This window comes from Carcharodon carcharias, chromosome 20 (genome assembly GCF_017639515.1).
Source record: "Carcharodon carcharias isolate sCarCar2 chromosome 20, sCarCar2.pri, whole genome shotgun sequence".
Taxonomy (NCBI): domain Eukaryota; kingdom Metazoa; phylum Chordata; class Chondrichthyes; order Lamniformes; family Lamnidae; genus Carcharodon; species Carcharodon carcharias.
Window position 1 is genome coordinate 12321560 of NC_054486.1, and position 60948 is coordinate 12382507.

Here is a 60948-nt window from a genome sequence, read left to right on the forward strand (position 1 = left end):
CTGACAAACTCTCATCCAATCTATATTCTTCAAATCTCCTGCCTGTGTGAAACTTCATCCTTCTTCCTATAAACACCCATCTTATTGCATTGCATACAGATGACCTGTTCCCTTCCCCCACTCATCCCCACCTCCCCCCACCACCCGCTGTCTCCAAGGGAGTTGTCACTACCTTTTTGGCATCAACAGCTCCATTTCTGAAAAAACCTTTTAAATGATCCACGCAATAAGGCTATCGACACTGGCTGGACATATTCTGAGAAATATCGACCCCTCTCCCCCGCACCTTCAACTGTCCCTTCTGCAGACTCCTGCCATTGGTCATCCAACATGTCAATCATCACAGAGCACCGCCTTGGCTTCTCAATGTGTCCTGATTTTGGCTTTTGAAAATCTACTCACCCAGTGTCCAGGGTGTAAGCTCTGGAACTCCCTTCCTCAACCTCTCTGACTCTCTTCCATCCTTTAAGGCCCTCCCCTTAAAACCCACCACTGATTCTGTGTTTGCTCGCTTGCATTAATGTTTGCTTATTTGGCTCAGCGTCAACTCACTTGCTATGTAGGGCCTTAAAAACATTTGTTTATTGACTACCATTGCAACTTTTTGTGGCCTATTCACTTCAGCTGCAAATTTCAGTTAAAAACCCAACAGTCAATAGTTAACCCACATGCACTCTGACAGTTTAGTTTGCATGTGGAACAATAGACTTTACATTTTGTTTCTCACCATTCATAAATGATTACAATCATAACAATAGATTATTCGATTTTTTAAACAATAGGCCCACAGAAAAGTGAAAGAACAGCTAATCATAAGCAAGCAAGTCCACAATGTCTCCAAGTAATAAATAAGCAGTATCCAGCTTTAATAAATCAAGATAAAACCTTTCCACATATTGTCCAACAAATTATACCACCAAACACATCAGTGCACAACCCCAGGCTCAAGCTGGCCTAACTATTGAAAGCAATCAGTTGGCTGCAAAATCTTAGTCCCTTTCCTGCCCTCCCTCAACCAAAGTCAAAACCAGGATTTGAAACGTAGCATTCAATGAGTTAGTCAGTGCGATTATTATCATCTTCACATTTATCACCACCTCCAGCAAAGTTTCACACATAGCAAGAAAATGTGCAGAATCTTAAAGTGAATACTTTTCCCCAATCAATGGTTCCTCTCTGGAAGAAACAAAGAAAAAGCACCAAACATTATTTTCCAGATTTAATTTTTACTGTATAGGGAACCGTATGTGCTCCATTAAGCTTGTGGTTATAATATCAGCAAGTACTGGAAGTACTCAGCGGGTCTGGCAGCACCTGTGGAATGAGAAACAGAGTTAACGTTTCAGGTCAATGACCTTTCATCAGAACAAATCTGGTTGGAATCTTAACCAGCAAAAGTGAAAAATGGTTGAGGTTGTTGAAGGCCAATCATCTCAGCTCTGGGATATCAGTTCCTCAGGATAGTGTAGGACCAACTGTCTCCAGCTGCCTCATCAATGAACTTTCCTCTATCATAAGGTCAGAAATGGGGATTTTTGTTGATGATTGCAGTGTTCAGCACTGTTCATCATTCCTCAGATACTGAACCAATCCATGTCCATTTGCAGCAAGACCTGAACAACATTCAGACTTGGACTGATAAGTGACAAGTAACATTCGTGCCACACAAGTGCCAGGCAATCTTGAACAAGAGAGAACCTAACCCTTTTCCCCTTGATGTTCAACAGCATTTCCATCACTGAATCCCACACTAATAACATCTTGGGGATTACCATTGACTAGAAACTGAAGTGGAACAGGCACATAAATACTGGGCTACAAGAGCAGGTCAGGGGCTCGGAATCTGCGACAAGTAACTCACCTCCTGTCTCCTGTCCATCATGTGATGAAATACTCCCCACTTGACTGGATAACTGTGATTCCAGTAACACTCAAAAAGCTTGACACCATCTAGGACAAAATAACCTGCTTAACTGGCCCAAACTCCATGTATACATTCAGTCACTCCACCACCGATGCACAGTGTGACAATCATGTGTACCATCCTGATGCACTGCTGCAACTTGCCAAGGCTCCTTCGACAGCACTTCCAAACAAGCGACCTCTGCCACCTAGAAGGACAAGGGCAGCAGGTGCATGGGAACACCACCACCTGCAAGTTCCCCTCCAAGCCACTCACCATCTTAACTTGGAAATCTATCACTGTTCCTTCATTTCCGCTGGGGTCAAAATCTAGGAACTTCCTCTCTAACTGCACTGTGAGTGTACCTATGCCACATGGACTGCAACGGTTCAAGAAGACAGCTCACTTCCATCTTCTCAAGGACAATTAGGGATGGGCAATAAAATGTCTTGTCAGTGACATTCACATCTCGAATAAAAAAAATCAAGCCAAGTTCAGATATTATTTCCAGTCATATGCCCATACTGATAAGCTTCCCACATGACTGCAAAAGAAATTCAATTTCCTGTGGCTATTTGAATTAATGTACATCTTCTCATTTCAAATAACTTGCCAATAAAACATACGCATATTTGAAATTAAAATATACCAATCGATTATAACGGAGATAGTCACCTGGTAGTACAGAACTTGAGTATTGCTGGAAAAAACAAAGCTTTTGTTCACTTTCTCATCAGGAACAGATGCAAGAATGCCGAAGTTCAAAGGGAGCAACAATTTATACTGCATGAGAAAAGGGCGCTAGCTCATTGGCAACTAGACACTGATTGGTCGAGGTGTTGCCATGGTGAATGCATCAGGGGACTATTGAATTAAACAAAAGCATGGGGGACAATAGTTGGATGCTGGAGGGAAGGGATAATATCCCTGATGGGCATAGGGCACCGCACCCCCCTCCCCCCCCCCACCCCCGCCACCCCATAGTAGGTAGCCCTCCCCTTCCTTCCCACCTTTTCACCTGAGATGGTGAAGTAGCGGGCTGGCCTCCTACATTCCACCTTTCCCAGCCATGCGCATTGTTGCAGCGGGGATGGATTCAGACCCTTAATTGGCTAGTTAAGAGGCTTCAATAGGCCTAAGGGCAGGCAAGCTGGCTGATGCCAATGGAATTGAAGGCAAATTATTGACCTGGTTAGGAAGTTGGCTGAGAGACAGGAGACAGAGAGTAGGGATAATGGGCATGTACTCTAATTCGCAGGGTGTCAATTAGACGGGACTGTGTCCAACAGGAATCTGTGTTGTGGCCTCAGCTATTCACCTGTAGTTGATCGGGTTGGGATCCACACACCAAGTTTGCTGATGACACAAAGGTAGGTGGAAAATATGTACCTTCCAAATGGTAGAAAGCAGCAGAGATTCAAAGAGATTTAGAAGTCCACATGCATGGATCATTAAAAGATCATGGTCAAGTATAGAAAGTAATCAAAAAAGTTAATGGAATGCTGGCCTTTGAATCTAGAGGACAAGAATACAAGGGAGTAGAAATCAGGCTTCAGCTATTTTCAAGTGAAACAGCAATTTACCTCTTTCAATTTAGGAGACTTGTGTGCTTCTTTCAATTTCATATACTGTTCACTGCTCACAACACAGTCTCCTCCACACTGGGGAGGCCAAACGCAGATTGGGTAACCATTTTGCAGAACACCTCTGTTCAGTCCACAAGCATGACCCTGGGTTTTCAGTGGCCTGTCATTTTAATTCTCCACCTTGCTCTCACGCTGACATCTCTGTCCTTGGCCTGCCGCAATGTTCCAGTGGAGCTCAATGTAATCTCGGGGAATGGCACCTCATCTTTTGATTAGGCACTTGATGGCCTTCCATACTCAACACTGAGCTTAGCTTTTTCAGATCTCTGCAGGTGTGTTAAGAAGTTACTAGGGAATACCTTTTCTGTAGTGTAGTAGTTGCCTACTAAGTAATATTTAGTCTAAGTTGATTTTAGTGTGTTTGTTGCAGTAAAAGCCTTAAAATGTGGAATCTTGTCATGTGATCCTGTCAGTCAGACACTGAGAAATTCATATTGCTTAAAGTTATCAGTCTCTAAGAGGGTTGCACCATTAGGTACTCAAAAGCTATTACATTTCTAACTTTCCCCAGTTATGATGAAAGCTTACAGCCTGAAACATCAACTCTGTTTCTCTCTCCATGGATGCTGAGTATTTCTGTCATTTCCTGTTTTTATTTCTGATGTCCAGCATCTGCCATATTATGCTTTTCAATCACTGTTGAGGTGTAGTCACTGTTGTATTGTAAGAAACACAGCAGTCAATTGTTGCATGCATGCTCCCATGATGTGATAATGACCACAGATTCTGTTCTTGCGATGTTAACTGAGGGGTAAATATTGGCCAGGACACCAGGGATAAGTCCTCTTCAAAATAGTGGCATGAGATCTTTCATGTCCAACTGAGAAAGCAGTTGGGGCCTCGATTTGAAAGTCATCACATCTGACAATGTAGCACTCCCTCGGTACTGCACTGAAATTTCGGATCAACTTCCATGCTAAAGTCTCTAAAGTAGGACTTGTACCCATTACCTTCTTACTCAGAGGCTGTTAAAGGAGCTGAGACTGAGACATGAGGGAGAAAGAGTTAGGTTATGTTGAAAGGGCTTGTTTGGGGGGTGGGGGTGTGGAGGTAGGTACTGGGGAAGATCCTGTTGAGGATAAATCAGTTGGACCAAATTTTTTGTACATTCCATGCAACCCTTGATCCTCTTAAGAAGGCCATTAAAAGATGATGGCCCCACTTTCCTTTAAATTCTTGTTTTTTTTCCATAGCAGCGGTCACTAGAATTTCCCTCGCCTCGGGAAGGATTTCTCTGCTCAGGGCTTGACAGTGGATACCTCGGTGCAACAGTCAGTTACAAATGTTGCAGTCTCAGCCTTTACCCGGGGCGGGGGGGGGGGGGGAGATTGGACAAGTAGCAAAGTTAGAATTCCCTGTCAGTCTGCGCTAATAGTCAGGGGAGGGGGAAGCGAAAAGCAACAGTACAGTACACAAGCCTAGCGCCTCTCAGGTTTCTCACACCACCGAAAAGGAAAATTCCCAAATCGCTTGCAGTGCCAGGCAATGAGTGTGTGGTGAAACACTGGAGCTTTTTTTTCCCCCCATTATTGACTCACATGGTGGAATAGAACAAGCTGGCTCAGCACCGATTGGGTGGATGGTTGGGGTGCCCGACCCTATTGCATTGGCCAGCTCGGTTCACTTTATGCCGATTGGTCCCTTTTGTGTTTGCACCCGCCTCTATCTTCAGGCGACATACCATTGGACAAACCCGGGACTCAGCCCCATAAATTACACAGCAAGAGTAAACAGAGCGACCTCTCCCAGCATTACATTTTCCTGAGCACGTTCTGTCTGTACAGAAATACGAAGAGAGAGGGTAAGTCGATGTGTCAAGAGTCGCAAAAGCAGGAAATAAACGCGAAAGGGCGATGAGAATTAAGGGAGGATGCATTAACATTTGGTTTGTAAGAAAACATCTCGCAGTGATATATTAGTGTAAAAGGAGAGAGCAGCCTAGAAGCTCCAGCCTTGCCTAAACAAAGAAACTGCAATTTGCATTCTGGAAAAATAATATCACGTCCCCAGGACAGCCCAATGTTTTCTTTAAAAATGCAGTCACCGTTGTCGTCATGTAGTTAAACAGAACAGCTAATTTACACAGCAACAAGGTGCCACAATAAATAAATTAATGAATGAATGGATGATCAGATATTCTGTTCTGATAAAAGGTCATTGACCTGCAATATTAAGCCTGTTTCTCTCCACACAGATACATGCCAGATCTACAGGGTTGTTAGCTTTTTATGTTTTGTCAGATCATCCCTTGACTGGGGAGACATGTAGACAGGATAGGCAACTAACTCCCTGCTGTGCAGAGCGAAGCAACGAATGATTTGCATCCATCTACGTAAGCAGGCAGGTCTTCACCTTAGCAGAAGGTTGCCAACCCTCCAGGATTGGCCTGGACTCTCCAGGAATTAAATTCAATCTCCAGAACACAACTGTATGCAATCCTGAAGAAAAAAAAAACATTTAAATTGTTTTTTGTCACTTCCTTTGAACCAGATGTAAAAATATTGCAAATGGGTGGAAAGGGCTGTTTGGCTGACAGTCAAGCATCATCCAATTTGGAATGAGTCTTTTTACTTTCCATTGATGTAGGAAGGCATTCCATCACAAGGATGGATGTGTTGGCTCATTAATGTCTGGAGGGCAAAGTCATGTGATGAAACCTCCAGGAATAAATTAAACCACAGTTGGCAACTCTATTAGCATCTTGCCCAGAAAGCCACCAGTATAGCATTCTTTTAATACTATACATTGAGGTGCAAAACTGAGATTATGTGCTCAAATTCATAGTGAGGTTTAACTCTTATGTTTTGGTGCCTGAAGTAATCATTTTTAAGCATGGATACTGGAGCTTTCAGAGTTTACTGCTTGAATCTCTTCATGTGAATTGTAGACTGATACATTGTTAGTTTGGTACACAGAGTTTAGTATAACACTGTAGTGATTTGGCGTCCTGGATGATGATGTATACATGTGCAAAACAATATAATTGCTAACTTGTTTCAAATAACATTAATAGCATAATAGGCCCACAACTCAGTACAGGTGATCTCACTGAGTCACTTCAACACTTGAAACCGATTTACACCTCAAGTTAAGCATGTGTTTGAAAGCAATTCATTGTTAATAAATGCACATTAAGGCTCCCAATGTACCCTATTGTCAAAAATCACCATTATGGTTAGTTTTCACATAGCTTTTTGAAAGTTTGCCATGATTTTTGTTTTCTTTAGTTTCAAATACATCAATCTTGTTGTTAAAGATGTAAACACTTTCAGAATTATCCCCACTCAGCTGCGTTTGGCAGGGACATGTTCCCTCAATCTCTGGTAAACAGGTGCTTGGCTGAGGCTGAAAGCAGAGTGGTGGCAAATGGGAGCTGATAATTAAGCTGCTTGTGATCTTTGTGTTTTAAATGATCTTACTATCGCTGCCCACAACATTTGACTGGGGATGAGCAGAATTGGTACAGGCTTTTCCCTTCAGGCTGCAAGGTATCTAAGATCAAACTACCTGAGGGGATTGAGTTTTGTGGACTATGGTAGATTTAATGAATAATTTTTAGTTATATTTTCCACCCTTCCAAGCATCACCATGCAATGGGTTGCCACCCTTCCTGTATAAATAAATAAACAAATCCAGATGGTTTTTATATCTAGCTTCTGCTTGTACTAGGAAATTGCAAGCAATGGAAATTTCATAGAACCCCACTTAGCAAGATCATTCCTAGAAACACTGAAATGTCTATCCCAAACAAGGAGTCAGCCAGTTCAATCAATACAGCACTGCACTCCAACACACTAAAAATAGCAAATGACTCAGCTCACAATGGCAACGCAATGAATTGTTCTACTGCAGTCAAGGCTTGAACATGGGGGATTATCACTAGAGGTGAGTTATGAGAGAGAGAGAGAGAGAGAGAGACAAGTACCCATGAAAACTTACTCAAGCCTTCAGAAGAAAAGATAGCGAGGGAGAAACTGGGAAAATGACGACTATGTTCCTTTAAGGTATAGTACAACAATGTCTCTAACTAGTTACTAAGATGAAAAGGCTAAAGTAAAATCACTGGAAGTGTCATCTCTGTCTTGGGAAATGTTGTCAAGGCAAATTATTGTACTTAAAGAACTGAAGTTTTGCTAAATGAAACTGTATGGTAGTCAATCCAAAGCCATTTTTTTTGCTACAATAATGAGCATTTATATAATGCCTCAAACAACAACAACTTGTACTTATATAGCATCTTCAAAATGGTAAAACATCCCAAGCTGCTTCAAACTAAAATAAAAGCAAAATACTGCGGATGCTGGAAATTGGAAACAAAAACAGAAAATCCTGGAAAAACTCAGCAGATCTGACAGCATCTGTGGAGAGAAAAACAGAGTTAATGTTTTGACTCCGTATGACTCTTCAGAGCTCTGAAAAAGAGTCATACGAACTCAAAACATTAACTCTGTTTTTCTCTCCACATATGCTGTTAGACCTGCTGAGTTTTTCCAGGATTTTCTGTTTCTGCTTCAAACTAACTTTGATACTGCAGCACATATGACAATATTAGGGCACATGACCAAAAGTTTGGTGGACGACATAGGTTTTAAGGGTGTCTTAAAGGAGGAAAGAGGCAGAAAAATTTTGGGAGGGAATTTCAGAGTTTAGGGCGTGTTTGCTGAAGGCATGTATGCCAACGGAGAAGTGATTACAATTCAGAATGCTAAAGAGGCTAGAATTAGAGGAGTGCAGATACCTTTAAGGGTTGTGGGGCTGGCTGAGATTACAGAGCTAGAGAGGAATGAGGCCCTGGTGGGATTTGAAAACATGATGTTGCTTAACTGGGAGGCCAGCACAGGTCAGTGAGTACATGGTGATGGACGAACAGGACTTAGTGTGAAAAGGGCATGAGCAGCAGGGATTTTGATGATCCCAAGTTTACAGAGGGTAGAATGTGTGAGGACAGCCATGAGTGTATTTGAATAGCCAAGTCTAGGGATAACAAAGTGGAAAACATGGTAAAAACTTTGAAAAGTGCTTCACATTTTGACACTGAGCCACATAAAGGTGAAGTGATGAAAAACTTGATCGAAGAGGTAGGTTTTATGGAGTGTCTTAAAGGAAGAACATACATAAGAACTAGGAGCAGGAGTAGGCAATTCAGCCTCTCGAGCCTGCCCTGCCATTCATTACGATCATGGCAGATCTCATTTTAGCAGCGAGGTTTAAAGAGCTTAGAAACAGCTATATAGGCAGCCACCAATGGTGGATCAATGAAAATCGGAGATGCAGAAGACTTTTTTAAGCAGATCTGACTTGATATTTACAATTTTAAAAGCTTATCCCATCGACAGACTAATGGATCCCATAAAGAATTTCCACAGATAATGAGTCCATTTTTTTGGTCAGTTTGCCTGTGTCTTTACATCAACTTGTCTTTTTCATTGTCCTATCTTTCCATTCTGCTGCCCTCCTCCCCTATCACCCTCAGCTTTCTACTTTCTAATCTGATTCTCCTCCTACCCTATTATAACAGGCTGTGACTACTGTGGCTCCTGCTGTATAACCATGACTTTGCTATTTCTTAATCTACCTACCTACCTAAATCTATCTACCTATTTCTTAAAAGCAAAAAACTGCGGATGCTGGAAATCCAAAATAAAAATACCTGGAAAAACTCAGCAGGTCTGGCAGCATCTGCGGAGAGGAGCACAGTTAACGTTTCGAGTCCGTATTACACTTCAACAGAACTAAGTAAAAATAGAAAACATTTTAGAAATCTGTTTTTACTTAGTTCTGTTGAAGAGTCATACAGACTCGAAACGTTAACTGTGTTCCTCTCCGCAGATGCTGCCAGACCTGCGGAGTTTTTCCAGGTATTTTTATTTTTGTTTTACCTATTTCTTAATCTGGCTTGTCTACCTCCCATCTTTTCATATTCTTTTCCAAAACAACTGATAGGGAAATACTAGTTTGCAGTGTGTCACCAACTGAAAACCAAAGTATTCCTCTTCTGAAAGGGCAAATAATAAAGAACTTCATCACAAAACCAAAGCAAATTGAAATACTAATATAATCATTATTATCTGCTATTAGTGCATGGTCATGAGTGTACTCCATCAGCAGGGCCACTTAAGTGTGGACAAGACTGATTGATGGGCAGCAGGTAACCAGAGCAGTCACTCCCATGGGCCCTTCCAACCCAGAGATCTAGATGACCAGCCCCAAACCCTGGCCAGACCCTCTGATTTGTCTGCAGCCCTTCCACACCAGGTGGCCAAAGATCAGGAGCAGGTTACTGAAGTGGATCCAAAAGTCAAGGAGCAATCTGTTCAAACAGTGGAAGGAGGGACTGCACCCTCCTGCATTGAGCAACAAAATGTGGAGCACAAGACTCATCCAGAGCTCAAAAGTTGAGAAGCAACCTGGAAGTTCATAAAGGTATAGCTCCAGCTGACATTCTCCACCCCAGTTCTCCAGTGATGCAGAGGATGCCCATATAGAGTGCCCATATAACAGACCCCAGCCACCACTGGACAGCAAGACAAAGATGAGGGAGTGGAGAGGATGCAGGAGTAGCCAATACTGGAAATCCTTCTGCACAGTGTGAAATGGCACAGAGGGTGCTCTTCTCATATGGTCCTCATACCATCCTGACTTGAACAGAGCTATATAGGCAATATCCCAAATTCAGTCTATGTTCCTCAATGAGTTAACCAGCAAGGTACAATCGGGGTTGCCAACTGTGATGAAATGTAGTCAGGGAGGTTTCATCACATGACTTGCCCCCACACTCCAGCCATTAGTCGGCCGACACATCCATCCTTGTGACACACCGCCTTCCTACAAAAATTGGAGAGCAAAAAGACTCATTACCCAATTGGATGATGCTTGACTGTAGGTCAAACAGCCTTTTACCCCCATTTTCAATATTTTTATATTTGGTAAGCAGAAATAGTCAAAGAAAATGACAAAAAAAATTTTGTTTAACTTATTTTTCTCTAGGGATGCACACAGCAGTGTCCTGGAGATTGATCTTCAATTCCTGGATACTCCAGGCCATTCCTGGAGGGCTGGCAACCCCAAGTACAATTGACCAGTGCACCTCTCCAGCTATGCCTGCTGGTCAAACTGAGGTTTTGCTATGAAGTCCCCTAAATCTAAGAGCCCGATGGCCCCCACTGTCCACACTCGCCCATGAATAATGGCTACCTGGGCAAGGTGCCAGAGAGTGGTCACCATTTGTTGGATCATAATCGTAGAAGGGAGTCAACAGCTTCAGGAGAAAACTGCAGAGGAAAGGGGGAGGGGTCGCCTTCTGTCTGCTTTGAGTTTGTCAGAGCGGCAAAGCTTGTCCCTGCAACAAGAACATTGCAAGTTAGGAGATATTTTTAAATAGTCCAGCGTTAAAATTGCGAAGGAGGGTGGCGTCTCCTCTTACACTTTTTTTTTTCGCGCTGTGAAAGTTCCGCCCTAAATTGCCTGGAGCCAATCGCAGTGATGGCGCTGCGCTTTTATAAGAGGAGCTAGCTCGCTGCTCACTGTTAAATTGGAGAGATGTCTCTACAGAGGGGGGTCCGGCAGCTTTTGGGGAGGCAGCTCGGCTGGTTCCCCAAGCAGAGGCGATCGGTGCACTCTGTGGGAATAATAGGAGCACCATTCTCTTATGGCCAGGTGGCTAGCTTGTGTTATTTTATTTTTTAATAAATAAAAATGTTTAATTTATTAAAAATCGCTAAACACGTCTGTAGCTTTTCTGCAATTATATATTTAAATCTGGTGCATGCTGGAGTGGAACTGCATTGTTTAACCTTTTACAGAGGGGGGGGGGGGGCAGGGGGACGTGTAATTTTACAGTGATTGATTTCGGCCTGATCTGTTTTCGACTTTTTAAAAAAGAAAACATTTTTTTATATATATATATATATCAGAAACGGCGTGGAGTGGAAGGTGGGCCGCGAGCAATCCGGGAGGCCGGCTTGGCGGAGAGGCTATCGGGTCTGGGTGAGTGTGTTATGGGTTGGGTTGTGTGTATGTGGGGTGGCTCCGGAGGTGGCGGGGGGTGGGGGGGGGGGGTGTTGCTGAGGGTGGCGTGGGGGTCCTCTCTTCATCACTAAGGGAATGATGCTGCTGCTCCGGCTGAGCTGCTACTCGGGCTTCTGCTGGGCAGACAGCCAGGCACAGTGCGTGTGTGTGTGTGAGAGAGAGACAGCTCTGCATTGGCGTTTTCAGTTCACTCGCTCTCTCATCTTCCTCTTTCAAATTCTCACAACTGGCTGATGATCTTCGTTTCATTTTTTTTTTTAAACTTTATTCACTCCAGCGTTGGTTTATCAAGTTTCTATTTTGTTCAAAAAAATACTGTAAATAACTTGATGTAGCGCTCTTTCTGTCTCTTTCCTCCCCCCACCGCTTGACTTCTATTATTAAGACTTTCTACCACATGGTATCTCGAATGTCGTGTGGTGATAGCTACTACCGTAGGCAAAACGTTACCTTGCGGAGAAAGCGTTACTCTTACAACTGGGAGCCAATGCTGAGGCTCTATTCTATTCTTGTACTCCTAGGAACGGTAACAAATGAGCAGTGCTTACCTCCTGCAAAGCCCTGCGTTATGAACCAAAATGCTGGAACTAAACGTGCACGGTCTGTGTATCTGGAAAAAGAAGTGAAGTTAGTTATCGATCTGAAATGTTAACCCTTCCTTCGTCTCCACAGACTCTGCATGACCCAAGTGCTTTCCAGCATTTTCTGTTGCATTTCCAATGTTTTGCTTCATCGTTTTTGAGTATACTTTTTAAAAAGGTATTTTTTTTTTAAAAAAAATTAGGAGAAAGTTAAAAGGAATTGCCTAGCTTCAGTGGTAACATTCTTACCAGGGTCAGAAGGTTGTGGTTCAAATTCTGCTCCAGGGACTTCAGTACAAAATCCTGGCTGATATTGCACAGTGCTATGCCACCTGTTGGATGAGACATTGAACTAATGCCCAGCCTGCTGCCTACACAGGACATGCGTGATCTCATTTCACCATTTTGTCTCTGGTGTCTTGGCCAGTGTTTACCCATCAAACCACATCGCTTATATAATATATAAAGACAAAGACCTAGTTATTATCATCTTGCTGTTTCTGGGGTCCTTGCTGTGCATAATTTGGCTGCTGCAACTCCCACAACAGGAACAATACTTGAAGTACTTGATCAGCTCTAAATCACTTTGGAATACCCTGAGGTTGTGAAGTGCTATAGAAATGCAAACCTTTCTTCATCTAATGGAGAAGGAACAGAGTTGATGTGACTTAGTATGATAAGTTACAATGATGATGATGTGAGGTACAAAATACTGAAGCAAAGGTGTATGACTGCTATAAAAACAAAAAAACTGCGGATGCTGGAAATCCAAAACAAAAACAGAATTACCTGGAAAAACTCAGCAGGTCTGGCAGCATCGGCGGAGAACAAAAGAGTTGACGTTTCGAGTCCTCATGACCCTTCGACAGAACTCGAGTTCTCGAGACACAAAGAAGACAACAGGAGGGCTGGAGGTGGAATGAGATAACTGGAATTCCAAGTGGTTGGAGAGCAAGTTTAGGAATGTTGCCACTGTTTCCTTCACTTGACTTACTGAACGCCCAGAACTCGAGTTCTGTCGAAGGGTCATGAGGACTCGAAACGTCAACTCTTTTCTTCTCCGCCGATGCTGCCAGACCTGCTGAGTTTTTCCAGGTAATTCTGTTTTTGTATGACTGCTACACTGACTGGTTTTGTCAGCACTATTTTTTTCTGCAGTTAAGCAAATTGGAGGCATTGTTGTTCAATGCACCATGGCTGTCTCTGTTCCTCTTTTGTTTGGTAACTACTGCCTCCCAAGTAAAATATATTCCAAAGAGGAAGAAAGATGGCAAGAAGGGGAAAAGGCATCCATGGCTAAGCAAGGAAGTTAAAGATAACATAAAGGCAAAAACCTAAGGCATACCAAATTGCAAAGGTCAGTGGCAGGCTGGAAGATTGGGAAACTTTTAAACATCGACAATGGGTTACTAAAAATAAATAAAAAGAGCAAAGGTAAATTATGAAAGAAAAGTAGCGCAAAATGTAAAAACTGAGCAAATGCTTCTACAAGTATATAAAAGGAAAGAGTAGCTAAAGTGAATGTTGGTCCCTTGGAGGATGAGACTGGGGAGTTAATAGTGTGCAGCTCAGAAATGGCAGAGAAGCTTAATCAATATTTTGCCTCAGTTTTCACGGCGGAGGACACTAGTGCCACCCCAATAGTAATAGGTAGTGCAGAGGGTATGGAGAGGGAGGAACTTAGAACAATCATCATCACTAGAGAAAAAGTACTGAGCAAACTATTGGGATTAAAGGGTGACAAGTCCCCAGGGCCTGAAGGCCTATATCCCAGAGTCTTAAAGGAAGTGGCAGCGGAGATGGTGGATGCATTGGCTATAATATTCCAAAATTCCCTGGATTGTGGAATGGTTCCAGTGGATTGGAAAAATGCTGATAGGACGCCCTTATTCAAAAAGGTGTGTGTGTGTGTGTGTGTGTGTGTGTGTGTGTGTGTGTGTGTGTGGGGGGGGGGGGGGGGGGGGCACAGAAAGGAAACTATAGACCAGTTAGTTTAATGTTTGTCATTGGGAAATTGTTGGAATCCATTATTAAGGAAGTAGTAATGCAGCATTTGGAAAGTCAAAATGCAATCCATCAGAGTCAGCGTGGTTTTGTGAAGAGTAAATCGTGTTTGACTAATTTGCTAGAGTTCTTTGAAGATGTGACAAGAAAAGTGGATAATGGGGATCCTGTAGATGTAGTATATCTGGACTTCCAGAAGGCCTTTGATAAGGTGCCACACAAAAGATTAATACACAAGATAAGTTCACACGGAGTTAGGGGTAATATATTAGCTTGGGTAGAGGATTGGCTAACCTACAGAAAGCAGAGAGCTGGGATAAATGGGTCTTTTTCTGGATGGCAAGCTGTAACTACTGGGGTGCCATAGGGTTCGGTCCTTGGGCCCCAACTATTTACAATCTATATTAATGACTTGGATTCAGGGATAGAAGGTACTATAGCTAAATTTGCAGATGACACCAAAATAGGTGGGAAAGTAAGTTGCAATGAAGAAATAAGAAATTTACAAATGGATATGGACAGGTTAGGTGAATAGGCCAAAATTTGGCAGATGGAGTTTAACATGGATAAGTGTGAGGTTATCCATTTTGGTCGGAAGAATAAAAAGGCGACTTATTATTTAAATGGCGAGAAACTTCAGAATGCTTCAATGCAGAGGGATCTGGATGTCCTTGTGCTTGAATCGCTGAAACCTAGTATGCAGGTACAGCAGGTAATAAGGAAGGCAAATGGAATTTTGGCATTTATTGCAAAAGGAATGGAATATAAAAAAAAGGGAAGTGTTGTTGCAACTGTACAAGGCATTGGCAACACTGTACCTGGAGTACTGTACACAGTTTTGGTGCCCTTACTTGAGGAATGATGTAGTTGTATTGGAGGTGGTTCAGAGGAGGTTCACCAGATTGATTCCAGAGATGTGGGGCTTGTCTTTTGAGGAGAGATTGAGCAGTTTAGGCCTAAACTCGCTAGAGTTTAGAAGGATGAGAGGAGATTTAATTGAGGTATATAAGATGCTAAAGGGGATAGACAAAGTAGAAGTGGAGCGGATATTTCCCCTTGTGGGGCATTCTAGGAGAGGCCATAGTTTTAGGCTAAGGGGTGATAAATTTACATCAGAGATGAGGAGGAATTACTGTTCTCAAAGGGTCGTGAATCTGTGGAATTCACAATCTCAGTGCAGTGGATGCTGGGACGCTGAATAAATTTAAGGAGGCGATTGACAGACTGATTTTTAGTTAGTAATGGGTTGAAAGGTTTTGGGGAGAAGGTGGGAAATTGGAGTTGAGGCCAAAATGAAATCAGGGCAGGGCAGGCTCGAGGGGCTGAACTACCTACTGCTGCTCCTAGCTCTGATGTTCCAGCTTGAACATCAATAAATACATAATTGCTTTTCTCTCTTCCTCTTTTGTTTGGTAACTATGCTGCCTCCAGCTGTTCTGGGAAAGTATCAGAAATCGCATCAGAGCTTACCAACTTTGGCAAAATTAATGCAAAGTTGCGATTGGTATCTTATCTATTTGTTCTAGTGTGACACTGTACACCTCAACTTTCACTCTAGTTTCTTCTAATGTATTCCTTCCAACTACCATTGTTTTTGTTGAACTTAATTTGCTGAAATTAGAAGGATAGTCAAAAGTAAGTGTGAAGAGGAAGGATGTGTAACTCAAGCTCGTAACAAGAAAAAAGACTATGCTATGTTCTATCCATTTTCCTGTAAGCCTTAGGGTCCTGAACAATAAGACAAGATCTGTGGGAGAAAATAAAAGCCTTTGAAATGTGGATCCTAAGAAGTGTGCTGAAAACGCCATGTAGAGAGCATAAGACAAATGAAGAGGTGTTTGAAATTGAGAACAAAAAAAAACTTTAAAAAGTGACATCCAGAAAAGAAAAGTTAGTATTTCCTCCATTTGATCGGAGCTGAAAAGCTACAGAGATCTCCCCTGGGGGGGTAAAGTGGAGGAGAGCAGAAAAAGGGACCTAGGTGTAGTTGGATGACGGATTTCAGAGTGGCTGCAAATGAGTTAGTGGACGTGTGAGGATGGCACAAGACAGAAGAGCATGACATACCGTGACTGTAGGTCTTCTGGTAGGAGTAGCTACAGACAACAGCAGAGATTGTTATGTTGCTATTGAAGCAAATATTGGAACTGAATGTACAATCTGTTTTTGGTAAATGGAAAACGTTACTCATTGGTTTCTGACATGTGTGCATGAGACCAATGTCTTAGCATGTTCTCTAGGCTTTGTTAGCCTTTAGATCTGATTCTTGTCTCATTAGTAAGAATGTGATACATGCAAGTGATCCTGCAAAGCCAGAACCTTGATGTAACCACAATAAAAATTCAAACTGAAGTAACTACCTGCTATCAGTAAATGCTTGCTATTTCCTTCAGTTTTTGAACAATACAAGATAATGAACTATTTTAACAAGGATTGCTGTGCCATTCTCTAAATCTGATCACACTGTCCTTTTCTAGTTTCCCCTGTGTTCTGCCTTCATGGCATTATCTTTTGCTTTGCAATAGTAGTATTCCAAATATAGCACATCTAATGCTAATTTCTTCTCCTGTCTCCATTGCTAACTCTGGTAACCCCCTTGATTCCATTGTGGTCCCTTGCTAGATTCTTCCACTAGTGACTTTATTTGCAGAATGGGGTCAGCCTATGAATGTGGGGGGAGGGGGGATACCAAATGCCACAAAAGCATGAAATCTTATTGTTTGACCAACACTGCATTGTGAACGACCCAGGACTATTTCCTCAGGCAAATTTCAAAACTTACCGATAATAGCAAAACACAAAATGCTGGAAAAACTCACCAGTTCTGACGGTGTCCGTGCGGACTTGAGGTCAACTCTGTTTCTCTCTCCACTGTCTCCGTCAGACCTGAGCTTTTTTTCCAGCATTTTCTGTTTTGGCTTCAGATTTTCCAGCATCTGCAGTATTTTACTTTTATACCAAACTTAGAGATGTGGCAACCAATGAGGATAAAACCAATTGACTGCAACAGGTCCTGGATAGGCTTGCAGAATGGGCAGGCAAGTGGGAGATGGAATTTAATGCTGCAGATTTTGAAATGATGCCTTTTGGCAGAAGGGATAGGGAGAGGCAATATGGACTTCAAAGCACAGTTCTAAGGTGTGCAGGGACAGAGGACTCTGGATCTGAGAGTAATTAGCAAAGCTTATGAGACGTCGGGCTTCATAAGTCAAGGTATTGAGTACAAAAGCAAGCAAGTTATTCTAAACCTTTAAAGTTCTGGTTAGGCACAATATGAGTCTTGTCTGGTTCTGGTCACCACACTTTAGGAAGGATGTGAGGGTGCAGAGGAGACTTGCTGGAATGTTCTGGAGATGGGGGATTTTAGCAACAAGATTAGGTTAGAGAAGCTGGGGTTGTTCTGCTTTTGGAGCAAAGGAGATTGAGGGACAGTAATGTTGTACAAGATTGACACCTTTTTTTACATAAGGTAGCCAAAGAGTAGCTGATGTGCAAGGACTAAGGGACACAGATATTATATTTGGGCAAGAGATAAGGGGAGCATGAACTTTTTTTTAGTGAGTGGGAATGACTTGTAACTCACTGAGTGAGCAGCAATATTCTACTTATATGATATTATTAGTTAGACCACTTGGTTTCACCTCCTTCTGTAAACTCCTCTCCTTTGCAATTTCATCAACTCCCAATGCTCTTTGCTAGCCTCAAGGTCAAATATGTTCAAAGCTCCTGTCCATGACCCATCTTGCCACACATGTTCCCACATGCTTGTTCTTACCAACAAGAGGTCAAAATCCTTGCCCTATCTAGCAAATTCCTCCTAAACCTCACTGATTTCCAGCTCGTTTCTACCTTCTGTTTCACCAGCCATAACTCCATCTTCGTTAACAGGGCCTTCAACTGCCTTGGCCTTTTGGCTAACTCTTGCTGTGCATCTCATAGCTTCAAAAGCCTCCTTAAAACATGTCTCTTGATCTATGAACAACTTGAGCTAATAAATCAAGCACAATAAATCAAGCTGTCTATACTATTTCATTTTGTCTAATCAAAAGATGGAATAATTGGTTTTAGCACTGAAGGAGGCCATTTAGCCAATCCTGTCTGTGCTGGTTCTCAGCAAGAGTGACTCACCCAGTCCAGTTCGCCCGCCTTTCCCATCTGATTCTCTTTTGAAGGCATCAATTGAATGTGTTTCCACCACAGTCCCAGGCAGTGCATTGCAGATCCTAACCACTCACTGCATTTATTTTTTTAATGTCACCATTGCTTCTTTTGCTAATTGCCTTTAAAGCAGTATCCTCTGGTTCTTGATCCTGCCACCAACTGAAACAACATTATCTCCCTCTCTAATCTTTCCAGACCTCATGATTGTGGACATCTCTATCAAACTTTCTCAATCTTCTCCAAGGAGAACAGCCCTGGTTTCTCCAATCTATCCACTTAACTGAAATTCCTCAAGTTCAGTTTTTCAAGTGTGCAAACAAAATTAAACTACTTTGAATTGCTTGATATAACCTGCACTTTTAAATCACTCAGCTGTTTAATTGTATGGCTGTTGAATCATTTCCCATTAGCCTGCAATTGCTGTAGAGACATGTCTAAAACATACTTGTTTAGTTCCCCACCCTGAGGACTGGTTGAAAGCCCGTGTCTGATGCTGGTCAGTTGCTAGCCTTCCATGTTCAACCTTTATTGTGATATTTCAATTTTGGTTTAAAACTTCAGTGAGCCGGACTAATCGAGGCAGATTCCTCAGCCCTCTGCAAAACCCTGGGGTTGCAATACTAACTTGGGATCAAAGACTAAGGGGAATATAAATATTTAAACCCTCATTAACTATTAATATTAAATTTACTGTGCATGTCATGTTCTTTATTTGGGCATCACCATTCTGCAAGTCATGCACACTTCCAATGACTAGATGGAGCTTCATGACCTCTGGCTCCCTTGACTATACCTATAGCATCAGTAACACATTACAAAATTTGCTTTGCTCTGACTGTGGTTACAACAACAGGAAACCTTTCCTCTTTACTTTCTTGCAGTGCTCCTCCACCCACAGCCAATTGTAAAGCTGGTGAACATTTTCTGTTGTGCAGCTCTTTTTTGTATCATCCAATATATTATTTGCTCTGCAATATGAAGGGCTTTTTAAAAAAAAAATAGTAATTAGACACTCTCTAGGAGAGGGGATTAAGATTGTATTGGCTGTAAGATTCTCTGTTTGATATCGCAGGTGGGGATTTTTATCCCTCTTCCTGCTGGTGGTTTTGGATCTATAGATGAAACAGTTCTTCAATATTGCTGAAAAAAGAGACATGCTTTATGTCCTGCACTCATCAGGATAATCTCAAATTTATGCTGCATAAAGAAGAGAAGAGGGTGTGTTGGTAGAGCCTGTTGTAATGGAGAATGCACCAGGGGACCATGAACTGCCAAGCTTTTGTTCAAATTCAAACCAGGCACGTCAACTGTGGTCAAGGCATTTCCATGAGGAATGAACCAGGGAATGGCTGTCCCCCAAGCTTTTGTGTAACATCTTCAATATCAATCTCAAAGTACCATGAGACATGTGGTAAGAACATCAGGTTAGGAAGGGCAAAATAGCTGAGCTAATTGCTGTTATGACCAGAGCCCCACACGCAGTTCCCAGCAAGAGTCCACCGATAATGGTTTGGGTCAGGAATTCTAACTGTTTTTGTCCTGAGTTTAGCTGACTGATATGAAGGAGTAAATGTCCCTAAAATCTGCAAATGCAAATGATCCAGGGACCAACCTGGTCTGAAACCTTGTCCACTTATCCATGCTGGCTTATGCTTTTGAGAGGTAATGTTGGTATACATTTGCAACCTGGCTATCAATTCTATCTCCCTTCAAAATGTTTAGATAATTTTTTTCCCCTCCTGCTCAATATCAAGTTTGAATAAAATTGAAAATTTTACAAGGTGAAATGCCGCCACCACTACAATACCTATAACAGATAACTGAACCACATAGTGCTCGTTTTTAAATTGGAAAGGAATTCTGCATCTGGGGAGGGGGTCGAAATAGTATTGAAATTGACTAACCCTGCTGTATTAGATTCAACATCCCATTATCAATACAGCAGCAATTAAACTAAGAATTTTATGTAATAAAGTGTGTAAGTTAGAGGCAGTAACGAAACTCCAAGAGGGAGAATTTTCTTCCCGTCTGGAGTGGGTGGGAGCAGGCACGGCGAGCGCGCAGCCGATCGCTGCCCACAATCGGCTGGGTGCTGCCATTTTGCATGGGCGGGGCCAATTAAGGTCCATCCAGCATGACGCGCACCTGGAAGCGCTGAGCGCTCCCACGAAAGAGCGCAGAAATCTTCGAGACACGGAGCTGCCTTGGAGATTAATTTGATTAAGAAACGTTTTTAAAACCTGTCCCTTCATGTGACAGTGTCACATGAGCTGGGACATGTCAATGAACTTTAACAAAATTGATTTAATTTATAAACCCTTCATGAAACCTCATCCCGCCCGTGGATGAGGTTTCACGATAAATGTGAAGGCCGACTGGGCTCTTCACCTGCCACCACCACCACCAGCCCCCCCCCCCGCCCCAGCCTTAAGGTTGGATGGGCAGCTCCATTAATTACTTTAATTAGTTTTTAAGTGGCCTTAATTGGCCATTGACAGTTCAGCAGGCGCACAGCCAACTCCGCTGCGCACCCGCCAAACTGAGGACCAGAGTGACATCGGGGCACACTCCCAACTTCACCGTGTGTCATTTTACACATCAACGAGCGGGGCCCACCCCTGCTTGCCGACCCCGAAGATTCTGCCCCTAGGGGTCAGATCACACCTTCAGTGTTGTTTACAGAGGGAGACCTTTAGATCTTGCACAGAAAAGCTTTTGTCTGTGGCATCAGAGAACCAAGTTAAGACTGAGAAACACACAATTCTGAGGGAGCTTGATAAGGAAGACACAGATTGGTTTTTTGCTGGCTGGGGAATCTAAAAGATTGGGGCACAATCTCAGGATAAAGGATTGTGATGGGGAGAAATTACTTCACTCAAAGGATTGTGAAGTTTTGGAATTCTCTGCCCCAGAGGGTTGTGAATGCTCCATTGTTGAATACGTTTAAGGCTGAGAGAGATATTTGGTCCCTCAGGGAATTGAGGGATATGGGGAGCAGACAGAAAAGTGAAGTTGAAGCCCAAGTTCTGCCATGATAGTATTGAATGGTGGAGCAGACTGGTTCGTCTACTGCTATCCAAGATGCAGGCAACACTAAGCAGGTGCAGTGACCTCTAGAAGGAGAAACCCAGTTAAATTTTCAGGTTGATGACTTCTCCTCAGCACTGGGAGTACTTGGAAATTTAACAGTTTTAAGCAAGGTTGGAGGGTGTGACGGGGGAGGGTTTAGAAAACAAACTAGAAGCTCAGAGGATGGAAGGCGGGAGTGATTTCAAATGAGATGGTGTTAAGCACAAAGGTAATAATGGAGCTAATAACGAGGGTCTAGAGGTGTAAATGTGAGGAGCCTAATGACCTCCAACACACACTCATTTCAGATTTCCAGCATTACAGTCTAAATGACCTCTTCAGCTTTGTGTCTCATTTTCCAAAGGGAAAGTGTGTTAGTAAAAAGAGCCATCTGACCAATTTATTTGTTCATGTGGTTAGCATATAAGTCAACCACATTGCTGTGGGTCTGGCATCACATGTAGGCCAGACCAGGTAAGGACAGCAGATTTTCTTAAGGACATTAGTGAATCAGGTGGGTTTTTTAACAACAGTGGTCATCATTAGACTTTTAATTCCAGGTTTCATTTTAATTGGATTCAGATTTCACCATCTGGTTTCTGGAATATTAGTCCAGTGACAGTACCGCTGTGCAACTGCCTCCCTTACTAGAAAGTGATCAATGACATTGAACTTCTGGAGTCATTTAAGAATAGTGTAGGTTTTCTTGGATAGTGAGCAAAAATGTACTAAAAGTAGCTTACTAACATCATAGCTGTGTACTTTTGTGCAGACTCTCTCTTTGGCCCCTCTCTATTAATATTTTGAAAGCATTGGAACATATAGGCAGACAATCAAGCTGTAGAAAATTGCTGATGGTAGCTGGAACAAGTGTTGCTTCTGTTACTGAGCTAAAGGCAGCAGTGTTAAACTATGATCTCCAGCAACATAGTTTTGAGTCCTTTCAGTAGTACAGTAGTGGGAGTTGCATTCCCTTCTGGCTGTATTCTATGATTTGACTTGTACTGAAATATAACCTGTACTGCCATATGTAACTAGACAGCAAAGTACAATTGGAACAGCGAGGGATCAGAGTTCCTGTACTCATGTCTAAAGCTGATTTTGGCCTGTCAGTGTAATTTTAATTTAGTTATCAGACCTGGGAGCACAATTATTAGATTTGTAAAACTAAATGGTTCAAAAGGAAATAATCTTTTTCAGTTTTCTCCACCCTCCCAGCAGAGACCAGTAAGCAAATTTGGCCTATATTCTCAAGTTTAAAAAGAGGCAATCTCATTGAAACGTACAAGATTCTGAAGGGGCTTGATAGGGTGGACACTGAGATTGTTTCCCCTGGTCAGTGAACCTAAAATATGGGGGGACTGTCTCAAGATAAGGGACCTGTCACTTAGTACTGAAATGAGGTGAAATTACTTCACTCAAGATGGTTGTGAATCTTTGGAATTCTCCAGAGGGTTGTGGATGCTCCATCATTGTCTACCCCAGCCTTAAAAGTGTTCCAGTTTTTGGTGTCTCAGGGAATTGAGGGATATGGGGAATGGGCAGGAAAGTGGAGTTGAAGCCCAAGATCAGCCATGATCATCTTAAATGACGGAGCAGGTTCAATGGGGCCATATGGTCTACTCTTATTTCTTCAGCACAAGATATCAATCTGTTTACAGGAAGAAGTTGTTATAACTTGTTCCAATCAAACTCACTTGAGGGGATGCTTGTGGATGTCCCTGCTAACATCCTATTGTTGGATGAAAGAACTCCCTTTGAGGTGCGGTTTGATGGGGTAAACAATATCCATACACTCAGACACACACACGCTCAGACACATCCCCACAACTCCCCAAATGGTTACTATTGAGCCCTGTAAAATTTGCATTTCATTTGGATAGTAGTCTTATGTTGTCATGAACTAAATGTGTGTACCATAGCAAGATGCACTGCAGCAACTTGCCAAGGCTCCTTTGATAGCACCTTCCAAACCCACAACTTCTACCACTTAAAAGACCGAGCAGCAGGATGGAAATAAACAGTGTTTGTGAGCTCTACTCTTGTGAATTATCCAGTAACAGAAACACCAAACCTTGCATTTCCCTTGGAATAGTAGAAATAAAAAATGCAAACCTGTTGTGAAGGCTAAGATGTTTTAATTGCTAGTTGAGACAGAAGTATTGTATCAGACACACCAGCTGTCACAGCTTAGCAAGCAACCATTTCACTGTATATGAAGTGTAAGTTTATATTTTAAGTAAACCAGATCAGATGATAAGCTTGTTTTCCCAGACACTGTTGGCTATCTTTTATTTGCATAAATTCAAATTGCATAAATTGAAAAATACCATGATGGGACTATCCACTGGAATTTGGAAGAGTAAGCGGCGACTTGATTGAAACCTTAAGACCCTGAGGGGTCTTGGCAGGGTGGAAGTGGAGAGGATGTTTCCTCTTGTGGGAGAATCTAGACTAGGGGTCACTGTTTAAAAATAAGGGATCACTCAATTAAGACAGGCGAGGAAAAATTGAGGGTTGAGGGTCTTTGGAACTCTCTTCCTCCAAAGGCAGTGGAAACAATGTCTTTGAATATTTTTAAGGCAGAACGAGAGAGATTCTTGATTAACAAGAAGGTGAAAGGTTATTGGGGTTAGGTGGGAATTTGGTTGAGGTTACATTCAGATCGGTCATGATCTTATTGAATGGTGGAGCAGGCTTAAGGGGCTGAGTGGCCTACTCCTGCTAATTTGTATGTTCAATTTTTCACACATCCATTTCCCACCAAGTTTACTTAATGATAGCACCAAAAGCATATAGTTATTTGTTGGAAAAGTATTTGAAATGTAACTTATAATCTAAGAATTGATAATTTATAAATGGAGAAATGTATTCTCTATGATTATAGCTTACATCTTAAATAATGCATTGATAATCTTCCTTTCCCCATTTATTCCATAAACCTCCTGATTTTTTTGAGTTTTACTTGAAGATTAAACTAACTCCCGTGCAATAAATCAGTTGGAACTGTCTTCAAACAATAAGCCTGTGTTTGAGACTCCTCGGATACTAAAGCAGTCAATGCCTATATGCATAAAGACCTAGCCAACATTTGGGCTTGGGCAAGTATCATTGTGCCTCAAGTGCCAGGAAATGACAATCTCCAGTAAGAGAATATAACCACCTCCCCTAGGTGTTCAACAGCATTACCATTGCTTTATCATGGGAGTTGCCATTGACCAGAGACCTAATGGGACCAGCCAAATAAATACTGTGGCTACAAGAGCAAGTCAGACGCTGAGAATTCTGTGGCAAGTAATTCACCATTTGATTTCTCCAAAGCCTGTCCACCATCTACAAGATGTAAGTCAGGAATGTGATGGAATACTCTCCAATTGCCTGGATGAATGCAGCTCCAACGCTCGCAACTCAACACCATCCAGGATAAAGCAGCTCATTTGTTCAGCCTGACCACCATCTTAAACATTCACTCCTTCCACCACCAGGACACAATGACAACAGTGTGTACCATAGCAAGATGCACTGCAGCAACTTGTCAAGGCTCCTTTGACAGCACCTTCCAAACTCACAACTTCTACCACTTAAAAGACCGAGCAGCAGGTTGGAAATGCCAGCACCTGTAAGTTCCCCTCCAAGCTACATGCCATCTTGACTCAGAAATATGTCACCGTTCTTTCACTGTCGCTGGGTCAGAATCCTGGAACTCACTCAACCATCACTGGATGTGCCTACATCACATGGACTTGGTGGGGCAAGAAATGATGGTCTTGCCACATTCCATGAAAGAATGATTTAAAACGTTTTAACTTAAATCTGCAGCGATTGATGTCTTCTGGGTTTAAAACAAACACATCACCCTTCGGTTTGCTTAACAATCCCATTGACCAGTATTGGAGACCTGACTGGAGATGACTGGTTTGAGAATACATGATCACACCTAGCATGATTGAATAGCAGAGGCAAGCCCATCATGTGTATAGCTGTGATTAGAAGGATAATGGTAATACGTTAGGCAGTTTATGATTAGTTGTGCTGTTCAGTGCTTCTGGTACCTGTTAATCACTGAGTTCTCAAATCTACATTTATTAAACAAATAACATTCTAAGGGAGGAACGGACAGGTTTCTACAGTTTAGATGGCTAGGAATGGACTTTTAACCAAGTTTACTCCTTTGGCAGATTCCAGACAGAAAAACAAATATCTCTAGTCTAATGGTGTCAATTCACCAAAGTGCAAAAGATCCCCCCTCCCCCTCTCCCCCCAGCAAGTCTGGTTCAGTAAAGGAATCTGTAAAAGTAAGCTCGTCATTGGAATGCAGGAAGAAATGTCAGTTCCAATCAAAGCTGACAGCTAATGCCTTGTAGGGGATTTGAATTGAACAGCTAGCATCCAGCATAGCAGCTATGCATACTTGAGGAGGAGGAGGGGGCAATATTTTACATTTACATTTTACATTTGTTAATTGGCAGGCTAGAGTTGAGAAGGGGCAGAGTAAGCACACAGGTTGATTTTTGAATAGCTTGACTCTAATGGCCACCCAGTTGAATGTAAGAGTGGAAATCAATGAAGATTTTGGAACCAGACACTTGGTGCTTTCCACAAGTCACTGAAATGCCATTTCTAATGTAGACTGATACTTTTCCAAAATTCATCAAATACTTAATTTTCAGGTTGTAAAGTGTACGACTATGGAGACCTGAGTTTCACCACTGTACCAAATGATACACCATATAACAACATTGTCCATCACCCAAGAACAGTGGGTTTGGCCAACCAGTCATTAACTGAAGCAGTCAGCCGAGCAGTTGGTGATGGTCACCTAAGTATTATGCTTGGAGGAGATCACAGGTGAGTCCACCAACAGCAAGCAATTATAAGTTTACATAGATGTGGAAGATAAATTGCTGCAAGAAGCTGATTGCAATTTAAATTGCATTAGAATCTTGTGGGGAAAATTAGACACTAGCTAAATCTGAAAGTGCTGTTTGAAAAGTTAGCACACCGTTTCCCCCTGCACAGTGCTCATAACATCCTTTCTTTATCATAAATATCCAGTTTAGGAATTGGTTCAGTCCACGGGCATGCACAGCAGCGTCCTGATTTATGCGTCATATGGGTGGATGCACATTGTGATCTAAACACACCTCTTACTTCAATGTCTGGTAATCTGCATGGACAGCCAGTGTCATTCCTTATAAGAGAGCTCCAGGACAAGGTAACATTTATATTGGAGTTAAACTAGTTAAGTGACATCTTGTCAACTCATTGTCTTGATTAAATCTAGGAAATGTCTTCACAACATTTGCCCCAGCTGCATTTAACCAGTGTAAATTTGCTGTTTAAATTAGAAATTACTTTTTTTTTAAATTAAAGATACCATCACTTCCTGGATTTTCTTGGGTCACTCCTTGCATTTCAGCAAAGGACTTGGTTTACATTGGACTACGGGATGTTGATCCTGCTGAATAGTAAGAACACATTTTTCTTTCCACTTTAGTGCAAGTTTGTCCGCTATCTTGTGGTGTAACATACCACACAGTATAGCTTTAGGTGGCTAATAATATCACCAAGGTTCAAGCTGATTTTAATGATTCAGAAACTAACCATTCACTTATACAATCTATTACTTGAATGCATTTGAACACCAAGTTCCTAATTGAACATTCCTTATTGAATCACTACTTCAATCTTGATATACAGGATGTGCAAAATCTGGTTTGTTGCAATGTATAATTCAGCATTTCAGAGAAATAGCTTGGAATATAGTATAGCACTTGACAACCTTGGGATACTCCCAAGTGCTTCGCGACAAACATTAATTTGGAAATATTGAAATCCTTTATGCGTTAAGTGGCTACGTACAGCAAATAAGAAATGACAGTTTAATCTGTGGTTTGACATGGATGTTGAGTGCCCAATCCATGCGCTCAAAGGTAATCTTCTGTCCGTCTAAACAGATGCGACAGAATATCCTATTATTTCGCAATCCCCCATAGTTTTGCATTGGTGACTGCCTGGAGCATGCACAAGCCCTCAAGTGGCCTTAAATCCACAACTTTCTGACTCAACAGGCACTTGCAATTTAACATGGCAAACCTGTCCTAAAAAATTTTATAATGTTTATTTCTTACCCACAGCTACATCCTGAAAAACTTTGGCATCCGATACTTTTCTATGAAAGAGGTGGATCAACTCGGAATACAGAAAGTGATGGAAAGAACATTTGATCACCTTATTGGGAGGTAGGTTAAGAACAGAAGAATTAAATGTAGCTATGTTGTTCAGGTTCATTGTTGGTGGAAAATGAGAGCCAGTTGCTTGCAGGTCACCTACAAGGACCAGCTTTAAGTTATATTGATCTTATTTGTAGGGTAGTTTGTAACACTGCCTTGTTGTTTATAAACCTGAGTACACAACTGAGGAAAGCAGAGTTGTACTGAGTCACTTTATAATCCATTATGCAGTCTAATGGGCAGGAGGACTAGAGGTGAGCGGTTTGTCTGCATTCTAGATGCTCAGGTAGCACAAGAACCTGAATCTAAGCTCAAATTGGTGGTGTCAATTAGAACTTTTGGATGGGCATACCAACCGATAATTAAATGGGCTGGATCTTTCCCTGCATGTGCAATGATTTTTTTTGTGTAGGTGAACTGGCAAATACTTTATGCTCTAGGATTTTAAATATTTTAGACAAGCAATTGCTAATTTGTAAATATGCAAATCTAATTTGAAATTTTTTTTTCTTCAGACAAAAAAGACCAGTGCACCTGAGCTTCGATGTGGATGCTATTGACCCATCTTTAGCTCCTGCAACTGGCACTCCAGTGATAGGAGGACTAACTTACAGGGAAGGAATGTATATTGCAGAGGAAGTACATAACACAGGTATGAAACAAAGGGCCAAAAGCAACTAATTGATTATCTTAAAGCCTGATCTTAAAAAAAAAACTTATGTAAAAATTACATTTTGTTCAACTGTTCTTGGACTTTGTGTTGCTTGAGATGAGATGACTTTTCTTGCATTGAAATGCGGTAATTCTCCTTCCACTTGCAGGAATGCTGTCTGCAATGGATCTGGTTGAAGTCAACCCTAAACTTGCAACTTCAGATGAGGAACTTAATGCTACAGTAAACATTGCAGTGGATGTCATCTCCTTTTCTTTGGGACAGGCCCGAGAAGGATCCCATGGCAAATGTGATGAACTGCCGACACCCAGTGCAACATATGCAACAAATGAACAGACTCTACGGCTTTAGGACCTTTGTTGGAGAAAGAAACAGTGTCTTGTTTGTACAAATTCAAATTCCAGAACTGAAATTTAGAGGAATAGTACTTTGTTCCACATACACTTTATCCTTGGGACACATTAATGGGACAGTGTGTTCTCAGCCCTTCATCTGTATCCCTTTTATTCATAAGGTAAAGTGAACAACATTTGAGCTTTTTTGATACATTCCAGTGTGAAGAATAGGATGAATTTCATTTCCCTATTCAACTAGCTGGAGATAAATTGGTAAATCATCAAAGCAGCACTTTTCTAGTCAGGAGAATCAAGTGAACTTTCAGAAATGCTCTGTGCTTGCTTGCAGAAAAATCTAAGATGATTGGAGGTCTAAATCAATATACTATTAATGTATATTAAATTTTCCCTCTGGATAGAAATAACTTATGCTCAAGACCAATTGGACATTTGTTAAATATCAAATGACTTTATTAAAAGTTTGTGCACATTACTACAATGTAGTTTATTGGCAAAGTTTAAGGGACTGATCAAATGCAACGTAATTTGTGAAGTTTCTTCATCTTGCTCAAACATACTTCAGCTGCAAGACCCATCAAACCACAGGGAAGTCCTCTAACCAGGTTGAGTACATGATGAAGAATGGAATGGTTCAGCAATAAAAGTACTTTAATACATATCCTCAAAGTCTCATCTTTCAATAGTCGTTGGGTCAGAAACCTGTGAGCTTCACAGGAAGCACTTGAGCAGGAGTTCACAGCACTGAAACCACCCAGATTACATGTTAAGTTAGTGTTTGCGGAAGAACTTGATATATACAACAGCTGCCAGAATCGCTACTTCAAGAAGGATGATAATACCCAGTAGCAACTTGTTTGTCACAACCCTAGAGAGATCAAAACATTATTCATTTCTGACCTATAACTGAAAGATTAAACTTAATGTTTACTCTTCAATTATGGAAAACACTAGTTATTGTATAGAGGGAAGGCAGTCTAGCCAAAGTGGGTTATAAAATGGTTCTTTATAAAAGATGAACTAGGGGGATGGGAGAAAATTCTAACTTTTGGAACAGACACCATAGTACTTACTGAAAAAAATTAACTCCTGACAAAATACCGCCACCTATTAAAAATATGATTTAGCTAACTTTTCTACCATATGAAAATCTTTCCTTGTAATACTTCTCCCAAGTCTTCATGGATTATCTTCACTTAAAATAGTAAGTGACAAAAGCTACTTTTAAAGTACTATCCATAAACTTAAAGTCAAAATACTGCTGCCCATATCTTAAATCATACCAAGTCTTGTTCACTCAGTTCCTGGAGTAGCACCAGGTTAAGCAATGGTTCAATTTTAAAATCACATCCTTATTTTGCCCCATCCTGCCTTGGCCGTTCCCCTCCCTAACACTAACTCACTCCAACCCTCCAAGATATTCTGGCCTCTTCCACATCCTCAGTTTTAATACTCCACTATCAATGGCCAAGGTCCTAAGCTCTGGAATTAGCTCCCTATCTCTCCTTTCTTTTAAGCTGCTCCTTAAAACCTACCTCTAAGCTTTTGGTCATCTGTCCTAATATTTCTTTTTTTTAAATGGCATAGTGTTTAATTTTTTAACACTGAAGTCTCTTGGAATAGCTTAATGTTAATCCAAGGACTTGCTTTTATATATGTAAAACACCTTTAATCAGATCCCATGAAACCAACAAGGGAAGCTGTTATTTTCATTGAGAACAAGTATAGTCAGGACACCAAGGTAAATCTATCTCCAATCAATCATAGGGAGCAGGATTCAATGCCAATTCTCTGGAGTCCAAATTAAAACACATTTTCAGCTTAAATTTATGCTGTATTCATTCTGTACCTTCGAGGAAGACAACTGTACATGTAGACTAAGGCATTGATAGCAGAAGATTAAGCCACCTCATCAATTTGTTATTACTAACTTAGAATTAGTTCCTCTGGTCCCCATGTCAGACATCAAATTCATTATTAACCCCCTCACTATAGATCTTCAATTTTCACAGGGTGATTAAGATCATTCAGTGAAAATCTCTCACTCACCTTGGAAAGCATATGGCTCAAAAAATACACTCCAATTTCCACCTTGATGCAACAGTAATGGTGTTTCGTTTTGTCGCTATTTTCACAAGATTTCTTGAAAACTTACCTCCTGGACATGGCACGCAGTATTTTGCGACTCCGGCTCAAATTCTCACCTGTATTTATTAGCTTAGGAACAAAAACAAAGCATAAACAGTGAAAAGGGAGCAAAATCTCAAACTATACAGTTCAAACTTTTCAGACTGAGAAATATTTTCTCTTAATATTTCTCACCAAAATCACTTTCTACATGCACACTTTTAACAATGAGAACTCACCCTATCTTTTGAACGTTCCAGTTGCTCGCGTTGCCCACCAAGTTCCTCAATTATATCTGATCCGATTTGATCTGTCTCTGCTGCTATCCTATGAGAACGGTCCATACTCTGGGTAGCTCTGTTAAGACTGTCTGTACCTTGCAAAAGCAAAGCACGCTGAGATGCTAAGTAATTCTGGGAGGGAAAAAAAATAAAATGAGCTTAACTACATTTGACAAAGAACTAGATACCGGAGAGACGTGACAGCTTTAGGCCTTTTCTAACTGTTTCAAACTCACTCATGGTGAAGTGATTGGAATGTTGATTTATTTCTCAACTTCAAAGGTTTCAAAGATTCCCAGGATATTTTCTGCCACTACTAGGTCAGTTGTTTACTTCTTCACAAAATGCCCCACCCTTAATCTAATAAACATGTTTTCACCTTACTTTTAAGAGAGTGATGGATATGCTGCGATTAGACCTATCCTGCCCTAAAAGGAGGGAGAAAGCACTTTTTTGCACCCCAAACCTCCCAACCAAAACACAACATTTTGTTTCTGTTTGATCTCTAGGGGAGGCAGTGGCATGATGGCATTTTAACTGGACTAGTAATCCAGAGACCCAGGTTTGAATCCAACCACAGCAGATGGTGAAATTTGAATGCAATAAAAATCTGGAATTTTAAAAATATCCAATGATAACCATCGCCAATCATTGTGAAAATCCGTCTGGTTTTTGCCCTTTTGTGTCTGCCCTACATGTGACTCCAGACCCACGACAATATGGTTGACTGAACAAAAATTAGACAATTAGGGATGGGCAATAAATGCCAGCGACGCCCACATCCCACGAATGAATAATTAAAAAAATATATTGACAAAGCTGATCAGGAAGCAGGTTGACCACTGGGACTCGAGCCCACACTAATGGAAGCCACATCTCTCTCTCTCTCTCTGCAGGCTACCAGGGGCCTACACGGAACATGGCCCAACTCCAGAGCACAGAATAGTCCAAACTGACATGGAACTGAATCTCAACTAAAGAGCCCATAAAGATGGCTGGTGCAAGTAACAGAAGCATTAAAGTGCACTATAGCGACAAATACAAATGTCAAGGGAAAAAATGTTTTAGATATCGCCTACAATATACTTGACACAGGAGTACTGGGGCCAACAAATATAGATTAAATAAGTTGCCACCTCAACTAATTCCATTGCTGCTGAACTCTACAATTTGTCAATAAAAACAGTGAGCTAAAAGTTAGCTCTAATGTGAATAGAGTATTCTATTAGTGATACATCTTGTTTATATTAAACCTTGGCAATCTCATTGAAACATAGAAGGCTTGATAGGGGTGGATGCTGAGAGGTTGTTACTGCTGGTCATGGAATCTAAAACATGAGTGAGAGGAGCATAGTCTCAGGATAAGAGGTCAGCCTTTTAGGACTGAGATGAGGAGAAATTACTTCAAAGGACGGAGGATCTTTGGAATCCTCTGCCCTGGAGGGTTGTGGATGCTCCATTGTTGAATACGGCTGGGATAGACAGATTTTGGATCTCTCAGTGAATCAAGGGATATGGGGAGTGGGTGGGAAAGTAGATTTGAAGCCCAAGATCAGTCATGATCATACTGAGTGGTACAGCAGGCTCGATGGGCTGTATGTCTACTCCCGCTCCTATTTCCTGTGTTCTTGTGTACAGAATTAGATGTATATTTCAATTCTCATAGGATAGAAGAGAATGTAGTTGCCAGAACAATACTTTTTAGCTGCAGTACTTACACTTTGTTCATTTTCAGCATTGTATACGGTGTACTTAACGTCACTACGTACTCCATATCCAATATCGTTGCTTCTAATGTCCCGCTGTAACTTGCTCACATCTTTTCTGTATGAACGAATTTTGATATTCATCTGATTACGATATAAGTGTGGTGCTTTCATTATTTCTTTTTCCATTCCATCCAGCTAGAAACAAAAGCATGCAGCAATGAAGGGTGCAAATTCTCAAATAATATATGTTGCTGGTGTCCCCTGATAAGTTAAACTATTTCACAGCCCATAATTTATACATGGATTAGCTCAGTAAATCAGTCAATGCACAGTCCCGAAAGTCACCCGGTGTCTAATAAAACATTCACACTGCAAGTTGTTCCAGAGAAGATTTCCTGACAGTTCTCTCCCCTTCAGTACTTACTACTTCATTTGCTTCATCAACTTTTTCATCTATTTCTCGAAGAAATCTTTTCTTCTGTTCTGCAAAACATCAAATGGAAGATAAATTACAGTAAATGATGAGTTGATGCAATTCTAAATGAAGCTTTACACCATCCCCTCTCACCCCAGGTAGTAATAAGCCAATGTCTTAACTTGTTTTAATTCTCTTGGGGGCATTAAAAGCCACTGAAGAAAATGGCTTTGACGTTAAAATCAGAAACAAATTCTATTTTTATTTGAGGACGTACTAAGAGCACAGTGGAAAATTAGATCATATGTTCTATTAAGTCTAGATCTCCTGCAATTCCATTATTTATACCGTTGTGTGGTCATAGCAGATTAATTTGGTATATGAAAGCACTGTAATACAGAGCTACCTGGATTCTCACGAGCTCCCAAACTCATTTAACTTGTCAGCAGAAGACACCTAGAAGAGGCTACATATTTAACCAAAGGGTGGAAGAGGATAGATAAAGAAGCAAGTTATCAATTGCTGACAGCACGCATCTCTTATTAACTGGTTATATAGAAGCACAAATTGCCAATGTGCCTTCTCATTTGTGTAATGGTGCACTAAACAGGAGAAAAATAAATTCAAAGTGAGGTGTGATGAGGTGCAAAAGAAAACACATCCTACCATTAAGGAAGGAGAGTTCCCATTCTTGAATTTCTTCAATATGAAAACAGTAGAAAGCCAGGACAATGTCTGTTGCAATGTCACAAAAATTATCTAATGCATTAAAAAAGACCAAAATAGAAACTGCATCAGCATGTCACATTTTGATAGTATGTTATTCCAGAGGGGAAACTATGCTGTGAAGAAAAAAAAATCTAAACTGTAGCAATATAGAAAATATGTGTACTTCATCCATGTGCATTCCAGTCAGCACGTATGAAACATGTTTCCGTACCCAAGGGATTTCACAATCAAACAGATTTCTGATCTCTAGTTTCTTGGGAGAGATACACACAAATGTGTTGGCTCAAGAATCTCACCTAATTACCAGGTTTATTTAAAAGATATAGCATGTATGTTTAAACAGTAACTTACACCCACCTTTCATGGCAACAACGTATTTGCAAATGTCAGTTTACCATGAGCTGAAATGCTAAGATGGGACACAAGATACACAACTAAAACTGTTAATTCACAATGGTATGTGGGAAAAACAATGTGCTTGCTGATCAAACAGGGCTATATTTTCCCTTTGCATTTCTGTCACAAGTACAATTTAACCAGTGTTCGTTATATTTATTTTGGCATTACATCTGTTGACATTACTAAATGCTGCATTGCCTTAATCCCCGCCAAAATCCGGTTTACTTTCAATCCTACCGTCTGAACTAATTTAAATACCTATTACTCATGGGACACAGTCTTATCCATTCAGGCACTGTGCACACAAGGCTTTGTTGCCTCGTTATTCATTTGGCCCCTTTGTTGGATAAATACATCAGATTAACAAGGCCATTACATTTTACCCCAGTAAAGGCAAATAAAAATGCAAATGATTGTTACCTTAACTCACCCATCATGGCCAGTAATTGAAGTGGAATTTGTTGGAAAAGGTATAGGAAGCTATCGCTGACATTGGACCTACCAGCAACCTTTGTGCTGGCTTCTTTGTGTCACCCTCATGATGAAACATGCATCATCCCCATATTTACATTCATGTCTCATAAATTATTCCCACTGTTATCAGATCTGTCTCCCTCCACATTTCTTCATGTACCTCATCAACAATATGCAAAAAAACACCAAGAATGTAGAGAGGGATTTACAGTAAACATTGAAGCACATCACCCATTTAAAAAAAATTCTGACAAAGGGAATTTACAGTACAACCAAAGCTTAAACCCATTTTATCTTTTTGCAGGTACTGATACACATGCTGTATTTCCATCATGTTCTATTTTTAATACAGCTTCCAACATTTACACTTTCCCTTCTCGTGCCTGAGACACAGACACTGCTGCTGCTGCTTGTAGCTACTCCTACCAGGAGATCTGCTGTCATGGTACATCACACTCATCAGTCTTGCACCATCCTCACACATTCACTGTAGCTCACCTGCAACTGCTCTGTGACGTTCGTCACCCAACTATACCCAGGTCGACCTCTCATTCTGCTGCCCTCCACCTTGCCCTCCAGGAGAGATCTCTGTAGCTTTTCAGCTCCAATCAAATGGTCAAAATGCTGACATTTTCTTTTCTGGGTGTCACTTTTTAAAAAGTTGTTTATTCTTTTCCAATTTCAAGCACCTCTTCCATTGGTTTTATGATCTGTATGTGGAATTTTAAATATACATCTGAGCATCCACATTTCAAACGCCTCGATTGTCTTCCACAGATCTTTCCTCACTGTCCAGGTTTCTGAGACAGACAGGAAGATGGGGTAGAATAGAGCATCTCATGTGTTTTTTCCCCTTGTTTCAAACTTGAGCATTCTTGTTGTGAAAACATCCTTTGTCTTCACAAAATTACTTCTGGCTCCCTTTGTGCTTCTTTTGACTTCAGCATTGCATCTACCATCTTCTGTTATCATTTGTCCTAAATAGACAAACTTATCTAATTGTTCCAGTGTGATGCCATCCACATCAGTCTCCACACTATAGTGTTTCTTCTAATGTATTCATTCTGAACACCATTGTTTTCATCTATTTCATGTTCACACACAATCCATATTCTAAGCTTCTAGATTTTAATTGATCACAGGCAATGGGGAATGGGGTGGGGGCGGATTCAAAATATAATTAGATATCCTGATTGTTACAGCAATGTTTCAGCAGCTGAACATAAATCAGTTCTGTACTGCATATAGCTGCTTGTCAGTTAATATAGATTTCAGGTAGTGGTTGGGGTGAAAAGATCAAACACAGAGTAAAATTGGCCAAGCGAGAAAGTACGGGGGAAAAAAAGAAAACTTGAAAGGAATAGATTTAGACACCAAAGAGGAGCACAACAGACAGGAAGCAGAGATTTTGACATGAACAGCATGATTTTAAAACTGATTTGCTGAGGGCTGGAAATCAACGGAGATCAAGAAGCATCAAGTGATGGAAGCAGGATAGGCTGAAAGCAGCAAGGCTCTGGATAAGTTGAAGCTTTAGGGTGAAGCTCAGCAGGTCAAAAATTAAAAGTATTGGAAAGTGAATTGACCAAAGTGTACATCAGTGTCCAAGCAGCAGGGAAGGGTGGCAGAGGCAGGACAGATGATTTTTCAGATAAGTCTACTTAGATGAGAAACAGAGAGAGATAAAGCAGTCCGCTTGATTGGCACTGCCACCAACATTCACGCCTTCCACCACCGACGCACAGTAGCAGCATTATGCACCATCTACAAGATGCACCGCAGCAGCTCACCAAGGGACCTTCCAGTGGATGGGTGATGCAGGGCTAGCCTTATGGTGGGTGACCTGGGTGACTGCCAAGGGCCCAGTTCCCCCTACCCTCACACCATGCTCCCTTTGTGATTTCTCCTTGTACTACCCACCCAGCCATTGCTTATGCTCCCCTACTACTCTTGTAGGCTCCTGCTCCATCCATACTTAACTTCTCAGTTTTCCAGCTCTCCACCTGCTCCTTTTGTGGTTTCCCCAGGCTAATGCTCTCTCTATGAACCTCCCCCCCCCCACCCCAAAACCTCCAAGGATAGACAGGCTCTGCAACTGAGAGTAATTGTCCGTTTTTCTAAAACAGTTAAAATACCCTTTACATGAGGTTTATATATTATCACTTGAATGCAGGGGAGAACTGCAATTACTAATCCATTTGAAAAGAAGTCTTTCAATTCAAAAAGGTCTGAGATCCACTGAAAGGGGATACAAGTTCCAATATGCTGGATGTTCTCAAGGATGAAAGATGGAAAACCAGCCAGCATAACATTGTAAAACTCAACTCTGGAGGTAACAAACCCTTTCGATCAAGCATTTGGTCATCTGCCCTAATTTCCTCTTCCATGTCTCAATGTCACTTTTTGTCTGATTATGCCCCCGTGAAGCCTTGGGAAGTTTTACTACATCAAAGATGATATAAAAATGCAATTATTGCTATTGTGCTGTGATGGAGCGAAGGCATGTGACGTAATAGAGGTGGAAGCAGAGGTTTTAATGAAAAGGGTATGGAGTTGGAGACTAGTTTGGCCAGAGGAAGTGCCAGTTGATGACCATTTGGGGGAATGGGGAGGCAGTGGAAGGTTATTTCGATCTTCCAGAGAGGATTAGAAAATATGGCTCCTCCGAGATTGAATATCAGACAGACGCTATGACAGCCCAGGCAGTGCAGGGGCCAAATGAAATGGTGAGAGGTGCACCGGGATGTGCTCTACTTCCAATAATCCCATGTCATAACATTACCAAATAGAAGCAAGTAGATGCAGAACCATATGGGACGGATGGCTTCTTAAGCAGGTCTCATGGTGACAGCAAAAGGATGAGAAGAGATGTAATTGGTAGTGATACTCTGGCTATGATTGAATACTGAAGAATGGAGGCATTTGAGGCCAGTCAACTGAGACAAGCAATGGGGTAGGATGATGTGACCGGCTGTGTCAAAGACCACAGAGTGGTTAATGTGGCGTTTCATCAGTCACAGAGATTGTCATTTGTGTGTCTAGAAGAGGGAACAGCAGATGTCAGTAAGCACTGGGCTTTAACAGTGGCAATGTAGTCAGAAGCTGACTGATGAGGGAATCAAGACAGCAACAAATAGAACTTTCAGGAGAAATGGATCTGGTGATGGCTTGGAGGGATAGTTATAGACTGCAGTCAGGTTGGATATAGCCAAGGTGGTCAAAGAACAGCAGACAGGCTGTAACAAGCTGAAATTTGGAGGTTAATAGTTCCTCACAGGCCCTATTGGGCGGGCTAGTCAGGTGCGGACACGGGGCCGATTGCTGCCTGCGAGCCGCCATTTTATGCGGGGGGCTGGCTAATTAAGACCCACCCAGCATGATGCATGCCCAGTAGCGCTCAGTGCTACCTGTGCGGGGCAGAGGGAGGAGGGAGAGTCAGGGCCTGCGCTCTATCGCACACATGCATGCATGCGAAAGAGCACAGAAATCTCTCTGAGGCACAGAGTTGCCTCAGGGAAGTTAAATTCAATTTGAAACTTTAAAATAAAGAAATACTGAAATGATTTAGACATAGCCCCGCCCATGGGTGAGGTTTCATGAAAAACGCGAAGGCCGCTTGGGCTCTTTGCCTGCCCACCAAACTTAAGGTTGGACGGGCAGCCCTGTAAATTAATTCAATTGGTTTACTAATGGCCTTAACAGGCCTTTAACAGTTCAAGATCGGAATGACGTGGTGATGTTCTGACGCACGCCTAACATCTCCGTGTGTTAGGGGCCCCTGCACGCCAAAGAGAAAATTCTGCCCACGATGGGGAAGAGGGAGGTGGCTGGCAGGGGGGGTTAGAGAATAAAGTGAGAGATCATTTGTAACAGAGAAGTTTGGGTACCGTAGATACAAATTAGGAGCCGGAATGGGCCACGGCCCTAGAGCCTGCTCCACCACTCAATAAGATCGTGGCTGATCTGATTGTAACCTCCTGCCTACCCCTGATAATCTTTCACCCCCTTGTTTATCAAGAATCTATGTGCCTTAAAAAGACTCTGCTTCCACTGCATTTTGAGGAAGGAAGTTCCAAAGACTCACTACCCTCTGAGAAAAAAAAATTCTCGTCTGTCTTAAATGGGCGGCCCCTTATTTTTAAAACAATGACTTCCAGATCTAGATTCTCCCAAAAGAAGAAACATCCTCACCACATCCACCCGGCCGAGCCCCTTGGGATCTTAAAGGTTTCAATCAAGGCGCCTCTTACTCTTCTAAACGCCGGCGGATACCAGCCTATATCTGTCCAACCTTTCCTTGAAGAGGGAAAGCCTCCAATGGGCCTCCCAAATATGTTTGTCACGGTTCCACTAATGTTTATGTTTTAGCACAGAGAAGCCAAATTTCAGACTGGAGTCCATGAAGGCTGTATTATGGAGCTGTTATTCTGTCAGCCGGCATGTTCCACAAGGGCAGTGCCAGGTATCAGACATGATGATAAAAGCAAAATACTGCGGGTGCTGGGAAAGCTCAGCAGGTCTGACAGCACCGGTGGGGAGGAAGACAAGACAGTTAATGCTTGGAGTCCGGGTGACTCTTCACCAGGAGCTGCTCAATTTTCCCATCTTGTTTTTGTTTTTATCTCTGACAGGGGCAGGGGCAGTGACCACCCCCCCCCCCCCCCAAACCCGGGACAGGGGCAGTCCCCTCCACCCCCCCACCCCAGGGGCAGTCCCCTCCCCCCCACCCCACCTCCCCCCCACACCAGAGGCAGTCCCTTCCACCCCCCACCCCACCCCCCCACCCCAGGGGCAGGGACAGTCTCCGCCCCCCAGGGGGAGGGGCAGGGGCAGGGCTAGTCTCCCCCCCACCCCAGGGACAGAGACAGTCTCCTCCTCCTCCTCCCCCCCAGGGACAGGGACAGTCTCCGCCCTCCCCCCTCCCCCCCCCCTCCCCTAAACACAGGGAGAGGTGGGGGTGGGGTGGGCGAAGTGGAAAAGCCTCCATAATAAAAACAAAAGGAGCAGCGTCTCTCTCTCACCTCCTGAATACCCGGACAGCTGCTCACACTGGCGCCTCAGCTCCCCGTGGACACAGACAAACGCTTCGTGCATCTTCTCGAACTCCTCGGAAGACATCCTCAAGGTGATTCCCAACAACAATATTGACTCCGATTGGGAAGCAGCGGCAGCAACAACATCCCCCCCGACTTCCGGCTCCTCCTCCTCCTGCCGCAATCACATGACTTCATTCCCACACACACGCCTCCCCTCCCCTCTCCCTCCTCAAAACCCTTCAGATTTTCCCAACATTACCATCTGGCGATTTAGCCGTTGCTTCTGTTCATTATTTACCCGCCATCCGGTCAATAACAAGGGGGCGGGGGGGGGGGAGGGTTGGGAACGGACCACGCCGTCCACGGCATTCTGGGAATTGTAGTTCCAGCTCCTTCCGGTCCCCGGGAGAGTGATTGACAGCTCAGACCCCAGCTCCTTCCGGCTCCGGGAGAGTGATTGACAGATCAGGCCCCAGCTCCTTCCGGTCCCGGGAGAGTGATTGACAGCTCAGGCCCCAGCTCCTTCCTGCAGAGGATGCTGTCGCTCCAGACCTGCTATTTCACCGAAGATGTCAGTCTTGTTCACCATCATTGGGATCTGTGCAATCGCTGCTCTCCTTTTGGCAGCATTTGCCCCATATATCAGGTTGGTACTTGGTGTGCAAAAGCGAATATAAAATTGTATTTAATTGCAATCTGCTCATACTTACCAATGTTGGTAAGTATAGATTGGTGCACTTTTGATAATTTTTCATCATTTTTTGCATGCATATGGATATTAAAGTAAAATTTGCTGGTGTATGTTAACCATCTCGTGTTTTTTTTCTTCGAGTGAGCATTTGCTGCAATGAAGTAAATCACATCAAAATAACCCTGCGACAAAAAAAAACAAATAAAACTCCATGGAGGAAGGGGGGGAGAAACTCCCATCTGTGCTTGAGGAGCAATTGTTATTTTGTTATCAGAGAATATTTCAAAGATGAACGGGCTAAATGTACAATGTGAAGAGGGTTAGAGCCATTGATCAGATAATGAGTTTTAGGGAGGGATTTCTGCTTTCCTTTATTTTCATTGGCTGCTTGGTGTTTCACCTGATTTTTCAGTCACTGCCTAACAGACTCAGTTGCTCAGGCCAAAAGTATTTCAACTGTCGGACACATCAGCTAGTGAAAAACGTTACATAGTCCAAGCTGAAAAAAAAAGAACTACTCTCAAATGGGGTTTTGAAATAATTAGCAAAAATAAGTCTGCAATCTTGAACTAATAAACAGAGTAGGCATTGTTGACATTTTTCACATTTCAACAATAGCAGCATTTATCTTGACTTTCACTTCCTATTGAGCAGTTGGGATGTACTTGCAATCGACTTTGTTTTAGGAAAACTATTATTGGTGCATTATTTTAACATGCAGCTTAGGAAATCCTAACATTCTGTTTTCTGTAACACACCGGAACAAGCTACAAAATAAATAGCAGTTAGTATTACTGCACAAACCATTCTCAAAACATGTAATGTTTTTTAATTTGTTCATGGGATGTGGGCATCGCTGTAAAGGGCAACATTTATTGCCTCAGCGATCTCCCTTCTGTAGCAGTACAATGCAGGCTGTGAGATGTCCCTTGTTCCTGCAGCAGCAGCCTGGAAGGGATTTGATGCAAAAATGTTCAGAGCCATGGTCTCCTTGACAACCGCAGGCAATGTGATTTCTGCCCTCCTTTGAGGTCACAGTTGTGGCTGCAGAAGTTGGCAAATTTTAGCCACAGCCTCTTTTGTGAAACAAAGTCATCTTATGTGCTGGTCTTTGCTGAAATTCAGGTAGATTTTTTTCCTTGAACACCCTGGGTGGATGTGGGCTCCTGCTGAGAGCCCTTCTCGCCACCCACTCACCCCGCCTCCTTCTCCCTCTTCCCTCTTCCAGCAGCTTGTCCTGCTCATGGGACCTCTACTCATTCCCCCTGTCTTGCTCTATTCCAAGAAAAAGGCCTACCAGACCACCCAGTTCTGGAAGCAACTTGCTTCAGCACAAGTTTTTAAAAAGGTACAACAAAAACACACGGCTCTGAAGAAGGGTCATACGGACTCGAAACGTTAACTGTTTCTCTTTCCACAGATGCTGCCAGATCTGCTGAGTTTTTCCAGCATTTTCTGTTTTTGCTTCAGATTTCCAGCATCTGCAGTATTTTGCTTTTGTCTTTTAAAAAAAGTACTTCAGCACCAGCCAGAGCAACCCCTGTAGACTATACAAAATTTGGCAAAATATAGGAAAGCTCCGAAAACACATAGAATTGCACCAGCAGCCACAAAAACTCTAGCATTTAACCTTTAAGTAATTCATGACCTAACAGTTACTTGATAGTACAGAAGTTGAATATTGCTGAAAAGAGAAACATGTTGCCAAAAATTTTCGCCTTGCACTCATCAAGCCAAACACAAGAACTCCAAATTTCAAACAATCGTAACAATTTATACTGCAGGAGAAAAGGGTGCCGATTGGTTTGCAAGTCAACTCTGATTGGCCAAAGCATTGCCATAGAGAAAACAACAAGGAACTATAGGCTCTCCAAGCTTCTAGGTAATTCAAAAAAGCGCAAGACTTGAACATATTCCTTTTGTTTGCAGAGAAGGGGTTTCTGCTTATGAATGTGTGTTGTTTCTAGCAAGCATAAATGAGCCACGTTATAAGCTCAAGTGATTTATCTTAAATTGGTTGTTAGTGTAGCTATTAGCACACCCAAGATTATTCAGCAAGTGCTGACCAATTGAGGAATCACATCTAACAGCAGACATTTTGCTTTGCGTTTTGCAAGTGTTGGCCGGTTGGGTATGGTTTGTGCTCTGTCTATTGCGAACAGCCACTGAACATGTTGTTTGAGTCAATTGGCTAATGGCAATGGCTCAGCCAATCAGATTTGACTTGCCAATCAATCAGCACCCTTTTCTCCTGTGGTGTAAATTGTTAAGATTGTTTGAAATTTGACATTCTTGCATTTGCCCCAAGGAGTGCAAGATGAAAAGCTTTGACAACATCTCTCTTTTCAGCAATATCCTAATTCACGATCCCTTCATGTGGCTCTGATGAGGGGTGGGTGGAGGTCCTTCATTCTACTAAACACGCAAGGTAACAAGAGGGTGGTGGTTGGAGTATAGCTTTCAGAAATGGCAGCACTGACATCAAATCAGCACTGCACACTCTTTGATGTCACAACATACCTGTGGTTGGCCATTAGATGCTCGCGTGCAAACTGCCGAACCGAGATAGGGTCCAGTGCACTTCCTGTTGGAAGTGTGCACCTACCTAGGACCCGATTTTTGACCCTTAGAAGGCTGATTAGCACCTGAAAAGCAACAATTCACAGGTATTACAGAGCCCAAACTCTCCCCCATTCCCCCAGAATAAAATTGATTGTCATTTGGGAAAGTAAGGGTTAAGCAGGAAAGCCAGCACAGATTTGTTAAAGGCAAATCATGCTTGACTAGCCCAATCAATTTCTTTGGTAAAGTAATGGAGAAGGTTGATGAGAGCAGTGGAGGTAATGCATGTGTGGACTTTGAATAGGTGTTTGGTCAAGTACCACATAACAGACTTATTTATTAGCAGACTCCAGGAGGACATGAACAGTGTGGTGAAATGGGTAGACTCGTGACAGATGAAATTTGACGCAGAGAAGTGTTAAGTGATTCATTTTGGCAGGAAGAATGAAGAGAGACAATGTAAACTAAATGGTGCAACTTTAAAGGCGGTGCAGGAACAAAGAGACTTTGTGGGGCTTGTACATAAACCCAGGAGAGTGGTCAGACAACTTGAGAAGCTGTTTAAAAAAAAGCACTTGCAATCCTTGGCTGTTTTAGTAGAGGAAATTATGCTAAACCTTTACAAGGCACTGGTTTGCCCTCAGCTGGAGTATTGTGTACCATTCTAGCCGCCACTTTGCAAAGGATTTTGAGGCCTTTTGGAAGGGGTGCAGGAAAGATTTACCAGAAATGGTATCAATAATGAGGCTTTTCCTCCTCAGAGCAATACACGTGGAGAGATTTGGAGAGGGGGGGGGTGTTCAAAATAGTGAATGGTTTTGATAGATTAAATAAGGAGAAACTGCTTCCCGTGTGACAGTGGGAACGATAACTGGAGGACACAGTTTGACAAGATTGATGAAAGAGGCAAGATCAAGAAACATTTTTCTTACTCAGTTAGTTATTGTCATCTGAATTGCACTGCCTGAAAGAGTGATGGAAGCAGATTCTGTAGTAAGATTCACAAGGGAATTAGATAAACACTTAGAGAGAGAAAAAATTGCAGGGATATGGAGAAAAGAGAGGAGAGTGGGATTGATTCAATAGTTCTACCAATGAGTCAGCACAGTGACGATGGGCTGAATGACCTCTTCCTGTGCTGCATCATCCTGTGATTCTACAACTGCTGCTCAACAACACATTGAATTAGAGCGAGGACTAAGACTACACACAAAAACTGGTGGCTTTATTCAAATTACTCCAAAATGATTTGGGTTCTGGAATACCCTCCCTACACCTCTCCACATCTCTTTCCTCCTTTAAGACTCTCCTTAAAACCTACGTCTTTGATCAAGCTTTTGGTCATCTGACCAAATATCTCCTTATGTGGCTTGGTGTCACGTTTTGTTTCAAAATGCTCCTGTGGAGCGCCTGGTAATCATGGACCAATCCAGTGGAAGTCCATGGCCACCTACGCCCCCATAGGGCATGGTCCCTGAAGAGAGGGAGAGAGAAGCACCTAGGAACGTTTTATTCATTAACCGTGCTGCATAAATGTAGGTGGTCGTTGTGTCAACCGGCAGTAGCAGGAATGAAAGATGTTTCTACTAAACTCTAAAACTTTATGAAATCAGAACTAATTCTTAAAAGCCGTCAAATTGCCAAGGAAAGAGCCACACCCTCCTGGACATCAGTGCCAATGCCATGTAGCTCATGGGGATTTATTACTAAACATTGTGTCATCCTCATCTCCAAAGTTCGACATTAAATGGTGCATTTGCCTGCTGTTTATTTGGCAAAGTGTAACCTAGGCGTTTGTTACAAGTCTGCAAAAGTGATGGGCAGGAACAGGTCACTAAGTCCCTCAAACAAGCCTGCCCACATCCATGAAGCCTGAAGCATCACTTTTGCCACATGTCTGCCACACAACAATGTAATTTCCCCAAAGGGGAAAATGACTAGAAAAAGAATCCTCAAACTAAGAAGGGGAAAAGGAATTCCCCTCTGACCGCCTCAGGCAATCAAAACAAGATCAAGAAACATTAACTGTTAAATAATTTCGAGCTATTTTCTCTGTGCCAACGCCTTGCCAGTGATTCAAATTCACGTTCCTAACAGAGCACCATGTTGAAACAGCTCGGAATGCAACTATCTTACAATCGTACCTGTACAAGGTTTGTGGCCTGTTTTTAATTGGAGGAGGTTTGAATACAGAAAGAAGGATTGGGCTTACTAGGGTTAGGAATAAAGAACGTTACATGGTTGTTTCTATATTTTTAGTGACTGCACCCAAGCAAAGCAAAATATTTCATACTTTCCAATTGTTTCACAGGAAATGTGCCGGTGGTGGAGTGTGCACATCCAACGCAAGACTAGATGGGAAAACCGTCTTGATTACAGGTGCTAACACCGGAATTGGGAAGGAAACAGCACGGGAACTGGCACAAAGAGGTGAGATATTGCTGGGCAATTATCTCATATTGTTGCAACTTAAACCTATTATTGTGTTCAGTTACCAAAACTTGACACGTTCAATGTCTGTCAGCAGCATTGACATGGAGAAAAAGGCACAATTGCCCTGTTTTTCCTCTGGCAACAATCATTGAAATTTTTGTTCTTGTCTCTGTAAGAAATTGTGAGGGAAAGCTCAAGATTTTTATAGGTCTCTAGTCACGCATGCTGCCCCTTTTAAAATGATGATTCATTATGGTCTGAAAAGTGTTATTGTGAGCGAGAAATGAAGCGGTTTCTAAATAAACACCAAATTTTAAGTTAATTACCATCTTGAGCCCGATGTCTTGTTTCCTGTCCCCAGCCTATCTCGTTTCACAATGTGCTGACAAAGGTGTGTCAAACAAACTGAATATCGCATCCTGCACACCGCAGGAAACAAACAGCACATTTAGCTAAATTGTAAACCCTGTAGCAGCCTGAGAATGAACAACTTTAACCAGTTTGTTATCAATAACCACTGTACAAATCCACAAACCATTCACAAGTTTATAGGAAGCTCAAATCTTAATCAAATGAGATTAACCCAAATCTTAATCTTCAATATTTATTATATATATATATATATATATATATATATATACTGCAATAGGGTATCTTACATCAGTTTATAGTAGAGCACCTGTACTACATTAAACCACGGCACAACATATCCTCTTGCATTGATAGATAGATAACTGGTTTATTGAAAAATCACCCTGGCCGCAGGTGCCGAATTGTGATGACGATACAAATAAAACAAGTAATCGTAATTCATAACATGGTTATAGACAATCATTAAAGTAAAAATAAAGTGTAAAATAATAAAAGGATTGCACAATTATGACCATTTCAGTATATAAATAATTACAATATGTTGCAAAATGCAGGTCTCCTTCGTTTACAGAATAAAAATGAAACGTCTACTATGCTCAGCATTTTGTGTTAAAGTCCATAGGTCATATGTTGTCCGTTTAAGTTCCTTAAATTCTCAATTATTTACGTACTATTTATGGGTTTTATAAAGTAGAGAATTGGGCTGTCTCATAGTCCGTGTGTTCTGTATCCTGTTTGTGGAGCGGTGTTTTTCTCCTGAGTTCCATCGCACACTTAGGGCAGAATCTTCTGTTCGGTGAGCAGGGGCTGACCCCACATGCTGATGCGCAAAATGACACGTGGTGACGTTGGACGTGGGTCATTCTGATCTTTAGTTCGGCGGGTGCACACCGGACTTGTCTGCTTGCCCGCCGAACTGTCAAAGGCCTGTTAAGGCCATTAATAAGCTAATTAAAGTGATTGTAAGGATTGCCCGTCCAACCCTAAGGTTGGCGGGGGGGCAGGTGAAGAGCCCAGGCGGCCTCTGCATTTTTCATGAAGGGCGGGATGAGGTTTCATGAAGTGTTTATTAATTAAATAAAACTTTTCATGAACATTCAAAAACATGCCCCAGCTCATGTGACACTGTCACATGAGGGGACATGTCTGAATCATTTTATTATTTTTTTCTGCCATCTTTATAATTGAACTTAATCTCCCTGAGGCACGGAGCTGCCTCAGGGAGATTTCTGTGCGCATGCGTGAAAGAGCGCAGGCCCCGACTCTCCCTCCTCCCCACTCCTGCGCAGGTAGCGCTGAGCGCTTCTGGGTGCGCGACATGCTGGGCGGACTTTAATTGGCCCGCCCACGTAAAATGGCAGCGTGTGGCCGATCGCAGGCGGTGATTGGCTCTGTGCCCATTCCCAACCGGCTCATCCGGCAGGGAGAAAATTCTCCCCTTACTTTCATGTGGTTGTAGCAAGAGATGGTGGTAATGGGAGGTGGGATTCAGGAGTAGACATAGGTGGAAAATAAATCCCATGGCACTCTTTGAAGAAAAGCAATATTTTTAAACAACATCATTTTAAAAAACTGGTTATTTATTTCATTGTTCTTTGTGCCACAGCACACACCACAAGATATACAGCATTTGGGAGGGAACCATTACCATGTTTCACCACATTACAACACTGACTATACTTGAGAAGTACATCATTGGCTACAAAGCACTTTGTGACACCCTGGGGTTGTGAAAGCCGCTGGATGATATCTTTTTCTGTAGTAAGATTTTACTTAGAAGGGCCAAACAATGAATTTAGAAACATAGAAAATTGGAGCAGGAGTATGTCATTTGGCCCTTTGAGCCTTCTCCACTGTTGAATATGATCATGGCTGATCCTGTACCTCAACGCCATACTCCCGCTCTCTCCCCGTGCCTCTTAACAGCTTAGAGCTTAGAAATCTATTTACTTCCTTCTTAAATATATTCAGTGACTGGGCCTCCACAGCCTTCCGTGGTAGAGAATTCCACAGGTTCACCACCCTCCCGAGTGAAAAAGTTTCTCCTCTTGTCCTTCCTTCTTATCCTAGAAGGTAGTCTTCCACTGACACAAGCAGCTCTCTGGTATGCCAGGCAGCCAAGTTATGCAAAGTAACAGCCAAACAAAGTTCACAGCCAAACTTAGCCCTTACATAAATATCCCTCTCCATTTCTGTACAGGACAGAATGAAACCATACTCTCTGAATACTGGGTCAATATTGTTAGGAAATAGAGACAGTTCAATTAAGTTATATTGGTGTGGATGTTAGGAATGAGTTTTAGCTTTAAAGTTTAAATTTGATTTGTATTTCTGTATCTGTGTGTTAAGAAAGGTCAAATGGAGTTTTAGTTTCACTTTAAAAAGGTGCTTGCATTTCAGATGAGGAGTTTTACGACTCCTATAAAGTAAAGGTTAACGTAAAAGGGTGAAAAGATTGGATGTTACCTAGCAATAGGATGCCAGAGAGGCAGGTCCCTCCCACAGACACACACAGAAGAAGAGAAACAGCAGTTGTTTTGGAAGCTGTTTGAGTGCAGTTGGTTCTGAAAGTTGCTGCCAGGAGGGACTGGAGCAAAGGGGACAGATAGCTAGTCCCAAGCTAAAGAAAAACCCCAAAAATCCAGGAGAGTGGAATAGGAGAAAGTTCCAAGAAGACCTTCTAGTCAAAGGAAGGACAGGAACCTGGGAAAAGGTCCTGTTAAGATAAAGGCTCCAAGCTTCAGATTTAAAGAGACAAAAGCTGCAGAAAGCAGAGTTAAAGCGAGAACAGCTTGCAAGAGGCAAGAAGATCCAACTGAAGGTCTGTAACTCTTTGTTATGGGCACGTGAAGCAGTGGTGTGCTGTTGATGGATGAATCAGAGACAGGGTGTGTGGAAGACAGCTTGAATGTATGTAGTGATCCAGGGAAGAGGAACATCAGAAGGAGAGTTTGAAACCCAAGAGGTGAACCTTTGCGGGAGGCATCTGAGAGAAAGCATCAGTTTGGGAGAAGATTCCAAGGCGAGGTCTTGGAGAATGGAGATTGGAAACTCTCATGTGAAGGACAGAGTGCAGTGGGACAGGTTGGCTCATGGTATGACAAGCGTCTGGGGGGAGTTGAGGAGAGATCCATAGCATCTGGTTGAGGAAGCATCTGTCACTTGATTTCAGAGTGTGGTGTGTCTGACCACAGGGTGCCTATTGGTACATGGGCTGTGTACTTACTGTGGACATTAAAGTATAAGATAGCTTTTGTAACATGTGTTATCCTTACAAATCTGTATATACCTGTAAAGGTATAATTGTGTGAAGGAGTATTGGAATATAGTTCATCTTTTCTTGTTAAATAAATGTTTTATTTTTTTTGTTGCAAGTTCATCAGCTGACTCCTGTGACTCTGTTCAGTAGCCACTCTCCACGTATCTAAACAAACAAATAAAAGTTAGGATCTATCAAGCTGGGCTCCATCCTGGAGATCAGGCTTGCCCAGGAGTAACCTCAGCTGGGGATCAAAACAATAATATGCAAATATATGATTGTGTTTTTATAATCAGCAACAATCGTAACTAAAACAGGAAGTCATATCAATGTGGTTTTTTTCACAGGTGCTCGGGTAATCATAGCCTGCAGAGATTTGTCAAAGGCAGAGGTTGCAGCCCAGGAGATTCGTGAAGACACTGGGAATAAACAAGTCGTTGTTCGGGAGTTGGATCTTGCCAACCTTAAGTCTATACGCCAATTTGCTGAAAACATCATTAAAGGTAACTCAGCGCAACAAGTAATATTTTCTTTCCGTTTGCTGCATACTTATTTATTCTGTTCAGCTTCCTTAAATTATCAAAGAAATATGAAGTATCTTGCTGACAAATGAAAAATCAGAATAGGCAAGAAACTACTGAGGGATGCATAAGATAAATTGCATTTTAATGACTGCAAAATGGCAGAAATATTGAATAATTACTTTGCCTCGGCATTTGCCAGGGAGACTGCCAATGTTACCAAGACGTTAGGAGGAGAAATATAAAAAAAACAGATCTATGGAAAATGGGGAGATGGTTGTTAAACAGAGTGGATAATACCCTGGGGCGAGATGGATTACATGTGTGTTTTCTCAGGCAAGGTAAGGAGGTTACACGTGGAGGAGAGTGAACAGTTCTCTAAGTTATAAAAAGGATACAGTGTCATAACCGGGATGGCGGGATGGGAGGAGTGTGTGAATTACCGAGCCCCACTACTTCGCAGGCTGTATCATTAATGTAAATGTTTAATTTTCTCACCGAAGTGGCCAATTGTGTAGCTATACCTCTAGTACCCAGAAGAAAAGAGACTCTGACCAGGCTTCTTTCAAAAACTCAGAATGATTCTTTAAAACAAAACTTCTTTTAACAAGTTGCAAGTACTGTTTAACACACAATTGTAATCAGGAAGTAAAACTATCTATCCCTTCCTAAAGAATTCCCCCAGCACAAAGGACAAACTGATAGAATCTCTCTCAAAGTGAGAGGTCCGTGGGGTGAACTGGTGGAGGACTTCCAAGTAATGAAAGGGTTTGATTAGGTAGATGTTTCCACTTGTAGGGGAGACCAAAACTAGGGGCCATAATTATAAGTTAGTCATTAATAAATCCATCGGGGATTCCACGTTCATAATGCTGCCAAATCAGGTTGATCATCAGCCTGCAAATCCCTCCAATATGCTTAATGGCAGGCAGTAAAGAGAGTTTCCTGGGCAGCCATTCTGCAGGAGGCAATGGAAAGCCACTGCAGTACTTTGCCAAGCACAATCATGAACCACCAGCGCCCTCTTGGGGAATTGTAGCTGAAGAGAGAGAGAGAGAGATAGAGAGAGGGGGAGTTCCAGAAAAAGCTCTCTACTCAAAGATTGGTGAGAATGTGGAGCTCGCTGTCACACAAGAGAGGCTGAGGCATCTAGCATTTAAGGCGAAACTGGATGAAGATATGAGGGAGAAAGGAATAGAAGATTACGTCAATAGATAATAGCAAAGCACTGCGGATGCTGGAAACCTAAAACAAAAACAGAAAATGCTGGAAAAGCTCAGCAGGTCTGGCAGCATCTGTGGAGAGGGAAACAGAGTTAACGTTTCGAGTCTGAAAGACTCTTCAGAGGTTTTCTTTTTTAAAATGGGTTATGTTAATAGAGTTATGTGGAGAGGGGTGGGAAGGGACTCGCAAGGTGCATGAACACCAGCATAAATCGGTTGGGCTGAATGGCCTGTTTTTGTGCTGCAGACAATATGCAACTCAATGTACTTTTGTAAATGTACAGCCAATAGAGAGGTATTTCTGAGATTATCATACCCCGTTTTGAAATACTAACAATGCGCTCGTGGTCATGACCAGATCATTGGTTGAGTCGAGAAGTTGCTTGAGTTGCTCAAGGCTCCAGATCAAACGTCTCCTGCTAGTGCTGCACAAACAGAAGGCTGATGCATTTGAGACATGATAAATGATGGGCTTGAGAGGTGACTTTGGACCTCTGTTTCCAAAAGCTCTCCACCAATGGGATAAAAGCAAAATACTGCAGGTGCTGGAGACCAGAAGTAAAAGCAGAAGGTGCCGGAGAAACTCAGCAGGTCTGGCATCATCTGTGAAGAGAGAAACAGTGTTAATGTTTCGAGTTCAGAGGAAGGGTCTTATGGGACTTGCAACGTTAACTGTTTCTCTCTGCACAGATGTTGCCAGACCTGCTGAATCTTTCTGGCACTTTCTCTTTGCATTCGCACCAATGGGGTTTGCCTCGTGCCATTTCTGGGTCTGTTGTGGGTTATTCAATAGAAATTGATTGCCATGATTCCTCCATTATCTCTTGGTTGGGGTAAGGCCAGAGAAGGCCTTTTCTCATCTTGCAAGTTCCTATGACCTTCTGCCCGTTCCCAGTGCAGGAGATGCATGTGTGGCATGGTGTGAAAGTGGGGGGGGTGGGGTGGGGCGGTGGTTGAGTTACAAACAGGTAACAAGAAACGGAAAATGCTGAAGAGCACTTTTTGGCAACCGGTGTGGAGAGGGAAAGAGAGTTAACATTTCAGCTTGGCGACCTGCTGAGTATTTCCAGCTTTTTCTGCTCTCATTTCAGATTTGCAGCACTTGGCTTTTTATATTAGCCAGCAGGTGAATCTGGTGTGGAAAGTGTGTGCCCTGATAACTTGGTACCGTATCAAAAACAAAAGGACAAGGCCAATCGGCAGGCATCCGTTCTGTGTGTTATTTTCTAATTCCCAATTCTATTTAATGACAGAGGAAAAACTGCTCAATGTTTTGGTCAACAATGCTGGTGTGATGATGTGTCCCTTCACAAAGACAAGCGATGGGTTTGAGATGCAGTTTGGTGTAAACCACCTGGGTAAGTTAACAGCAACTTGTATTCATTAAACATCTTTAACGTTTTGCATTTCTGTGACTTTGCTGTGGCAAAACCAGCTGATGCATTTGCCAACATTGCACCAGTGACGACGCCTCAAAAGCAATCAATTAATCAATTGACTGAGATATACTTTGGCAGATTCTGAGGATGTAAGAAACGCTGTGTAAATGCAAGTTCTCACTTTCAAGTGCAATAGTGTGACTTTATTTATGTCAGTCTATTGAACCTTGCTGGGTTACAGTCCCAGTGGGACCTCACCGATGTTGCACTTGCTTACGTGAGTCGTTCACACTGAGCAGTCGGCAGCAGCAGGTTAGTTGACTGCAAGGCGCTTGTTGTGGTGGAATCCAGTCTTGCACTCAGCTTGGATTTTTGCCTACTCATCACCTCCCCCCTGCCTACACCCCCGCCCCCAACCACCCCCTACCACTTAAAACACAGAGGTCCCGTGGCCAGTTTGTAGTGTCTCCAACACACCCCTTGCTCAGAAACCTCATTGCCAACAAGGCATTGAACATCGGACATATCATCTGCACATATGAAAATACATACCAACCAGGAGGAGCAGGTCATTCGGCCGCTCGAGCCTGCCCTGATGTTTGACAAGATCATGATTGTGTCCTTAATCCTACTTTCCTGTCTAGCCTTTGTACCCGTTGATTCCCAAAACCCAGTGAACCATCAAAGCGATCGATTGATATGTGTGCTTCACCATGAGACCTTAAGTGGTCATTTGAACGCAATATTATTTTTGTGGGAATGCTTTTCACCACCCGACAGGTCTTTCCAGTTTATATACCATTCCCCAGTAAAGGAACTCTCCTGTCAGCCACAAGATGGCTGCATTGGGACGAAGCAGGGAGCTGTGCTTGTGACATAAATCTTGCTGTGCACCAGCGCTTGGCTTCCATTGGATGGCAGCTGTGAGGCTAAGAACTTATCGCATGACCAACCCTGGGCATGAGGTACTAACGGACTCTCCTGCCAATCAAATAAACAAACATAGAGTCACAGAATGGTGCAGCACAGTAGGAGGCCATTTGGCCCATCCTGTCTGTTCAGGCTTTCTAAGGCCAATTCAGCTAGTCCCACTCCCCGCCCTTTGCCCTTAACCCTGCAAATTTTTTATCGTCACATGTTTATTCAGTGTGTTTAGTAATTGCTGTGACATGGTCAGAGACTTCTGATGGGCCTCAAGGGGGAGAGAGAGAGGACAGTGGAAACATAACTTATTAAGTCAAAGCATAGCAATCATAAGAGCCCAAATAACTTAATGTGAACAAGTGGGGTTTAGACTCTATGACAGACACAGGTTGGAAATCGAAAAGCAGAACACTGTGAATGTGGAAATCTGAAATAAATACAGAAAATGCTGGAAATACTTAGCAGTTCAGGCAGCATCTGTGGAGAGAGAAACAGAATTAACTGATGACCTTTCATCAGAACTGGGAAAAGTTAAAGATGTGATAGGTTTTGAGTCAGTGGTGGGCAGGACAAAAGGAGGGTCTGTGATAGGGTGGAAGACAGGAGTGATTTATCGTCACATGTTTATTCAGTGTGTTTAGTAATTGCTGTGACGTGGTCAGAGACTTCTGATGGGCCTCAAGAGGGCCAAAGAGTGGTGATGAGGCAAGAAAAGAAACAGAAGATGTGCCTAGAAGATAGGTTGGAAATCAAACCAGAGAGAACAACGTAACTAGGCCTGCTACACTGGACTCATTCAGTGCTTCTTGTTTTCCAAAATTTCTCCTGCTCCCCACTCCTAAAGACATAGACTCTTCCTCTAAGGAATTCCACACTTAACAGATGCCCTCTGACAGCATGGGCAAAAATTTTCACTCAGCGGGCGAACGCGCGCCAGACCCGCTTGAGCCTGGTGTGCCAACGTCAACGTGCAGTCACACGCCCGCCAACAATTGAAAGGTCTGTTAAGGCCATTAAATAATCAATTAACCTAAATTTTTCAGTGCCCATCCAACCTTATAGTTGGCGGGCAGACAAAAAGGCCAAGCAGCCATTGCACTTATTTGGAAACATCATCCGCAGGTGGGATGAGGTTTCCAAAAGCAAATAAAAATAAAATTTAAATTTTACAATTGAATTAGTGACGTGTCCCTGCTCATGTGACAAAGTCATATGTGGGTACATGTTAATATTTATTACATTTTTATTTTATTTTTTTTTTAAACGACGCTTCATCTCCCTGAGGCAGCTCTGTGCTTCAGGGAGATTATGAAGTGTTCACTAACGCATATGCACGAAGCTCTCGCTCGGTCCACTCGCCCTCCCTTCACCTCCCTCCCGCGCAGGCAGCGCTGAGCACTGCCGCTCGCGTTTCATGCTGGGCGGGCCTTCATTGGCCCGCCAGTGTGAAATCGCGTCCAGTGCTGACCGTGAGTGGCGGTTGGGTTCCTGACCGCCCCTGCCTGCCTGGCTGCCCGCCCCCACTGAGCCCCCCCGCCAAGGGCCAAATTCTGCCCCATGTCCAGATGGCCACCATTCATGTGCAGTCAGGCTATTTAGCCATGGAGGATTTCAGACGTGAGACAGATCCCATCAACCCTCAAATCCACATGCATGCACCTTCCAGCAGGGGTAACCAATCAGAATCATAAACTGTCTAGACCAGGAGTACTGAGGCCAACTGATGCATCCTTAAGTCCCTCTAAGATCAGCCAACTGTCCTGAACCAAGGGTAGAACTTGGGACATTCCCAGGCTAAATGGTTTAGATTTACCTATTAGGCATATAATTTGCATTGAAATTCTGATCAATATAGCCTTCTGTTGCTAGACACTATACTGCGAAATGCTTCAGATAACTAAATGGAAAATCAATGTGGAATAAATTGCAATTGACAGTTTAACCAAAGGATATTGCAAAATTCTATCTTTCATATTTCCACTTATCCTTCTGTAGCTAATCTTAACGCCAAAGAGAACAACGGATGAATGGATCAGATTGGTTTAAAAATCTGATTCCATAAAAATTAGCTATTTGAGAACGAAGATTCTGACATGTTCCTTGAATTCCATGGTTTTCTGGAATTTTAAAACGTTTCTTGAGATGGTATTAACTGCAATCCTTGCAGCAGGACCTGAACACACAACAATAAAATTCAACTCCATCAGTATAATGTGCAGTGAGCAATATGCAGCCCATTGCACTTCCCATCTGGTTTTCTTTCCCAAATAAAGTCAGTAAAGTTGAATTTCACCCGTATATAATCTAGGCAGACATTTGTGGGACATGCTTCGCTTTTGAAGGTGCAATCTTTTGGAAGTGTTGCTAAACAAAGGCCCTTTCTGCCTCTTCCAGTGGGTTAGCTCTAGGCAAAAGATCCCATGGTACTGTTCCCCAGGCGAACAAACATTCCACCAATAGCAACCACCAAAAATAGAAGTAGTTATCTCATTGGCCCATGAGCTCATCCTGTGTACAAATTAGTTACACGTTTGCCTGTACAATAATAATAATTACTCTTCTCGAGAAATTTATTGTTACAAAACACGTTGGAGCATGTTGAGGGCATAAGGTGCTCTTTAACTCCAAGTCTTTTGTGTTTTAACCTTTAAGGGGAAAAGTCTCCAAAACTCAATAAAAGGTCATCGACTTGAAAAGTTAACCCTGTTTCTGTCTCCACAGACGCTACCTGATCTGCTGAGTATTTCCAGCCTTTTCTGCTTTTATTTCAGATTTCCAAGGTCTGCAGTATTCTGCTTCTGCAAATCTCAATTTCTGGTATGCAGTGATCAGAGTATTTCTGCGTTTACAGAGAATTTTTACTTTAATAGAGTACAGTAATTTTGAGTTCTAAACGCAACACGGAATTTCCCCGTGAAGTGGAAGACCTCAAGTTAAACGTTTTGCTTTCTTCTCCTTTAGGTCATTTCTTGCTGACGTATCTTCTTCTCGATCTCGTTCAGAGGTCAGCTCCTGCTCGCATTGTTAATGTATCGTCCTTTGCTCATGTCTTTGGTCGGATCAACTTTAAAGATCTGCAGAGCGAGAAGAGTTACGATGGGGGCTTGGCTTACTGCCAAAGTAAATTAGCAAACATCCTGTTCACTCGAGAATTGGCCAAGCGTCTGAGAGGTAAGATGCAAATCATATCTCCACAGTTTGGTTAAATTGTTGCATAAAGGTCATCTGTTCAAAGTCAATCAATCATAGTTCAACAGGACAACTCATCGATGCTGGCTCTTCCTATTTCATCAGTTTAAGATATTATCCAATCTTTGGTCAAACAGATACCAATGAGCAATTGAGGTATCTAGATCAAGAAGGTCGCATTGCATGATCACTAGCAGATGTTCTCAGCCATGCAGTGGTAGGGAAGCTACATTTGTAGATCACAATGTTCCTGTGTGAGGGGGGGAAAGAAAGAGCTAGAGATCCAGCTCCTGATTATAGTCGTGTACAATGATGTCAGTGAGTACTAAGCATATGTGGACATATATCAGGCTTGACTCTGATCAGTGTGTGGTCAAAATTTATTCTTCAAGAGATAGGGATTTGTAAGAGGGCTATTTTAATTGGGGATTACAGTAAGCCAAATCTAAATTAGGAATATCAAACTATTTTGCACTTTACAATTTGATAGTCACATTTCAACATTTACCAGACCAAAAACACCCCTATTTTCTACTACAAAAGTCTACTGTACAATAAGAACTAGAACCAAAGATTGAAGACTGACATTTTATATATTCCAAAGTTTCAAAGAAACATCCACAATTCTACCAACCAATCTGAGCAACATGTTTAAGTTCAACCCTTCTGGTGTTTATCACTTCACTCGGCCCTGCTGATATCCCAGATTTCCTCCAAATCAATAAAACACCAGGATCCGTACACGTCAGGTCACTTAATTACTCATCAGCCTCGTAGGTCTTTGCTCACAAATGTTCTTCCACATGTCCAAAATAGACAGGATTGCTTTATGTCCCTTTCAACGAGCCTAAGGCCTTATTGGCTTGTTTTCTGTCACAGGTAAGGAAGTTGTGTTAGAAGTACTTATGGTTTAATTCGTATAAGTTCATTTCTTTCCTAGCAGTTGGTCCACGGTCCATTTTGAGAACACATTTAAGACAGTTCTTAGGACATTTCTTCTGCAACTTGTGTCTCACGGATGAAGACCATTCAGAGAGGTACCACAGAGCAAGCAGTGTGAGGGATTATGTTCAAGCCCTAGTCAGAAACCTCGAGAGGAGAAAATGGGTAATGTGTGGCTCGTCAGACATGTTAGAGGGGGCTAGCTTAGCTGATGCTAGGTACTCCCACATTAAAGTCACTGATCATGCATTGAGGAAAGGTTGAATCTGAAGCCAGTCTTTTCCTTAAACCAGATTTATTCACAAGACTACAGTTGTAGGCACAGACTCCTTTCTTCCTCCCCTGCACCCCGTGTGAACTGGCTTTTATATCTTGCAATAATTCCCTAATCTTTCCCCAATTGGTGGCAGCTACTCTCAATTACAAACTTAAAGCATGCATTCCATTGCAGCATGATTCCAACATTAACGGCAGACTCCTGGAGAATCCTGCAAGTCTTAAACATTAGCAAGATCTCTCCCTACAATTCACTAGTTAAGGCAGTGAGTAGCTGAGTGGAAAGATTCCAAGTTTGATTCACAATGACAGCACCATTAGTTTTCAGCTGTATAAAGAAGTGATAATTCACTCTGTTTCTTTTCCTGATAAGGCACTAAAGTCACCGTGAATTCTGTGCATCCAGGCTCTGTCAAATCAGAACTAACCAGGCACTCCTTCATCATGGCTTTGACATGGAGGATTCTCACCTTCCTCATCAAAACACCTAAACAGGGGGCACAGACAAGTATATACTGTGCTGTAGCTGAAGAGTTGCAAGAGATATCTGGAAAACATTTCAGGTTTGTGAACTATCATTTTGAAAAATACAATTAAGAAGCCTGGACGAAAGGCACCAACTCCATCAAGACTGCAAAAAAAGGTAATGGGGCAAAAATTATTGGTAGGAGATACCAAGTTTGCAGAAAGACCGAAGGAGAAACTAAGTTTCGAGCTTTGATATAGGCTTGATTTGACTTTTTAAAATTCTTTCATGGAATTTGGGTGTCGCTGGCAAGGCCAGCATTTATTGCCCATTCCTAATTGCCCTTGAACTGATTACCTTCTAAAATGGGCTAGCAGGCTGATTAAGAGTCAATCATATTACTGTAGGCCTGGAATCACACGTAGGCCAGACCAGGTAAGGACAGCAGATTTTCTCCCCTATAGGATATTAGTGAACCAGGATATTGTGTGCAGTTTTGGTCTCCTTATTTAAGGAAGGATATAAATGTGTTGGAGGCGGTTCAGAGGAGGTTTACTAGATTGATACCAGGAATGAGCGGGTTGTCTTATGAGGAAAGGTTGGACAGGCCGGGCTTGTTTCCACTGGAGTTTAGAAGAGGGAGGGGTGACTTGATTTAAGTGTATAAGATCCTGAACGGTATTGATAAGGTGGACGTGAGTCCAGAACTAGGGGGCATGGTTTTAAAATTAGGGGTCATCCTTTTGGAACAGAAATGAGGAGAATTTTTTTTTCTCAGAGGGTTGTGCGACTTTGGAATTCTCGGCCTCAGAAGGTGGTGGAGGCGAGTCATTGAATATTTTTAAGGTAGAGGTAGATAGATTCTTGTTAGGTGAAAGAATTAAAGGTTATCGGGGTTAGAAGGGAATGTGGAATTCAAAAACAAAGATCAGCCATGATCTTATTGAATGGCCGAGCAGACTCAAGGGGCCGAATGGCCTACTTCTGCTCCTACTTCATATGTTCATACTTAGATGGGGTTTTTACTACAATTGATAATAGTTTCATGGGGTGGAGTCTTGTTGAGGTCTGCGCTGCCTCTTTTCAGGAAGCCTTGTTGAACCACGTGATGAGTCCACTGCCGGGCCTTTCCCTGGAATCAGGACCCCCAGGGGCGGAAGTCTCGCCTACCGAGAGCTGCCAGCCATTCAGAGGCCAACAGCCCATGTGCTCAGCAGCACCACTGGGGAGGCTGTGTCTGCTTCCCAAAGGACAGGCATTGGAGTCCCAGGATTGCAGAGAGGCCCAGGCCACAGGTAAGTAATGGTGGGGGGGGGTTAGCAGCAAGAGCAGGGGCATGGCTCTGAGGGCTCCCTCCCTTCCCAATGTCGCATGGCAACAGGCCCGTCTGCAGGTGGGTCAATACCAGTAGCAGTGGGATGAGGCCCCCTAAGTAATCGTTATTTGGCCACTTACGGGCCTCACTTGGTGGTCGGGTGGGAAGGTCGGCCATTGGCCGTCCTGCCCAGAACTGAATTCTGCTGTGTGGTGGGTGGTTGGGGGGCGGGGATGCAGCGGTAGGATTCAGGTACGCAAAAGCCTAAGTAAATTCCCTTCCCACCTCCAACGGGAGCACAAGATTCTGGCGACAGTCACCATTATTGAGACTAGCTTTCAATTCCAGATTTTTTTTTATTAATTGAATTTAAACCTCACCAGCTGCTGTGGTGGGATTTGAACCCGTGTCCCCACAGCATTAGCCTGGGCCTCTGGATTAGTAGTCCAGTGACATTACCACCATGCCGCCATCTCCCCTTTTCGCTGATCAGCTGTAACTATCAAAATTAAATGTGCCGTACTTGGAAAAACAAAATGATGAACTCTTATACTTTAGATAATGAGTGGGAGATGAGGTGAACCTGACTTTCAGCATATGTGTTTGATTTTCTCCACAGTGACTGCAGCCCTGCATTTGTGGCACCTCAGGGTAGGAACGATGAAACAGCCAGGAAGTTATGGGATGTCAGCTGCAAACTTTTAGAAATTCGGTGGGATTGAATTACTCGAAAGATGAAAATGGAAGGAAACCAAGAACACAAGAAAGGCATTCTGAAGACTGATTTCTTTTTATCTACTTTGACAGCTGCCAGACAAAAATAATCCAGAACGTACAAATGTTTTGATAATTAAGTTGACATTGCTGAAGCTGGTCAAGCAGCTACCTGTATAGTGAGTGTAGCCTGCAACAACCATCCTCCTCCTTCAGGTACCACACCCTAAGAGGTCACTGTTGGCGACCATGAACTTCCATTAAATTGGTACTAATGTGGTTTGCTGTTGTCTTCTACAGCATGGAAACCTCCTGCTCTTTATTGCCTACTCTCAGGCATATTGGAAGGTTGATAATCAATCTGTTGGCTGGAGCTTCTGTCCCAGAGGTAGGGACACTACCACTGTGCCACATGACCTCCCTACAACAGCCATACATGTTTTAAATATAATTTTGGCTGTTTAAGAAGGGTGACCCCCAGCATTTGGACTAGTTGCCAAACCAGCTGTGTCAAAATCTCAATACATGATAATGAATCATCAAAGTCACTATGTAACACTAACTGCTGCAATAAAACTTTACTGTGAACTGTTCATGCACTGAAGCATTGCTTTAATGACCAGCATTGTTTTATGCTTTAAAAAAAAAACCCAAACCAATTTTCTAGTAGTGAACAAGGAGTAAATATTGGACCAATGTATTAAAGTGAGAAATTTTTAAAAAGTTACACTAAAACAAAATGTTGCGATTGATGAAAATGTGAAAGCTCTTGAAGATATTGTCACCTTTCGAAGGGCAGGGGGCTTTTGCCGGTGTCCTGGCCAATATTTGTCCCTCAATCAACATCATAAAAACTGATTA

General features: G+C 42.3%; 3 protein-coding genes across 10 annotated transcripts; 2 read left to right on the plus strand and 1 right to left on the minus strand.

Moving 5' to 3' along the window:
* Window positions 1–11080: 11080 nt before the first annotated feature.
* Window positions 11081–32162, plus strand: arg2 (arginase 2). Of its 5 annotated transcripts, XR_005946291.1 has the most exons (9): window positions 11086–11205; window positions 11463–11535; window positions 26063–26240; window positions 26448–26607; window positions 26766–26860; window positions 27530–27634; window positions 28141–28277; window positions 28447–28812; window positions 31956–32162. XR_005946291.1 is itself a non-coding variant. In XM_041214713.1 (8 exons), the coding sequence occupies exons 1-8, from the start codon at window positions 11089–11091 to the stop codon at window positions 28647–28649; spliced, it is 1068 nt and encodes a 355-aa protein (XP_041070647.1). In that variant the 5' UTR covers window positions 11081–11088; the 3' UTR covers window positions 28650–29310. The 5 variants fall into 5 exon arrangements, 4 of the variants coding, with proteins under 4 accessions (XP_041070647.1, XP_041070649.1, XP_041070650.1 ...); XM_041214713.1 differs by lacking the exon at window positions 31956–32162 and having other exon boundaries at window positions 11081–11205; window positions 28447–29310; XM_041214715.1 differs by lacking the exon at window positions 31956–32162 and having other exon boundaries at window positions 28141–28272; window positions 28444–28618.
* vti1b (vesicle transport through interaction with t-SNAREs 1B) lies at window positions 29079–40011 on the minus strand. Of its 4 annotated transcripts, none has more exons than XM_041214721.1 (7): window positions 39807–40008; window positions 33850–33942; window positions 33193–33251; window positions 32778–32963; window positions 31018–31191; window positions 30807–30855; window positions 29079–29519 (listed from the first exon to the last, which is right to left on the minus strand). In XM_041214721.1, exons 1-6 carry the CDS (start codon window positions 39901–39903, stop codon window positions 30844–30846), a joined length of 621 nt encoding a protein of 206 aa, XP_041070655.1. In that variant the 5' UTR covers window positions 39904–40008; the 3' UTR covers window positions 29079–29519; window positions 30807–30843. The 4 variants fall into 4 exon arrangements, with proteins under 4 accessions (XP_041070655.1, XP_041070654.1, XP_041070651.1 ...); XM_041214720.1 differs by lacking the exon at window positions 30807–30855 and adding an exon at window positions 30856–30868; XM_041214717.1 differs by having other exon boundaries at window positions 30807–30868; window positions 39807–40006.
* A 274-nt stretch (window positions 40012–40285) lies between these two features.
* Window positions 40286–60680, plus strand: rdh12 (retinol dehydrogenase 12). The gene is made up of 7 exons (XM_041213792.1): window positions 40286–40467; window positions 45386–45504; window positions 49486–49641; window positions 52136–52240; window positions 56147–56356; window positions 57966–58155; window positions 59993–60680. The coding sequence occupies exons 1-7, from the start codon at window positions 40391–40393 to the stop codon at window positions 60093–60095; spliced, it is 960 nt and encodes a 319-aa protein (XP_041069726.1). The 5' UTR covers window positions 40286–40390; the 3' UTR covers window positions 60096–60680.
* The last annotated feature ends 268 nt before the right edge of the window (window positions 60681–60948 follow it).

Coding starts and splice junctions, on each gene's coding strand:
- vti1b (XM_041214717.1), bottom strand. CDS start 39,903: ATGTCTTCCGAGGAGTTCGAGAAGATGCACGAAGCGTTTGTCTGTGTC. Junction 33,943..39,806: donor GCTGTCCGGGTATTCAGGAG/GTGAGAGAGAGA, acceptor TTAATGCATTAG/ATAATTTTTGTGACATTGCA. Junction 32,964..33,192: donor TTGATGAAGCAAATGAAGTA/GTAAGTACTGAA, acceptor TTTTGTTTCTAG/CTGGATGGAATGGAAAAAGA.
- arg2 (XM_041214713.1), top strand. CDS start 11,089: ATGTCTCTACAGAGGGGGGTCCGGCAGCTTTTGGGGAGGCAGCTCGGC. Junction 11,206..11,462: donor CACCATTCTCTTATGGCCAG/GTGGCTAGCTTG, acceptor TATATATATCAG/AAACGGCGTGGAGTGGAAGG. Junction 26,861..27,529: donor GATGTTGATCCTGCTGAATA/GTAAGAACACAT, acceptor TCTTACCCACAG/CTACATCCTGAAAAACTTTG.
- rdh12 (XM_041213792.1), top strand. CDS start 40,391: ATGTCAGTCTTGTTCACCATCATTGGGATCTGTGCAATCGCTGCTCTC. Junction 49,642..52,135: donor TGCTGAAAACATCATTAAAG/GTAACTCAGCGC, acceptor ATTTAATGACAG/AGGAAAAACTGCTCAATGTT. Junction 56,357..57,965: donor ATTGGCCAAGCGTCTGAGAG/GTAAGATGCAAA, acceptor TTTCCTGATAAG/GCACTAAAGTCACCGTGAAT.